This window comes from Eutrigla gurnardus (genome assembly GCF_963514095.1).
Source record: "Eutrigla gurnardus genome assembly, chromosome: 19".
In the NCBI taxonomy this organism is placed as follows: Eukaryota; Metazoa; Chordata; class Actinopteri; order Perciformes; family Triglidae; genus Eutrigla; species Eutrigla gurnardus.
Genome location: NC_139930.1, coordinates 5391292 through 5462982, shown reverse-complemented (window position 1 = coordinate 5462982; position 71691 = coordinate 5391292). Strand labels below are relative to the sequence as shown.

Sequence of the window (71691 nt, the reverse complement as noted above, 5' to 3'; positions counted from 1 at the left end):
TTGTTCGCGTTCATGACAACTGGAATAATCGCCTTGGGATGTGGAATCTTCATGCTACATCGGAAACTGAGAAAGATCGCCACGGAGCTGACCAGTGTGAGGGCGGACAACGCCACCACTCGGTCTACTGTGGTCGGGATGGGCTCTGACATCTCTGCAGTTCGCGATTCCACGGCACTGGTGCGAGTTGAAGTGGCCATTAACCGGGAAGAAATAGTGACCAATCGGTCAACCATGGTTGGGATGCGCTCTGACCTCTCCGCACTTCGCGAGTTCCCTTCACGGAAGCGAGGTGAAGTTGCCAATAACCGGGAGGAAATGGCTAAGTCGAGGGCTGCGAGAGCTGCAGAGGACAGTGATGATTAATAAAAAATAAAAAAAGGGGGGAGCTCACACACCATCTCAACAACTAGAAGCTTCACTGGACTTTTATTTTTATCTTTATTTTTATTTTTTTTATTTTTCATTTTTCCTTATTTTTTGCTTGTTTTTTTCTTTCTTTTTTTTTTCTCTTTTCCTTCGGACCTTGTTACATGATGAGACTGCTGCTCAATCGTGATGAATAAATATGGATACGTGTGCAGACACACACGTAATCTGTATGCACTGGACTACAGCTCTCTGTACCACCTACTGCTGTAACATGTCGTGTCAAATGTCACAAGAAAAAGTAAAAGTTATGTAAAGTGAAAAATGCAATGATAAGAAAAGATTATGATGACGATTTTCTCCTGTGGGTAATGGGGGCGGGACTAGATAAGCCTTGGCTTCTCCCGTTTTCCCTTTCGGCCATGTGTATTTTACTATGTGAACAAAGATGTGTGATGATGTTTTAACAGACATGCCCGAAATAAACAAATAAATAAATAAATAAATAAATAAATCAGTACTGCGCGATGCACTGCGCATGGACACAACACATCTATTAATGCACCTGAAAAATAGGTTTAGGTAGGTTTGGTCACATTGACCAAAAACGGATCTAATAAATCTAATAAGTCTTACCCTCTTTCTCCTGGAACGACTCCGAGCTGACCTCTTCACAGCTTCCGCCTGCGATGCGAGATCAGGCTGTGTGTGTCTGAAGCTCCTGCGTACCGTTTCATAGTATGTCTTACAGGGAGCTGGAAAACAATTAAATGAGTGGTATGAATAAGAAAACTTAAGTCACAGTAAAATTAAAACAAGGAAGAAGAAAACAGTAAAAGTTACTTACACACAATGGCGTCACTATCAGCGTCATAGAAATCCGGACTTGCGGACAAAGCTCCGAGCAAGTAAGAGGTCACAGCTTCGTTATGAGGCGAGGTTCGTCTGTGAAAACAAAAGAGAGAGAGAGAGAGAGAGAGAGAGAGAGAGAGAGAGAGAGAGAGAGAGAGAGAGAGAGAGAGAGAGAGAGACATCTCCAGTAGGCCTCCTTTTAAAGCTGGCCTGAACAATCAGCACCTGCAGAATCACATGGAGAGATACGCAAAACAGGAGCAGCACCTCCCTGTGGTAGGGAGGATTAACTACACAAACACATATACAGCATCCACTGAACGAGTACCAGCATCCCGTGCATCTTGTTTTAGTTCACTTCCTGCAGCAGTCGGCTTCCTCCACTTCAGAGCGACTGATGTTTTCTTATGTTTGGAGTCCGGTTGTTCACCGTCATTTTACTTTACATAGTACTTGCGGTAAATTGAGCACTTAAAAGGCTGTCACTACAGCGTCAGCTGCAGCGTCGGGCCATCAGAACGAAGACAGCTGAACAAAGACAAGGGGAGTCTATCTGTGGGAGTCCATCGAGGAAGCCCATTGAGGTAGGTATAACATCTCAACCCCCCCCCCCCCCCTCGCAGCCATGTGTCTTATCCCAGTCAGGACATCGCACTGGAGAAGATTTTACCGAAGTCCCTTCATTCGAGGCTGTAACCCATCCAATCTCTGCTACCCACCAATCTCCACCGGTAAGGAACTTGAAGTACTAGGGGGGCTGTGGAACTGCCAGTCTGCAGTCAAGAAGGCGGACACCATCTCAGCCTATGCCTCCCTGCAGTCTCTCCACTTCCTGGCCCTCACAGAGACCTGGATCACCCCAGGAAACACTGCCACTCCAGCTGCCCTTTCAACTGCCTACTCATTTTCACACTCCCCAAGACGAACAGGGCGAGGAGGAGGAACTGGGCTCCTCATCTCACCCACATGGTCCTACCAGGTCCTTCCTCTCGACCACCTACCCCGATCTACGCTTGAATTTCACGCCGTCGCTGTCACCATTCCTTTCAAACTCAACATCATAGTGATCTATCGCCCACCCGGTCCTCTTGGTGACTTTTTGGATGAGATGGATGCCCTCCTGAGCTGCTCCCCTGATGATGGCACACCGCTCGTCGTCCTCGGTGACTTCAACATCCACTCGGGAAAGCTGCACTCATCTGAATTCATCGACTTCTTTTCCGCATTTGACCTTACGCTCTCCCCCTCTCCACCAACTCACCGGGCCGGGAACCAACTTGACCTTGTCTTCACAAGATCCTGTGGCATCTCGGCAATCTCTGTTACCCCGCTCACCGTGTCCGACCATCACTTTGTGACTTTCTCCCTCCCCATGAAGCCCACCACATCCCTCCCCTCTACGCCTCGAATGGTCACCAGCCGCCGCAACCTGAAATCCCTCACTCCCTCCGCTCTCTCCTCAACTGTTATCTCCTCGCTCCCATCCTCGGAACAGTTCTCCTTAATGCCTACTGAGGAAGCCTCCTCTATCCTGATGTCCTCACTCGCCTCTTCTTTGGACACTCTCTGTCCCCCAATCGCACGACCGGCGCGATCATCTCCCCCCCCTCCCTGGCTGTCTGAACCTCTGCGAACCAACAGATCATTGTTGCGAGCGTCAGAGAGAAAATGGAAGAAATCGGGACAGCACGAGGACCTTGCTCACTACCACCTCCTCCTCTCTGACTTCACCTCAACTGTTTCGGCAGCTAAATCTGCCTTCTACCTGGCAAAGATCAACTCTTCTGCCTCCAACCCCAGGAAACTCTTCTCCATGTTCTCTTCCCTCCTCACCCCTCCTACCCCCCCGCCCCCTTCCTTCCTTACTGCCGATGACTTTGCAACTTACTTTACCAAGAAAGTAAATGACATCAGCTCATCATTCACGCCTATTCCCTCCCAGAAGACATCTCCCCCAACTCTCAACTCGGATGGTCTTACCAGCTTTAGCCCCCTCACCTCTGAAGACGTTCACGCACTTGTTACATCTAACCGTGCCACCACCTGCTCCCTTGACCCGATTCCCTCCTCTCTTCTCCAGGACATCTCACACGACATCTTGCCATTCCTCACCACCCTGATCAACTCCTCCCTCACCTCAGGTGTCATTCCAGCGGATTTTAAGACCGCTATCGTGAAGCCTCTCCTGAAAAAACCCACCCTTGACGCTACTGACATCCAAAGCTACAGACCTGTATCTCTTCTTTCATTCCTCTCTAAAACCTTGGAACGTGCTGCCTACAACCAACTGTCATCCTATCTCTTGCGGAAAAACCTCCTAGACCCTAACCAATCAGGATTCAGGACTGCCCACTCCACTGAGACGGCCCTCCTCACTGTGACCGAGTCCCTGCGAGACGCCAAAACATCATCCAACTCCTCCGTTCTCATTCTCCTTGACCTATCTGCTGCATTCGACACAGTCAACCACCAAATTCTCCTCTCCACTCTGGCTGAACTTGGCATAACCGACTCTGCTCTCACCTGGTTTACATCATACCTGACAAACCGCACCTTTCAGGTCACATGGAATGGCTCTATGTCCAAACCCTGCTCTCTGGACACGGGTGTCCCTCAAGGCTCAGTATTAGGACCGCTTCTGTTCTCACTATACACCAGATCACTAGGTTCTGTTATCACATCGCATGGATTCTCCTACCATTGCTACGCTGATGACACCCAGCTGTTCCTCTCTTTTCCCCCGTCCTCTGACGCTCACATTGCAACTCGCATCTCGGACTGTCTGGCTGACATCTCTGTCTGGACAACTGCACATCACCTCAAGCTTAACCTGAATAAAACCGAACTCCTCTTCATCCCAGGGAAAGACTGCCCTCACATGGACCTGTCGGTCACTGTTGAGGGCATCACAGTATTTCCTTCCTCAACTGCGAGGAACCTGGGTGTAATCCTCGATGACCAACTATCCTGCACCCCCAACATCACTGCTGTGGCCCGATCCTGCAGATTTGCCCTCTACAATATCCGCAGGATTCGGACCTTCCTCACAAAGGATGCAACGCAGCTCTTGGTCCAAGCACTGGTCATCTCCCGCCTTGACTACTGCAACTCTCTCCTGGCCGGACTCCCGGCCTATGCGATTAAACCATTGCAGCGTATCCAGAACGCTGCAGCACGCCTTATCTTCAATCTACCCAAATTCTCCCACGTGACCCCCCTCCTCCGTGACCTCCACTGGCTCCCTGTTGCAGCACGCATCCAATTCAAGACGATGACACTGGCCTTCAGGGCCATCAATGGAACGGCACCTGCCTACCTTCAAACACTGGTCAAACCTCATGCCCCGAAGCGAGCACTCCGCTCCTCTACTTCAGCTGGCCGGCTGGTACCACCATCACTGAAATCAAACAAATGTCGCTCAGCAAAGTCCAGACTCTTCTCTGTTCTGGCGCCTCAGTGGTGGAACGAACTCCCGACCAATATCAGGACAGCAGAGTCATTTGCCATCTTCCGAAAAAGGCTCAAGACTCACCTGTTCAGACTTCACCTCGACTCTACATAGCATGACCCACTAACACCCTCCCTCGACCCCCCCCCCCCCCCGCAAAAAAAAAAAAAAAAAAAAAAAACTCGGATCGTAGCACTGTTACTCTTGAAGTACTACTTTACTCAGATGAGGACCTAACACTTGTTCTATTTTTAGCTCTTACTGCATCGGCAATGATACGTTGTGGTTTCTTTGTTTCCTTCTTTTGACAAATGTACTTATTGTAAGTCGCTTTGGACAAAAGCGTCTGCTAAATGACCTAAATGTAAATGTAAATGTAAATTTTTCTTTCTGCATTCTTTACTTCTTTCTGAACTTTTCTTCTCAAGTTCTGTGTGCAATTTTTTTTTAGCATTTTATTTGGGGGTTTTCCGATGACATCATAACAGTGAAATACATTCAATGGAGGATACCAAAATACAAACTTTTAACAACAACCCCACGCCCGCCACCCCACAAAAGGAAACACATCAACAAAGCAAGACAAACTAATAGGTTACACAACTGTCTCGCATCTATTGCATGAGGGGTCTGCCCGTGGGTAGATTTTAGCCAACTTTTCCTTGTATAAATGAAGGCGAGGGCTGCATGGTGGTGTAGTGGGTAGCACTGTCGCCTCACAGCGAGTGGGTCCCGGGTTCGATTCCCGGGTCGGGTCTGGGTTCCTTCTGTGTGGAGTTTGCATGTTCTCCCCGTGTAAGCGTGGGTTCTCTCCGGGTTCTCTGGCTTCCTCCCACCATCCAAAGACATGCAGGATGGGGATAGGTTAATTGATGACTGTAAATTGCCCGTAGGTGTGAATGTGAGAGTGAATGGTTGTTTGTCTCTACGGCCCCATACACACGAAGCAAAACAAACTTTTTTTCTCCGTTTTGCCTTGGCGTCGTTTCAAGAAAATCTGCGTCCAGACGAATCCACTGAAAACGACTCAGTGCGCTGTAGTACATATTCCAGGCCCTTATGCGGCGCTGTTTCTACTACAAAAATGCAGAAGAAGAGACGGAGCGTGACCGGATGTTTGCCGTTGCTATGGCAACACGTGAGAGTTACGGCTAATCTCCACCCGATCAATAAACACCCATAAAATGACAATTTGGCCCGTATAAATAAAACCAACAATAAGCATCAACAGCCGTCACCCTAAGGACCTTGACGAGGCGTTGTCACACGTTGGGATGGATTAATTAGACAAATAAATGCCTACATTCATGGGAAGTTAGCTAGCGGTTGTTTGTTAGCATCGTAATAAAGTAGCTTTTTCCCCGGAATATCGCCCCCCTCTCTCGGCTCCGTTTTTTTTTTTTCATACAGCGGCCCTGATACGCCGACATACAGACGAGCAGAATATCTGCTACGAGCACGGAGGCCGCCGTTGTTGTTGTTGTTAAGAGAAGTCGCGGGGGAAGAAGTCAGGCTCGACGGTCGAGGAGCGGGGCGATGACGTCAGCGTTTTCGTTTTCGCCGTCCACAGGAAAACGAACACGAAACGGAGGGGGGACGTTTTTTTCTTTTCCACACTGAGAGCTGGTTCACGCCGCGGAAACGCCGGATCCGTATGGACGGTAGGGCGAAACGCACAAGACTTCTGCGTTTACGCGCTGAAAACGTTTTCGTGTGGACAGGCCCTACATGTCGGCCCATTTCACACGTCGTGAATCCGATGCAAACTTTCTTAAGAACTTTCTTAAGAACAAATTTAAGTAAAACCGTAGGAATATATTGGTGAATGATATTCAATGATATTAAATATCACTACTGGGAAATTAATCTTGGTACACTGTCCTACTGGAGAAATAGCTGATGTGATGACAAAGCCAGCAACGAAGCTGAAACTAAAGAGATTTTCTCAGTACATGTTTGGCAAAGTGTGTTTACATGTTTGCATTTAAGGTAAAGTGGAAACCTTATTTTAGTTCTTCAGGTAACCGACTGTGCTAAGAGTGCGTGGGGTGTTAAATGTGATATGTGTATGGCGCTCCTATTCATTGTATTACGGTACGCAGCACAGAGCCACAGAGAATGTGGACTTGATTCTCTGGAGTCCAGAGAATCTCCTCTGAAAGTTACTGTTCTTGGTATTCCTCCTCCTCGTGGTCCACCGACCCCTCACTCATCCTACTCTTCCTCACTCTTCCTCCTCTTCCTCCTCTGCCTCTCAGATTGTTTCCATCCATCTTTGATATCAACTTTCAACTCACTTGTGCACTCTGACCCGGCTTATATTGGCTTCATCACGTCTTTAGCAACAAATGTTTTAAGTTTTGACTTATGCGTTGTGAACTGTGACCCCTGTGACCCTTGTTATTGTGTTTCACTGCTGCCATCTGTGGTCACCATTATGCATCACAAGTGCCACTCACTGCAACGTGTGTTTGAGAGAGCATGTGTTTAAGTGTTGCCAAAAGAGTTATCAATTTTAAAAAATTGGTTAATTTTCTCCAGAGACTGGGATTTAGTGCTTTATCAATTGTGTAAAAACTGTAAAGTGAATAAACTGAGTAACTGTCCTTTTAACATCTTTTGGTTTCATCATAGCACAGTCAAAGTAGTGTCACTAATCCTGTCTATGAATTGGAGGGCAAAGCTCTCAATCTGCCAGTCCATCTACATTCCAAACCTCACCTATGGTCATGAGCTGAAAGTGGTGTTCGTCTGTGAAGATTATCTCGCTGAACAAAATAAGTATGATGAATTTATTGCTCTTATTTTCTGGAATAATTCAAATCCAATTGAAAAATCACATTGGGACAAAAATACATCATCAAGAGTGAAAACATAAAAACAATGTGTGCATGACTTCATTCACATGGAGGCGTTTAACTGTCCTGCTGCTTCCTTTTAGTCTGTTTTCCACATCCACACTTTGTTATGTCTAAGTGGGGAAATGCCCTCAGTAATACTCATATTTCCTTCTGTAGCTTTAATAATTTCTGGAATAAGCACACTTCTCTCCGGGTTCTCCGGCTTCCTCCCACAGTCCAAAGACGTGCAGGATGGGGATAGGTTAATTGATGACTCTAAATTGCCTGTAGGTGTGAATGTGAGTGTGAATGGTTGTCTGTCTCTACATGTTGGCCCTGCGATAGACTGGTTACCTGTCCAGGGTGTACCCTGCCTTCACCCAATGACAGCTGCGATTGGCTCCAGCCCCCCCGCGACCCTGAATACAGGATAAGCGGTAGACAATGGATGGATGGATGGATGGATGGATGGATGGATGGATGGATGGATGGATGGAATAAGCACACAAGCTGTATTTATTTTTGAAAAATCTAAAATAATCTTTATTGATATATTTTTTTCACTGCCAATCAGTAAATCCTGGTAAATATGTTTAAGGATTCTGTTTCAATCTTTTAATACATCTTATATCCATACACATGATGTAACTCATTTACCAACTCATATCCTATAATCTAACAAGAATAACAATAAACAATAAAAAATAAAATATAATAATAATAAAATATTTTATGTCCACAAATTCAAGTGTCTTTCTTGAACCATTAACTTTAACTGAATGTTAACTGTTTAATACATGTTTTGTTTTAGTTATATGAGCAGTGATTGTGAATAGCAACAATAAACTAATAAGCAATCTTTTTACAAGAAACTGAAGATTATTTTCCTTTTTTGAGTTTAAATCTCATTATAGAAATGTATTTACTGTTATGTTAATATTATACCCAATTATTCCCACCAAGTATTACTTCTGATTTGTGTGATTCTTCACTACTCAGCACAGATCTTTTAAGACACACGTGATGGCAATCAAGTCTGAAGCAAATCTGATAAAGTAATATGCAAATCGCGTAAATGTCATTTATCAACAAAATGGTGTCCATACCAGTACCCTGGTGTGCACCGTCATCTTAGTCTGTTTACACACAGAATCTCACCCAGTGCTTTAGCTTTTGTCTTTTGTCTCAGCCGATGATCCGACACCGGCATGACTATAAGCCCTTAGTCCGGCATAGAGCGGCTGGGTGAACGTGGTCTGGAATCTGTGGAGGAGAGTCATGTTTTCAGAGATGCTGTAGAAACACAGAAGCCCTGCCCTGTGATCCAGGTACACTCCTACTGTGGAGGACTCGGGACAAGGAATGAACACACTCGTCTTGTTATGATTGAATTCATAACCGTCATCTGAACAAACTAAAGCCCAAGACTTGTTATTGTTCCCAAACTGACTTCCTACTCCTCTTCTGCTAATATCCTTGTATGTGACAGCGATATAAACTCCCGGCCCACTCCACTCCACCTCCCAGTAGTGACGTCCACTCAGACTCTCTTGACTCAGGACCTGGGACCTGCTGATAAATCGATCCGGGTGTCTAGAATAAGACTGTTTTCTAATCATGTTCGTCACTTTTCTGTTCCCCTCGGATAATAACAGCCGACTGTGCGCTGTGTTTGGATCCAGTGTGATTCTTTGTGAATATTTGAAGAAGTCATCTCTGGTCTTTGGCTCTGTTTGTGACAGTAACACATCCAGGTTGGACAATGCATATGAGATCTTGATCCATTCCTCGCTAAGAAGGTCCTGCAGTTGATCTCTGGCCTCTAACACAGCCACTGGCACGCCGTCAAAGTACTTCAGAGGACAGATATTTGTACTGGGTGACTCTGTAGATTCACCAAGACCGGACAGAAGGGGGTACTTGAGTAGAAACTGGGTGTGGTCCTCGCTGCGTGAGAGCTGCTCCAGCTCAGCATCTTTGCTCCTCAGTTCAGAGATCTCCTCCTCGACCTTGTCCTGAAGCTCTTTGACTCGCTTCGCTTCAATTTCCTGCTGAGATCTGATCCGCTGCTTCGCATCAGAACTTCTTTTCTCAATGAGACAGATCAGATCTGTGAAGACCTTCTCGCTGACCTCCATGGCTGTGTCTGCGGAGCGGTTGATGGCCTCCCCCTCCTGCTGAAGCACCGTCACATCTCTCTCTCTGTTCTGGATTCTCTGCTGGAACTCTTGCCGCATCGCCTCGAGCTCCTTCTGCCTCTCCGTCCTTTCTGCTGCAGCTGAGACTGTGTCGTGACCTTTGTGTTCATCCATGGAGCAGAGATAACAGATACACTGGTGATCAGTGCGGCAGAAGATCTTCATCACCTCCTTGTGCCGAGTGCAGGTGTTCTCCTGGAGCTCCTCGGACGCATCGACCAGCTTGTGTTTGTCAGGTGATTTACAGGCTCCGTCTTCAGGTCCAGCGAGGTCAGCAGAAGTAACTTGGAGTCCAATCTTCTTCAGCTCCTCCGCTAAATCTGCCAACATGGTGTTTTTCAACAGGACAGGCCTAGGTATGAAGATCCGTCTGCACTGAGGACAACTGTGGATATCCTCTTCATCCCAGTAGCCTTGAATACAGTTCATACAGTAGTTGTGACCACAGGGAATCGTCACCGGATCCTTCAGTATCTCCAAACAGATGGAACAGCAGAGCTTTTGCTGCTCCAGCTGAAATTCTCGCTGTGCCATTTCCCCTCTCTGACATGTATGAATGTGAAATGGTTTCACTTTGTCACGTTCACTGTTATGCCTGTTGGTTACACCCATATCTCAACTTGCAGATCTGTGAGAGGCGGAGCAGAACAAGAAAAATGTGGACCGACCGGCACTGGCTGTCATTGGTAACAGGGAGAGGAAGGAGGGACATTTATGGTGTATTCACATATAGTCCTCTTTAAACGAACCAAAGTCCTCTTAAAGTGGAGCAACAGAAAAGGGACTCAGTTCTATATTTTGTTCACATTGTCAGTTCATTTGAAGGAGAATGACTCTGTTTCTGGTCCACCATAGATCTGATGGAGCCTCAGTCCTGTTCCTGTTCACACTATAGTTCATTAAAGTGTATCTCCTTCAATGATGTGACGTTAGGTGTCGCTTCCACACAGAAAGAAAACAAACAACTCTCATTTTCTTATTCATTCCCTCTAAAATATCTATTTTATATTCATGTGAAAACTTCTCCTTCAAACAACTGGTTTATCCTCAACACAAACTTTTACAAGATTACATTTGAACACATCGCTATAATGTTAAAACTTCGCCCAATGCTATTTGTTACTGAATAGATCCTGAACGTATCATAATGTAACTTAAAGGAGAAATCCGGTCATTTTTTACCCCATTTTTGTTGTCCCCAAGGTCATCCCGACTTATTAGAAGCAAAAAACCCAACAAAAATTGATGTTGCCTATAGCCCGAGATCTGTACCTGCCTGGCAGCCTTCCAGACTCGCTCTAATGCTAACCCATAGGGGCAAGTTTTATCTGCTTTTCTGGGCCTCAGAAAATAATTCCAAGACCTATGCAACACAGGTTGGGTCCGTAGGAGACAAAACAGCGCTCGTTTAGCTCAAATAGTGTGGTGAAACTACATAAATATGTGTGTTTTAGCACGCGCTCGTCCGTCCCAGTCACCGCAGAAACGAAAATGTTTTCCTCGTAGTTTTGATTTTGTATCCATAAAGAAATGATCGAGCAGTGCGGTCGTCATGTCCGTAATAAATCCATGAAGCTGTTATGTCCATATGACTATGTTACAACATAGCAACAATTGCTTACAGCTAAACGCAGCCTGTAGCCAAAACAATGCAAGTCTCGCGCAAGTTCCCGTCTGCCGTCCTCACTCTGGAGCTGTTTTCAAGCTAGTACAGTGACAAATCTTGGACACATCTTATTCGTGCGAGGGTCACATTGACACCTGGAGTCGAAAAACAGCGACAATGGCAAGTACTAGCTAGCTAGCATTGGAGGCTCTAGCACGATCTCACTCTGCTGATGAGAGACTACAGTCTGCACACGCAACTCCCACTAGCGCTATCAACACAATTAGCCTACTGAGACTGCGCGAGATTTGTTGTTGCTGTAGCAGTTTCAACTGTCGCAAAGGCTCAGACCCGGCTGCAGAAAAAAATTTAGGGGGGGGCATTACATTTTTTCAGGGGGGCAAAGTTTTTCAACCTACATTTTATTTGCTTCAGGCAGAACAATGGCTTCGCGACCACTGCTACAGTGCGGAGAAGTCATTTCCCTCTTACTGAAAAGGGGCAGTTCATCCCAAAATCTAAAAAACAAACAAAATAGTGTAGCGCTGTGTCCATTTATGCAACTCGAGCATTTATTAAAGAAGACTGGCAGCAAGGGTTGTGGCATGCAGATAGCACCATACAGCTTCACTTCTACTAGAAACAGAAGCACTGATGTCAACCTGAACACTGAACTCATACTGGGAGCGGTAGCTACAGCAGCTAGGGAGCTACCTCTCCTAGCATGAATGTTTACTCCAGTGTTAGGGTTGACTTTGGTGCTGACGTTTCCAGCAGAAGTGAATATTGCTGCTTCCTGCTCGCTCCCGTTCGCGTCCTCACTTCTTGTCCGCATATTTTTTGGGGAAAAATACGGACATCCATGCCAAACACCACGGCTAAATAACTTGTTGTTAAGTCAGTGACCCGCCCCCCCAACACCTGTAATTGGCCAGCTAGTTGCCTTGGTTCGTTGGTTGAATTGGTTGAATTGTCGACAAACCGAGATAGGAATAGATAGGAACAAAACCCAAATAATTTAAACAGCTTCCAGCCCAGGGCGGGCACGGCTGACTCTGTGAGCGGGCACGGCCCGCCAATGCCCGCCCATGCCGCCCGGACTACAAAGGCTAAGCAATCTTACTATATAGTTACACTGTCATATGGACATGACGGCATTCCTCGATAGAAAGAAGTTTCTCACTGTACTGGCTTGAAAACAGCTCCAGAGTGAGGACAGCAGACAGGAACTTGCGCGAGACATGCATTGTTTTGGCTCCCGGCTGCTGTTTAGCTGTAAGCAATCATTGCTATGTTGTAACACAGTCATACATATGGACATAACAGCTTCATGGATTTATTATGGACATGACGACTGCACTGCTCGATCGTTTCTTTATGGCTACAAAATCAAAATCTACGAGGAAAACGTTTTTGTTTCTGCGGTGAGTGGGACGGACGAGCGCGCGCCTGGCATGTTGCTAGCTATAAGCTATCATTGCTATGTTGTAACATAGTCATACATTTGGACATAACAGCTTCATGGATTTATTATGGACATGACGACGGCACTGCTCGATGGTTTCTTTATGGATACAAAAACAAAACTACGAGGAAAACATTTTCTTTTCTGTGGTGAGTGGGACGGACGAGCGCGCTCGGCTATCTACTGCTAATGTCTACGAGTTGATTTGAGGTGAGTAACTCCATGCAAAAACACATATTTATGTCGTTTCGCCACACTATTTGAGCCAACCTGTGTTGCATAGGTCTTGGAATTATTTTCTGAGGCCCAGAAAAGCAGATAAAACTTGCCCCTATGGGTTAGCATTGGAGCTATTCTGGAAGGCTGCCAGGCAGGTACAGATCTCGGGCTAGGCAATGTCAATTTTTGTCGGGTGTTTTGCTTCTAATAAGTCGGGATGACCCTGGGGACAACGGAAATGGGGTCAAAAATGACCGGATTTCTCCTTTAATGTGATCTCCATAAATGTGGTTAGCTCCGTCATTTAGCCAATCAGGAACCAGCATCTCCTGACAACTTCAACACGTATTTGCTGTTCAAAACATGGATCATGACTAGAAAGAGTTAAAGCCAGTTTTCAGATTTCATATTTGTCCTGAAGGAAACAATGGCGGATGTGTATCATTGAAGAATACTGTGGTGACTCCTGTTCTTATTATAGAAGTGGCTAATGAGGTGGTTCCTCAGACAAGTACCCTGGTGTGCTTGTGAATACTGGACTGGACTGGAATGAATGAGTGAATTGAAGAAGAATTACTGGTTTGACCTTTGACTCCCGAGAAGTGATCATGGAGATCAGAAAGTGTAGGAGGCTCAGGAGGGCAGCATGAGGACCACCTGATGTAAACAATGTTTTATGTGAGCCGAGTAACTCATATAGTTACAGACATGCTTCGCAGAGGCACTCTTCAGAGTTACATAGGAAGTACTTTGTTTTTTCTTGAACATGTCAATGATGTGATGGGAACCAACCTTGGTTTTGTTTACCAGGTTTGCATACATTCCAGGAGGAGTGGTCAAAGCAAGTCAGCATCTTCTCATTTCTCCTCTTGCATGTGGATTTTATAATGGTTAACTTTTTCACTTTGTGTAATAAATTATATTTATTAATTTAGCAGCAACATCCTTTCCTGGAAATATCAGTAGGCTATACATTTCAACATTTTTCATAGCAACTGTAGTCTTTCAAACAAATTAGTCCCTGAGAAAACATTTTAATTACCTCTGTTGAATTGTTTCTTTACCTAACTAATTATTTCAAGTATTGATAATTGTAGATAATAATGATAGTCAACTATCGAAAAAAAAACATACGTAAATATTTGGTTTGGACATATTCATAAAAAAAATTACTTATTTTGGTAAATTAATTATATTGTTTTGGCTTCAGTCTTCAAACGCACCAAAATAAGTAGGCTACCATTTAGGTAAAGGTACTTCTTAATACCCTGACCTAATCACCCCATTACATTTAAATTACCCCGTCCATACATAAAATGAGAGGCACGAGTCACGACAATAAAAAACACTTGTTTCAGATTGATAAATGTGCCCTAAAGAGATTTTCTCAGGACATGTTTGGCAAAGTGTGTTTACATGTTTGCATTTAAGGTAAAGTGGAAACCTTATTTAAGTTCTTGACTGTGCTAAGAGTGCGTGGGTAGTTAAATGTGATATGTGTATGGCGCTCCTATTCATTGCATTACGGTAAGCAACACAGAGCAACAGAGAATGTGGACTTGATTATCTCGAGTCCACAGTGAATCTCCACTGAAAGTTACTGTTCTTGGTATTCCTCCTCCTCGTGGTCCACCGACCCCTCACTCATCCTCCTCGTCCTCCTCTTCCTCACTCTTCCTCCTCTGCCTCTCAGATTGTTTCCATCCATCTTTGATATCAACTTTCAACTCACTTGTGCACTCTGACCCGGCTTATATTGGCTTCATCACGTCTTTAGCAACAAATGTTTTAAGTTTTGACTTATGCGTTGTGAACTGTGACCCCTGTGACCCTTGTTATTGTGTTTCACTGCTGCCATCTGTGGTCACCATTATGCATCACAAGTGCCACTCACTGCAACGTGTGTTTGAGAGAGCATGTGTTTAAGTGTTGCCAAAAGAGTTATCAATTTTAAAAAATTGGTTAATTTTCTCCAGAGACTGGGATTTAGTGCTTTATCAATTGTGTAAAAACTGTAAAGTGAATAAACTGAGTAACTGTCCTTTTAACATCTTTTGGTTTCATCATAGCACAGTCAAAGTAGTGTCACTAATCCTGTCTATGAATTGGAGGGCAAAGCTCTCAATCTGCCAGTCCATCTACATTCCAAACCTCACCTATGGTCATGAGCTGAAAGTGGTGTTCGTCTGTGAAGATTATCTCGCTGAACAAAATAAGTATGATTAATTTATTGATCTTATTTTCTGGAATAATTCAAATCCAATTGAAAAATCTCATTGGGACAAAAATACATCATCGAGAGTGAAAACATAAAAACAATGTGTGCATGACTTCATTCACATGGAGGCGTTTAACTGTCCTGCTGCTTCCTTTTAGTCTGTTTTCCACATCCACACTTTGTTATGTCTAAGTGGGGAAATGCCCTCAGTAATACTCATATTTCCTTCTGTAGCTTTAATCATTTCTGGAATAAGCACACAAGCTGTATTCATTTTGAAAAATCCAAAATAAGCTTTATTGATATATTTTGTTCACTGCCAATCAGTACATCTTGGTAAATATGTTTAAGGATTCTGTTTCAATCTTTTAATACATCTTATATCCATACACATGATGTAACTCATTTACCAACTCATATCCTATACAAGAAAATGATTTTAAAAAAAATACTACTAATAATAATAATTAATTATAAAATATTTTATGTTCACAAATCCAAGTGCTATAAACCTCATTCTGGCTTTCTGCCCCTTATTTCAGTAATCAGAGGTATTTTTACTGACAAACCACCAAACAGATATAACAGAAAGTTCTGCTTAAAATGACACATTTCTCTTCTTGAACAATTAACTTTAACTGAATGTTAACTGTTTAATACATGTTTTGTTTTAGTTATATGAGCAGTGATTGTGAATAGCAACAATAAACTAATAAGCAATCTTTTTACAAAAAAACTGAAGATTCTTTTCCTTTTTTGAGTTTAAATCTCATTATAGAAATGTATTTACTGTTATGGTAATATTATACCCAATTATTCCCACCAAGTATTACTTCTGATTTGTGTGATTCTTCACTACTCAGCACAGATCTTTTAAGACACACGTGATGGCAATCAAGTCTGAAGCAAATCTGATGAAGTAATATGCGAATCGCGTAAATGTCATTTATCAACAAAATGGTGTCCATACCAGTACCCTGGTGTGCACCGTCATCTTAGTCTGTTTACACACAGAATCTCACCCAGTGCTTTAGCTTTTGTCTTTTGTCTCAGCCGATGATCCGACACCGGCATGACTATAAGCCCTTAGTCCGGCATAGAGCGGCTGGGTGAACGTGGTCTGGACTCTGTGGAGGAGAGTCATGTTTTCAGAGATGCTGTAGAAACACAGAAGCCCTGCCCTGTGATCCAGGTACACTCCTACTGTGGAGGACTCGGGACAAGGAATGAACACACTCGTCTTGTTATGATTGAATTCATAACCGTCATCTGAACAAACTAAAGCCCAAGACTTGTTATTGTTCCCAAACTGACTTCCTACTCCTCTTCTGCTAATATCCTTGTATGTGACAGCGATATAAACTCCCGGCCCACTCCACTCCACCTCCCAGTAGTGACGTCCACTCAGACTCTCTTGACTCAGGACCTGGGACCTGCTGATAAATCGATCCGGGTGTCTAGAATAAGACTGTTTTCTAATCATGTTCGTCACTTTTCTGTTCCCCTCGGATAATAACAGCCGACTGTGCGCTGTGTTTGGATCCAGTGTGATTCTTTGTGAATATTTGAAGAAGTCATCTCTGGTCTTTGGCTCTGTTTGTGACAGTAACACATCCAGGTTGGACAATGCATATGAGATCTTGATCCATTCCTCGCTAAGAATGTCCTGCAGTTGATCTCTGGCCTCTAACACAGCCACTGGCACGCCGTCAAAGTACTTCAGAGGACAGATATTTGTACTGGGTGACTCTGTAGATTCACCAAGACCGGACAGAAGGGGGTACTTGAGTAGAAACTGGGTGTGGTCCTCGCTGCGTGAGAGCTGCTCCAGCTCAGCATCTTTGCTCCTCAGTTCAGAGATCTCCTCCTTGACCTTCTCCTGAAGCTCTTTGACTCCCCTTGCTTCAATTTCCTGCTGAGATCTGATCCGCTGCTTCACATCAGAACTTCTTTTCTCAATGAGACGGATCAGATCTGTGAAGACCTTCTCGCTGACCTCCATGGCTGTGTCTACGGAGCGGTTGATGGCCTCCCCCTTCTGCTGAAGCACCTTCACATCTCTCTCTCTGTTCTGGATTCTCTGCTGGAACTCTTGCCGCATCGCCTCGAGCTCCTTCTGCCTCTCCGTCCTTTCTGCTGCAGCTGAGACTGTGTCGTGACCTTTGTGTTCATCCATGGAGCAGAGATAACAGATACACTGGTGATCAGTGCGGCAGAAGATCTTCATCACCTCCTTGTGCCGAGTGCAGGTGTTCTCCTGGAGCTGCTTGGACACATCGACCAGCTTGTCAGGTGATTCACAGGCTCTGTCTTCAGGTCCAGCGTAGCAGAGATCAGCAGGAGCAGCTTGGAGTCCAATCTTCTCCAGCTCCTCCAGTAAATCTGCCAACATGGTGTTTTTCAACAGGACAGGCCTCGGTATGAAGATCCGTCTGCACTGAGGACAGCTGTGGATATCCTCTTCATCCCAGTAGCCTTGAATACAGTTCATACAGTAGTTGTGACCACAGGGAATCGTCACCGGATCCTTCAGGCGATCCAAACAGATGGAACAGCAGAGCTTTTGCTGCTCCACCTGAAATTCTAGCTGCGCCATTTCCCCTCTCTGACATGTATGAATGTGAAATGGTTTCACTTTGTCACACAAGAAAGGGGCTGGGCACTGGTCCAAGCTCAACCATTGTCACGTTCACTGTTATGCCTGTTGGTTACACCCATACACGGACGTAATTTGTGGGGGGGGGGGGGGGGGACACAGGGGACATGCCCCCTGCACTTTTTACCGTCCAAAAACAAATGTTACGCTTTAGGAAAACAGACGCGTCAAGCGCTAGGACCAAGCGGAACACGGCCGCTCAAACTGAAGCCTGTTTCCCTTAGTTTAGACCGCCCACAAGCTCCTCGATTGGCTCTGCCGTTTCTTGTGTGATTGGCCGTCCCCGCTGTCACTCCATCTTGCTTGCACGCTGGTCTGCTTGTCTGCGGTCAGGATCAGGAGTCCTACAGGCAGTGCCGTCGTATAGGGGGGAAAGGTGATGACAATTCTAAGGGCCCACAGCCCGCTAGGGCCCACACACAGCCCCCAGTAGCTGGCAATGAATGGGTAGAGGGGCCCACACAGATATTCTTTCAGGGGGCCCAGAATTCCTAGCAACTGCCCTGCCTACAGGAGTCCGCTACTGTGCGTTGGGAGTTTGTTCTGCCTGATTCACGTCAGCTACAAGGATTGTAATATCAGAGGTTTCATTTACATTAACGTTTGAATCGGTGTCCATGTGCATATGTGCGCGTGTGTGTGTTTGGTAATTAGACGCAGCCAGGATGTCTAAAAAAAGAAAAGTGGACATAAGAGACTTCTTTAGAAGTCAAAGTGTAAGTTACTCAAAGAAATGCGTTGCACCCATCCTGCAACACCTTCACTGGCTCCCAATAAAGCAGCATATCCACTTCAAGATCCTCCTCATCATTTACAAAGCTCTCAATAATCTGATCAATAAAATGTATTATTATAGAGTTGTTATTATTACTATTGGATTAGAATTGGGTGATAATGTTTTGCTACATGATTTACAACCAGTCAAACCAAAAAAGGGAACAGAGAACTTAAAAGTAGCAATAGAAAACTAGAAGAACTACTAGAAAACAGTGAACTGAAAGAGTTAGAGTTTTATTGAAAATACTTCTGTCCCCCCCACCTCTGAAATCAAATTTCGCCCAATGCTATTTGTTACTGAATAGAGAAAAAAAAAAAACATTAAGAAATACATTTGTATTGCGTCACAGAGAAGATAAATCTTTTTTGCGAACATCCTATTCAGTGAAAAATGATCAAATCTTAAAGATCTTAAATAAGTTGATGATCATAATGCTCCCTGCATAAATAAAGGATACATAAAACACATTTAAATGTATTTTATACCCTGTATTTTTCAAATCAGGCTCTTTTTGTCACTTCTCTACCATGATAGCATGCTAGTCACTCAGGACGATATTCACAAATATCCCAATCATGGACATTTCCCAACCCATTGAGATTTTTTAGTTTCTTTGAATCATGATCTGTGATTAAAACCTATATCATTCCATCTCTACTTGAACAACCAAGAAATAGTTTAGCGTTATGCTTCAAGACAGTATGTGAACATACATGTTACCATGTAACATCGAGGGTGATGTGTTGACTGTTTCTGGAAAGATACCACTCTCCAAAATGAGCTGCAGAGTATCTCTTCCTACAAGTTACAGTTACTAAGCTACGATATATTGTTCACTAAACCCCCCGTTGAACAACGAATGGTCTGTGTGGTGTTGGAGACCGGTCGACTTGTCTGCCTACAAGTCGACCGGTAAGTGCGTCGCATGGTGGTGGACGGTTGGTGACTGACCGGTGAAGGTGAACACTGAGGGGAAGATGACGTGGATCCCAGCACTGTGGATATCGAACATGATGCCAAAGTAGATGGCTATGCTGCCCAAAACCGCGAAGCAGTTCACGAAGGTCCAGTAGGAGGTATCCAGAGAGATCTGACCAACAAGAGGGGGAGGAGGAAGAGGAGGTTTCACCATTATGCAGGAGAGAAGCTTGTGGAGATACCTCATCTATTAGATATAAACAGTCCTACTTGAAAAGAGAATAAGATAAAAGAAGTAAAAATAGCATAATTCATTCATTCAAGTTTCAAGAGTCAATCTAAAGGCTGGTAAAAATGGACAATTTAAATAGAAGTCTACAAGTTGAGCATCCACTGAACGAGTACCAGCATCCCGTGCATCTTGTTTTGGAGTTATTTCATATCCACTACTGATGCTACCGAATATAACGGCTCCTTTGCTGTTCACTTCCTGCAGCAGTCGGCTTCCTCCATAAAAATTGGTTAATTTTCTCCAGAGACTGGGATTTAGTGCTTTATCAATTTTGTAAAAACTGCAGTGAATAAACTGAGTAACTGTCCTTTTAACATCTTTTGGTTTCATCATAGCACAGTCAAAGTAGTGTCACTAATCCTGTCTATGAATTGGAGGGCAAAGCTCTCAATCTACCAGTCCATCCAAACCTCACCTATGGTCATGAGCTGAAAGTGGTGTTCGTCTGTCAAGATTATCTCGCTGAACCAAATAAGTATGATGAATTTATTGATCTCATTTTCTGGAATAATTGAAATTCAATTGAAAAATCTCACTGGGACAAAAATACATCATCAAGAGTGAAAACATAAAAACAATGTGTGCATGACTTCATTCACATGGAGGCGTTTAACTGTCCTGCTGCTTCCTTTTAGTCTGTTTTCCACATCCACACTTTGTTATGTCTAAGTGGGGAAATGCCCTCAGTAATACTCATATTTCCTTCTGTAGCTTTAATCATTTCTGGAATAAGCACACAAGCTGTATTCATTTTGAAAAATCCAAAATAAGCTTTATTGATATATTTTGTGGGCTGCACGGTGGTGTAGTGGGTAGCACTCTCGCCTCACAGCAAGAGGGTCCCGGGTTCGATTCCCGGGTCGGCCCGGGCTCCTTCTGTGTGGAGTTTGCATGTTCTCCCCGTGTAAGCGTGGGTTCTCTGCGGGTTCTCCGGCTGCCTCCCACAGTCCAAAGACATGCAGGATGGGGATAGGTTAATTGGTGACTCTAAATTGCCCGTAGGTGTGAATGTGAGTGTGAATGGTTGTTTGTCTCTACATGTCGGCCCTGTGATAGACTGGCGTCCTGTCCAGGGTGTACCCTGCCTTCACCCAATGACAGCTGGGATCGGCTCCAGCCCCCCCGCGACCCTAAAATACAGGATAAGCGGTAGAAGATGGATGGATGGATGGATGGATATATTTTGTTCACTGCCAATCAGTACATCTTGGTAAATATGTTTAAGGATTCTGTTTCAATCTTTTAATATATCTTATATCCATACACATGATGTAACTCATTTACCAACTCATATCCTATACAAGAAAATGATTTTAAAAAAAATACTACTAATAATAATAATTAATTATAAAATATTTTATGTTCACAAATCCAAGTGCTATAAACCTAATATTATACCCAATTATTCCCACCAAGTATTACTTCTGATTTGTGTGATTCTTCACTACTCAGCACAGATCTTTTAAGACACACGTGATGGCAATCAAGTCTGAAGCAAATCTGATGAAGTAATATGCAAATCGCGTAAATGTCATTTATCAACAAAAATGGTGTCCATACCAGTACCCTGGTGTGCACCGTCATCTTAGTCTGTTTACACACAGAATCTCACCCAGTGCTTTAGCTTTTGTCTTTTGTCTCAGCCGATGATCCGACACCGGCATGACTATAAGCCCTTAGTCCGGCATAGAGCGGCTGGGTGAACGTGGTCTGGACTCTGTGGAGGAGAGTCATGTTTTCAGAGATGCTGTAGAAACACAGAAGCCCTGCCCTGTGATCCAGGTACACTCCTACTGTGGAGGACTCGGGACAAGGAATGAAAACACTCATCTTGTTATGATTGAATTCATAACCGTCATCTGAACAAACTAAAGCCCAAGACTTGTTATTGTTCCCAAACTGACTTCCTACTCCTCTTCTGCTAATATCCTTGTATGTGACAGCGATATAAACTCCCGGCCCACTCCACTCCACCTCCCAGTAGTGACGTCCACTCAGACTCTCTTGACTCAGGACCTGGGACCTGCTGATAAATCGATCCGGGTGTCTAGAATAAGACTGTTTTCTAATCATGTTCGTCACTTTTCTGTTCCCCTCGGATAATAACAGCCGACTGTGCGCTGTGTTTGGATCCAGTGTGATTCTTTGTGAATATTTGAAGAAGTCATCTCTGGTCTTTGGCTCTGTTTGTGACAGTAACACATCCAGGTTGGACAATGCATATGAGATCTTGATCCATTCCTCGCTAAGAATGTCCTGCAGTTGATCTCTGGCCTCTAACACAGCCACTGGCACGCCGTCAAAGTACTTCAGAGGACAGATATTTGTACTGGGTGACTCTGTAGATTCACCAAGACCGGACAGAAGGGGGTACTTGAGTAGAAACTGGGTGTGGTCCTCGCTGCGTGAGAGCTGCTCCAGCTCAGCATCTTTGCTCCTCAGTTCAGAGATCTCCTCCTTGAACTTCTCCTGAAGCTCTTTGACTCCCCTTGCTTCAAATTCCTGCTGAGATCTGATCCGCTGCTTCACATCAGAACTTCTTTTCTCAATGAGACGGATCAGATCTGTGAAGACCTTCTCGCTGACCTCCATGGCTGTGTCTACGGAGCGGTTGATGGCCTCCCCCTCCTGCTGAAGCACCTTCACATCTCTCTCTCTGTTCTGGATTCTCTGCTGGAACTCTTGCCGCATCGCCTCGGGCTCCTTCTGCCTCTCCGTCCTTTCTGCTGCAGCTGAGACTGTGTCGTGACCTTTGTGTTCATCCATGGAGCAGAGATAACAGATACACTGGTGATCAGTGCGGCAGAAGATCTTCATCACCTCCGTGTGCCGAGTGCAGGTGTTCTCCTGGAGCTCCTCGGACGCATCGACCAGCTTGTCAGGTGATTCACAGGCTCCGTCTTCAGGTCCAGCGTAGCAGAGATCAGCAGGAGCAGCTTGGAGTCCAATCTTCTCCAGCTCCTCCAGTAAATCTGCCAACATGGTGTTTTTCAACAGGACAGGCCTAGGTATGAAGATCCGTCTGCACTGAGGACAGCTGTGGATATCCTCTTCATCCCAGTAGCCTTGAATACAGTTCATACAGTAGTTGTGACCACAGGGAATCGTCACCGGATCCTTCAGTAGATCCAAACAGATGGAACAGCAGAGCTTTTGCTGCTCCAACTGAAATTCTCGCTGTGCCATTTCCCCTCTCTGACATGTATGAATGTGAAATGGTTTCACTTTGTCACACAAGAAAGGGGCTGGGCACTGGTCCAAGCTCAACCATTGTCACGTTCACTGTTATGCCTGTTGGTTACACCCATATCTCAACTTGCAGATCTGTGAGAGGCGGAGCAGAACAGGAAACATGTGGACCGACCGGCACTGGCTGTCATTGATAACAGGGAGAGGAAGGAGGGACATTTATGGTGTATTCACATATAGTCCTCTTTAAACGAACCAAACCCAGTCCTCTTAAAGTGGAGCAACAGAAAAGGGACTCAGTTCTATATTTTGTTCACATTGTCAGTTCATTTGAAGGAGAATGACTCTGTTTCTGGTCCACCATAGATCTGATGGAGCCTCAGTCCTGTTCCTGTTCACACTATAGTTCATTAAAGTGTATCTCCTTCAATGATGTGACGTTAGGTGTCGCTTCCACACAGAAAGAAAACAAACAACTCTAATTTTTTTCATTCATTCCCTTTAAAATATCTATTTTATATGTGAAAACATTTCTTTCAAACAACTGGGTTCATCCTCAACACAAACTTCCATTTTACAAGATTACAATTGAACACACTGTGATAACTTTAAACATTTCGCCCAATGCTATTTATTACTTAATAGAGCCTGAATAACGCATCATAATGTAACTTCTCAACTCAATGTGACCTCCGTAAATGCGGTTAGCTCCGTCATTTAGCCCGTTTGGCTAAACCAGCATCTCCTGATGACTTCAACAGGTATTTGCTGTTCAAAACATGGATCATGACTAGAAAGAGTTAAAGCCAGTTTTCAGATTTCCTATTTGTCCTGAAGGAAACAATGGCGGATGTGTATCATTGAAGAATACTGTGGTGACTCCTGTTCTTATTAAAGAAGTGGCTAATGAGGTGGTTCCTCAGACAAGTACCCTGGTGTGCTTGTGAATACTGGACTGGACTGGAATGAATGAGTGAATTGATGAAGAATTACTGGTTTGACCTTTGACTCCCGAGAAGTGATCTTGAGATCAGAAAGTGTAGGAGGCTCAGGAGGGCAGCATGAGGACCACCTGATGTAAACAATGTTTTATGTGAGCCGAGTAACTCATATAGTTACAGACATGCTTCGCAGAGGCACTCTTCAGAGTTACATAGGAAGTACTTTGTTTTTTCTTGAACATGTCAATGATGTGATGGGAACCAACTTTGGTTTTGTTTACCAGGTTTGCATACATTCCAGGAGGAGTGGTCAAAGCAAGTCAGCATCTTCTCATTTCTCCTCTTGCATGTGGATTTTATAATGGTTAACTTTTTCACTTTGTGTAATAAATTATATTTATTAATTTAGCAGCAACATCCTTTCCTGGAAATATCAGTAGGCTATACATTTCAACATTTTTCATAGCAACTGTAGTCTTTCAAACAAATTAGTCCCTGAGAAAACATTTTAATTACCTCTGTTGAATTGTTTCTTTACTTAACTAATTATTTAAATAATTGATAATTGTAGATAATAATGATAGTCAACTATCAAAAAAAACGTACGTAAATATTTTGTTTGGACATTTTCATAAAAATATTACTTATTTTGGTAAATGAATTATATTGTTTTGGCTTCAGTCTTCATACGCACCAAAATAAGTAGGCTACCATTTAGGTAAAGGTACTTCTTAATACCCTGACCTAATCACCCCATTACATTTAAATCACCCCATTTATACATAAAATGAGAGGCACGAGTCATGACAATAACAAACACTTGTTTCAGATTGCTAAATGTGCCCTTGGCTTTTATTAACAACCACATGATAAAATACCAGAATATGACAGAAACCAAACTGTTGCTGGTCCAATCAACAGCAGTCCTCATCTACTGCCTTCATTCATTCAGTAATAAAAAGACATGGTCGGCATAGAGTAACACTAGGATGAAGGGGAAACGGTAACAGCCAGAACAGGAATGTGTCAGTTTTGGATTAGCACTCTTCAGAGGTTTTCCTAAATGTGATTATAGGACTAGAAAAAGACAATCGTCACCTTTGGGTTCCTTGTAAACGACCAGTGGCAAACACAGAAATCCTCATTATCTCTTCACTTCTGATTTTACTTTCAAAACGTAAAAACAAGAAATATATACAGAACAGAATAAACATCTAAGACATATTCAAATGAAGACAAACTTACACCTCCCTGTTGTGTTTCTTTCCCCATTAGAAGTAAGGCACACTTGAATTTACATTGTGCAAACACTGTTCTTGAAGGAAGCCGAACTGGAGCTTGTTGCAGCATCTCCAGTGTGTTTACAGCACATTAGGGCAAATAAAAAGAACAAAGGGTGAGGTAAAGAACAAATAATAAGGATTCTGGTTTGAAAGAGGTTTTTAAAAAGAGTTTAAAGCTGAAAGATGAGGTCCCTCAAATTAGTCACTATAACATCCATCTCAAAAGACACTTGGGACATGAAAAGATAACCATTTACAACTTAATTTTAAATTAAGACACACTTTAGAACATCCAACCACCTTGCATAGCCTGGCATAGTAATATCCCACCATTATTTATAATAAAACATTAAAAGAGGATACCTTGATATGTTTAGCTTCAGCTAATTGTTTTAACGTGGAGGAAAATCTTTGCATTTGCATCAAAACGGAAGGAAGAACTGAACTAACAAATGTTTGATTTCATGTCGCCACCGGACAAATTGACTGGAATATATAGATATCAATATAATTTGATTAAAACACTAACATATCAAGTGCTCCACAGACATGGGGCTAAAACTGAGAATGTCAAAGAAAAATAGTATCACATTAAATAACATTGCGACTCCACATCCAGCATCAGTAGTGGTGAGCCGGGACAGACTGGCTAAAAATAAGGCTTTTATTTTAAAAATCCTGAGTTAAACAACGATGTTAGTCACACAGTCGCTGCATGACCTCGAACCCGGTAACGGCGGACATGTCTTCGTGAGCTTTTTTTTTAATGTTTTTTTTTTTTTTTTTTTTTTTTTAAGAGTCTGTGCATAGAGGAGGAACTGGAGGCAGTAGAGTCACAGACTGGAGCAAAGACACATTCAGTCACATATCCTTAAACTTTCTGCTGAGGCTGCTCATTTCATTTCTACAGAATGTAGTTAGCCTTAGTTTCCTTTATCTCCTCCTAAGGAACTTCCCCAAAGGAAGAGGTTGCTTTAAACCCGGACCAGGCTGTCTTTCTGTGCAGTTTCTGATGTTGACCACTTCCGCAGCGAATCCACAGATTAAGAGCAACAAAGAGCTCAAACTTTTCCAAATATTTACAACCCATCTGGCAACAGTTTTGCTCCGTCTCCGACTCAGCTTTGTCAGATGTTTTCGGCCTCTCTCTGGGGCATCTCCCTGATGCTGTCCTGGGGTCCGCTGCGGCCCGCCGGGCGCCGCCGAATGCTCCGCCCAGACGAGATGAGGTCGGCGTAGCCACGGGAGTGAGAGAAGGCGTAGCCGGAGCGGCGGGAACGGCGGCCACGTTGGAAGGCTGATGGCTTTTTCCTCTCCTCCTCTGCCATCTCCATCTCGTATCTCTTCCTGTTTCTCTGGATCTGGGGGATGATGGGAAATGAGCAGGGAACATTAGAGAAACACTGCTATGTGGAAAAAGAGGCAGTACATGGTCACATATAGTTCAGCTACTAACATTTCATGAATTTAACATCAAAGCTTTATTTCTCAAGTGCTACAAACTGGCTTCCATCTTCCACAAAATTACATATTATATATATTCTCGATGCGTTGCTTTCTCAGACTTCTTCATTCATGAAATGCTGTTGCTTCCAGAATTACCACACTTTGAGGTTGCTCCTACCTTATCTCCTACAGAGGGCCAGATGCTTTTATGGAGGAACTGGATGCAGATGATGGGCAGCAGGCTGATGCCCACGGTCAGGATGATGGTTAACCACAGGTAGGGCTGACGCAGAGCGTTAGACGCTGCACCTGCAAACACAAAACATACACGTGATGAGAGGAGGGCCGTGTTTCATCTGGCATTTAATGATCCACCTCTACTAAAGACAGCCGACACTGCTGGAGTCATCAGCAAAAACACTGAGCAGACAAAAAAACTAAAAAGCTTCAAAAAGGCTCAATATGATAAGGAAGAATGTCAGATCATTGAGAGTATTATGTTGTTCTCACATAACCCTTATTTTTCTTCTTCTTCTTTTTTTTTTTAAATGAGTCACTTACATACCATATGAAAATGTAATGTCATTATTGGCCAAAATAATTGCAATTCATGAAAATATCCAGAAAAAACATTAAAAAATACATTTGTATTGCGTCACAGAGAAGATAAATCTTTTTTTGCGAACATCCTATTCAGTGAAAAATGATAAAATCTTAAACATCACAAATACCACTCTCCAAAATGAGCTGCAGAGTATCTCTTCCTACAAGTTACAGTTACTAAGCTATGATATATTGTTCACTAAACCCCCCGTTGAACAACGAATGGTCTGTGTGGTGTTGGAGACCGGTTGACTTGTCTGCCTACAAGTTGACCGGTAAGTGCGTCGCATGGTGGTGGCCGGTTGGTGACTGACCGGTGAAGGTGAACACTGAGGGGAAGATGACGTGGATCCCAGCACTGTGGATATCGAACATGATGCCAAAGTAGATGGCTATGCTGCCCAAAACCGCGAAGCAGTTCACGAAGGTCCAGTAGGAGGTATCCAGAGAGATCTGACCAACAAGAGGGGGAGGAGGAAGAGGAGGTTTCACCATTATGCAGGAGAGAAGCTTGTGGAGATACCTCATCTATTAGATATAAACAGTCCTACTTGAAAAGAGAATAAGATAAAAGAAGTAAAAATAGCATAATTCATTCATTCAAGTTTCAATTAACATAGTCTAAGTTTACAAGTTGAGATGCATTACAATAAAATTCATTAAGTGTTATAAAACTTTGCAGATGTTTTTCTGAATAAAACAGGTCATTCATGTAAAATAAAACACTCTTCTAAACCTCTTAATCTCTTTCTATTATATTTCTCCCTGAGTTGCTTTAAGGTTTGAAAAATAATTCCACGATGAAAAGTATCTTATGTGTTTCTGTTCCACTGCTTCAAATATTTAATTCAGAACATATCAGTACTTTTTTTTTTTATTTGAAGCTAATCCACTGAATGAAATTAAATTGTAGCCGATTCAAATCAACACGTTACCATTAACATACTAGCATGTTCTTATCTAATAAGAGTTAGCAATCATCGACAAAGAGACAATTTTACGTTTAAAATGTAGTTTTTGATTGTAAATACAATCACCAGAAGTAAAGGGCTTCCTATGAACAAACTCAACCACAGTCACATGACTTCACGTCACCACCACAAAGCTAAGGGCGGACTAGTTGGGAACCAGAAGTGCAGGATAGCTGACACTCATTCCTATCGTACTCGCCTGCAGCCCTGATGTTGAACACAACTCACCTGCAGGTTGACGGTGAAGATGAGCGACGAGGCGGTGACCACGGCAAACGACTGGTAGTCGGACGGGGCCTCGCCGTCCTGCCCCATGGTCTGCAGGAAGGCTCCGTACGGGATGAAGAAGATGATGAGCGAGACGAAGATGCCGTGGAACAAACTGATGAAGAAATTCTTGTAGTTGAACAGCAACCCCTGTTGGCCGGGCAGGTAGAGCTTGGGGAACTTCAGGCTCAGTTTGTCGTTAACGTCCTGCAGGAGGGGGAAACGAGGCCACGATCAACCTGCATCTCAGACACCTTACACATTAACTTCCTCATCAACCTGCACAACTGTACTGCTTACTTTGCCGTTACTTTACAGTAAAACAATGGAAGGTTGAAATTTGGGAAGGAGCTTTATGGAAAAAATATAAATAACCAAAACCACCAAAAGCTTGTGTTTACCTGGTCAAGAAGCCCAACTAGCAGAACAGGTAAGCTGCTGTAACAGAGATTGTAGAGAGTGATGAACCAGTCTTCATAGGTGACCTGCAGACAGGGGAAGATTATTCAGTGTGTTGGTCAATGGCAACTTACCGATCACCTCGACATGTTAGGCAAGTTGTGATAAATGGCAGGCTATGATTGGTTGGGGTTCAACCACAGACTGTATATTAGAGATTGATATTTCATTGACGGGTTCTGATTTCTTAAAAGTCTGACCCGCCGTTATTGAATTTCTTTCCAAGACCAGCAAAGCTCCAGACTCACCTTTTTCACCAACATCCTGGAAAATAATTCCAACTGTCCGAAGTCAGTATAAACTGTCAAAAGTTCTAAAAGGTTATCCTTTTATTTCATTCATGATCTGAAAACCCACTGTTAAAAGGTAAACTTTTAGGTACATTTTACTCCCTTTATCTGTTGCCACACCTGGATTATCAATCTCAATATTTGGAGCTTAATTAGATGACATGACTTGAATTGTGGGTCAAATACACCCGAGGAGGAGAACGGCTGCTGACCTGTGCGGAGTATCCATTGAAGAAGGAGTACCAGAAGTGAACCAGTGTGAAGGCGAAGTTCTTGAAGAAGAAGAAACGCAAGAACTTGCACATCCGGATGTAGGACCAGCGTCCGTGCACCAGCAGGAGGCGCTCCAGGTAACGGAACTGGGCGAAGGCGTAGTCGCTGGACATGACGGCCTGCATGCCCTCCTGACCGCTGATTCCAACGCCGATGTCTGCAGCTGGAGGGAGGGAGGCCAGAGAGAGACGTTAGAGTGGCTGAAGGCGGTTTGTCCTCAGCGTGGGCGGAGTCGTCGGCGTGCTTACTCTTGATCATGTTGACGTCGTTGGCTCCGTCTCCGATGGACAGCGTCACAGCTTTCTTGTACTTCTTCACCAAACTCACCACGTTACCCTTCTGCTTCGGCGTGACGCGGCAGCAGATGACCGCCTCGCACTCGCAGGCCATGTCCACAAAGTCGATCTGCAGAGACACGCCGACATGTTCGTCATCGTCACATCTCCTCGCTACTCGCCCAAAGTGTTCACTTATTCAGCCGTACCTGTCTCATCTCCTTCTCCCAGTCGTCCATCGGCTGTCCGTCCTGAGGGACGGCGGGAGGCGGTCTCTTTCCCAGGCGATGCAGACGCAGGCGACGGCGTTTCTTCTTCTTTTCATACAGGATCTCGTTCTGAGAGGAAATAAACACAATTATAATCAATAAAATAGTGTACGTTTCCTTTCAACATTTTGGGGGAGGGCACATAGAAAGTAATTTCAAGCACCAAACACTTATTTTAATACATTTTATGCACTGATGTGTTCCTGTTTTTTTACATCAATTTATGGTAATAATGTAATTACGTAAAGGAAAACACAAAATATACTCAACATAAAAACAGAATAAACCGATGTAAAACGCTGGCATTATTCTGCTGCCGAGTCAGCACACATGTAGACATTGTTTATACTTCTCGCCTCATGTTTAGGGAACTCAGCTCTTCAAATGTTCACTGCAATGATTCATTAATTCATTTTAATTCATGTATAAACTCCAGGACTTTAATGGCTTATGCGTTTTATATTTCTGCATATTAGAAACATCCCACATGTCTGTGTCCTCTGAAAAGTCTCATATTTTGTAAAGTAAAGAACTTTAAATAGTATTAGTCATAAGTCATATATTACATCTGTGTTCTCAGAGATTCAGAGAATAGAGAATGAGGTCATTATAAGGTTTGCATTAGGTTCCTGATCTGCTGATGTGGGAGTATTCCCTTCAGACCGCCTGGCAGACAGACGTCTGGGACTCTCTAGATGACAACATTTAGGGAAGCGATAGTAGTTCATTTGAGGTGGAAAACTGACAACTGTCACCACATCCACCACAAGACCATCAACACCATGACACAGACGCATCCAAATTACAAAATACCACGACACACGCTGGACAATGTGTGGTATGCAGTCCCATGCATGAGGAACGCACAGATCTGTACATTAGGAAACTAAACCAGGACTCATTAGTCCATCTGCATCTCAAGGACAAGGGACACTCATTCTCATTCTGGCCAAAGAAGACGGATGGTTTGAGAGAGGGGTTAAAGAAGCCAGTTCTAGCCGACTAGTGGGGAGTTCAGGTATTTGACCTCTGCTGAGAGATGAAGAAGCCTCTTGGGTGAGAGGAGAAACGTCTTCAACAACCTAAAGCAGGTTCAGTTGCCAACGATAAAACTTTCAAAGATTACCTGGATGACAGAGAGCCTTCACAGACAACTAAAGCTGAATTAAAAGCACTTCTGGTGAGGCTTAAATCCGACTTGTGTTTTTGTGTCTACCACCATAGTCCTCCTGCATGTTAGTTGCATTCTTTCAGCTGCAGCCCCCAACCCAAATAAAAGCCCACACCTATGAATCCACACTATCCACCTTAGCTCGAGGGACATTTGGAGATTTGGGGATTTTCCCAGCAGCACTTCTACTGTTCTATATAAACGAAATACTAAACAGAATCACCTGCCCTCGTTTCAAAAACACAGCTAATCTTGAATGGACTCACCAGCCATCCTCCAGTGATAACGAGAGCGTTTTTGCCCGATGAGGGGAAGAAAGGCTGTGTAGGTTGCCTTTTGCCTCGACGGGTAGTTCTTGGCTCGTTTCTCCTGTTGGTCTGACGAATCCTCAGCTGGTCACTGGAGACACAGGAGAAACACACAATGATACGAGCTGCTTTCACACCAAAACCAGACTTCACAGATATGCTCTGCATTTCAATTTAGCACCATTGAAGAAAGGATCTGAAAAGGAACTTAAATTATTCCTCAGAGTTGCTCTTAAGGGCTTTTAGTACTATTTTAGGCTGTGAAAGTTTAAAATCAACTCACTTGACGTCTTCTCCGTAGTGGATCTGCATGTCGTCGGTCAAAAGTGAACAAGAAAATCCAATGTTCTCTGCCGTTTCTGGGGAGAAAGATACAACATTTAAAGAAAGAGGAGAAAACATGGCACACAACTTTAATGGTCAGTTAAAGCAGATACTGCAACAGAACAACGGGCCACGGTAGCAAAGTTCTTACTTTACTACAAACACTAACGTATATCGGATTCATGACGGGTGCATATTACACTTATGTTCTCACCAATGAATCCGAATCGTTCTTCATCGACAGGCGTGAAGGAAATAGGTTTGCAAAGAGGTTTATCATGGAGTTGTTGTAAACTATTAACTTAAGTATTTGCACAGTCGGCAAGTATTTAGTATGTTCTTGATGTGAAATATTAATAACTGACCATTCGTCACTCAATAGTTGTGACATATTGAGTTGATAAATTGTAATTATATATAATTATTTTGTCCCAGGGCTAAACTAACATTATTGGAATTATACGATATGTAGAATTAGGTGTCAGTGGAGGCTGCGTTATTTCAGACTTGTGTGATTTTCAATCAAAAAGCAGTGTGAATTGTGGAAATTACTAAACTTTAAAAAATAAATGAAAATCATAAAATGAAAGGCATTTGAAAACCTCAATAGAAGCTTTGATTATATGTCTTTTAATTATGAGAATAATTGATGAGGATGACAGAGCATCAATCTGTGTGTTAAGAAAAGTGCATCCATCAGGCAACATTACGCATTATAAAATCTTATGTACAGCAATCAAACCCACTGAGCAATTTGACATCTAAAATAAGACTAATAGACAGTATATAAGATGTCTATTTGTAAACGTTGACTTGCCTGTATATTCCTAGATCATAAATGTACTTCAACCAATTAACTGTTGTTTGTTTTTCCATTGAGATAGCTTGTTATTGCCTGATAATCCCGAGTACAGGTCGACTAACCTTTCTTATCTCCAGTCAGGACCCAGATCTTGATGTCGGCCTTGGCCAGCTTGGCGATGGTCTCTGGTACTCCGTCCTGTAATTTGTCCTCGATGGCCGTTGCCCCTATCAGCTGGACATGGAGGGACACGGCAGGTTAGATATGGCTGAGGCTCCTTGTTTTTACAGGTTTTGTGAAAATCGGGAAAATCGGTTGTCTTCAAGGTCATCAGAACAAAGAAAAACCAAGAGTTGTTTAATATTCAATAAAGAATCCAATACATTTAAGGTTAATTTGTGATTTATTTATGCCACCACTCACCATCAGGTTGCTCTCGATCTGCTCGTACACGTGGTCGAGGGCGGCGTCTCTGTCTGCCAGCGACACCTGGGCCTCTTTGTGCTTGCGGGACCAGGCCTCGTACTCCTCTGTGCTGATGTCTTTGTAGCACAAGCACAGAGTCCGCAAGGTCGCGTTGGCAAAGATCTGAAGCACAAAACACAGCTAGTGTCCTTCCACAGAAACAGCTGCACACATGTACACAAACATCTGCTGTATACGGAAGTGAAATCCAAATGAGGATAACAGCGTGATGAAACTCACATCCAAAGCAGTCTGGGAAGTCTCTTTGTGTTTGGAGTTGGGGGAAAGTCGCTCGTAGATGACGGTGTCGGCTCCTTTGCAGTAGAGACGAATACGACCGTCGGGACATTTCACTGAGAGACAGACAGAAAGACAGACAGTCATCAGATGTGACTATGAATTCTGGAGTCACGTCCCAAGTCAAGAGCAGTCCTGAACAAGTCACTTTGTCTCGTTTCCATGTGGTGACGTATTGACAGACACTCTTGAAATGACGTTTCGGCTCAACTTTAAAACTACTTATTTAGCCTGTTAATGTTTTTGGATGTTGATAAACAGCAAACGTGGAAATCCTTTTATTTAACATTATACTAGCTTGCATAACAATGGCCGATACCTTATCATTGTATGCCAGTCTCAAGAACCATTTCAACTTATTCTGAATTTTACAGTCATAACTCCATAAACCAAAATCTGAAGCAAACGACGGGAGTAGAGTTGCATTGTTTCATTTCTGGTTTTGGTATTGGAGAGTTGCCAGACTTATCCTCTAATTTGGGATTTGATTCATTCTGTCATTTTCATCGTTTGCCTGCAGCTCCCGTGTTGTAGATCGTTACCATTTGGTCAAAATGCTCCTCATTAGCATTTGTTTTAACTACTGTACGACTAAAAGCATGTGTGTGTGCATGTGTGTGTGTGTGTGTGTGTGTGGGTTCGTACAGATGATAGACATGCGCTTGCGGTCGGAGTTGAAGTCGAGCAGCGCCAGCATCTCGTAGGTGGTCTCCTGGTCCAGCTCCTTGATGGTGATGGTGTCCTGCGTACGAGACAGAAACACGTAGCCGAAGTTCCTGGCCGCCGTCACCAGGGCGCCCTCGTCAGGAGACGCCGCCTGGTACACCAGCTCACCTGAGAGAAAGAGGGTCGATGCATGAGGGGGTTGGGTCTAATGTGATACCTGCACTTTTCTCCTTTATAGTAATTCACCGATCAGCGTTTTCATCGTCACCAAAGTGTAAATGTAAACATGGAAATTACATGAACTAAAATACTGCTTCATGCCGATTTTAAAATGGGGTAGTTAGTAAACTGTAGTGAGTGTGTGACCTACAGTAGATGGAGATGTAGAAACAGACAGGAGTAGTAAAATGACTATTTATCAAAAGAGTCTGGTGGCTTTAAAGAGAACATAGATAACGGCTTCGGTCCTCTGTGGAAAGGGCCGTCTGACGCAAGGAAAGCAGTGAAAATATAGCGTACACTTTGTATGCATCTTAAATACGTTTGGCTGCTGCCTCCATCCACAGCAGTACATGCCATGTTCCCATGTTGGTACTCCTGTGGGTTTCCACAAACTGGAGGAGTATGGAGAAGCATCTCATACAACCACACAGGGCGGTTGCCGTTCACTCATCATAACCAGACTAGGGTTTGTGGATTACCGTCTTTGTGCTCCACCATGACCGTGTGGCAGAGAGAGAGCAGTTTGAAGAACTCATTAGCATCTTTGTCCTTCCCGGATCGGATCATGGAAACCAGGGAATGATCCATGAACTGGAACTTCTTGTCAGCCAGCCGGTTCCAGCTCCAGTCCACCGGCTGATGGAAAAACAGGGGAAGTAGAGATAGTCTGCAATTATTCTGCTGAGTCATGTAGTTAAATGATCTAAATAGTTCTGAATAGGAGTATTTTTTCTTCTCTAGTTTAGCAGTAAAAAATACTTCAATATTTATGTAGATCCTTTTAAGGTTACCATTGGCGTTTTGTTTATATATAAATATAATTCATGATGGAGAGTACCAGTTACTTCCACAGGTTTAGAATTAAATAACATCCGTCTTGGTCATATTTTCTCCAACAAATTCAACATTATGTTTCTCAAATTAGCATTTTGTCCCATTTTATCATAAATGTTAATTAATGTATTATTACCCTTCCTCGGTCCAGCACCACTCCCTCAGCAGTGGTCGGTTCACCTGTGGAAAGGACAGCAAAAACGGCAGTTTAGCAATCCAGAGTACAGCAAGTCATGACTGCATTAACAATTAGAGAACATGGACACCTGGAGGGTGGCAAAGATGGCGTAGCAAATGAAGAATATTGCACGGTCACGTTTTTTTCTTTCCATTTTTGTCTCCTGCTGATTTACATGACGTTCAATCTTTTTCAAACCGTTGCTGTTTGCTTGAGCTCTGAACAAAACAAAACAGAATCAGCTAAATAATGAAAATAGTGACATTTATTCAGTCTTTGGAGATAAACTGGAGCAGAAGGGCTTTGTGAGAACAGTAGATCAAGTCAAAATGAAAGACATCAGCCCTGTTCCTTCATACCATGGACTAAACATAAGAAGTGGACATAGTCATCGGGACATCACCTACCGGTTTGTGGCATTTTGGCAGTAGCCATCTTGGATACTTGCAACCAGTAAACAGAAGTGAAGTATTTGGGATGTGCCCCTGTTTTATGGTCTATTTGACTCTAATTGACCATAATGTACTAAATGAACATCATGCTGGATTGAAGAAGACTTGAAACTAGAGATTGAGACATAAACTCATGTTTACAATGTTTACTGAGATAATACATCAAGAGAAATAGGCTCATTTTCTCATGGACTTCTATACAATCAGAGAGGAGTCGCCCCCTGATGGCCAGCAGAGAGAATGCAGGTTTAAGGCACTTTAGAATTGGCTTCACTTTTCAGAACCGGAGGTTGCCGCCTGCTTCATACACGCCCTTCAGCAAACACATTTTTTTTATGAAATCGAACCAGACTAAATAGAAAACAAACCAAAAGTATAAATTTCTCCGATTCGAACTAGACAAACAGGCTTTGGGTTGTGAACGTTCCCTGTAAAGATACCGAGTCACTGTTCCAGAATAAGACTGTTACACAATAAAGCCATCAGCACACTTTGAATCTGGATCTTTTGCAGCTGTTACTGAACTCAATCTGTTTGCTCTGCTCTTATCTAATTCAACCTCTTCCTGAAGCAGTGAAAGAGTTTCCCCTAAAGGGATCATTAAGGCTCAACTTTTCTCTCTGATAACACAATGCTGTCAACAGAAAATACAAACCCTTTAGTTGCTGCAGAAACTGGTTGCAAGTCTTGAACGTTGATTTCTTATTATATAAAAAAACAAACTGTTGATGATTTTGGCATCAATAAGACTCTCCTCTCTTTTCCTCTTACTGGTTTTCTTTCCATTGTTTTACACGAGAGTTCCTTGAGAGAGTCTCAGTTCTCACTGAAATATGAAACAATAGTACCAAGATGCATTTGAATGTTTGAAATCAAGCAGACTCGTACCGTAGGTGCGTCCAGCGATGGTGCACTTCTTGAACTGCATGATGTTCTGTGTGAGAGTCCCCGTCTTGTCGGAGAAGATGTACTCGATCTGCCCCAGCTGCTCGTTCAGTGTGGTGGTTCGAGCCTGCAATGAGTTGTTAGATGAAAACTGTTCAGGGCAACGAGGTCACTGCTGGTCTGCTGCTGCAGTTCGCCTCCGTTTTGTTCAGACGGGGGAACTAAGTTGAGCATAGTTTGTCGACTCAAGGTTCACATGTCGGCATTAACTGAAACTTTCAACTGCATCTCATGCTCTTCATCATGACCTTTTACAATGATGAATTAATATTTGTTTGAGTAAACAAACTGCAGGCTTTTTAACAAATTCAAGAAAATACAACGTTCACATTAGCATGTTTTAAAAGTTAAACTGCAATATCAGCAATTACTGATATACTATTTATGTCACTTGAAAGGTCACAAAAAAATCAAAACAAAAAAAGACGTTTCCATCAACCGGTTTGGAGTGAATTAACGTGGCTATGTAAAGTGTAGCTTGGTCATACAAATGCATCCTGTGGACAGGATGTTACATTTTGAATAAAACATAAAGCCGGGGTGGCGTACCCTAGCTGGTGTGTCTTTCTCTGAGAAATACATCTGCAGGTCCCAGTTGATGAACTTGCTCTGTCCCAGACGAATCACCTCCACACTGAACACAAAGCACACAAACAGGAGATAAAGTTTCATTTCACAATTATTTCATGGAGGCAGAGCTGCTGTGTAAGAACTGAAGCTGAGTGACAGCGTGACCAGGTAGAGGAGGGAAGCCTCTCTGCTGTCAGCTTAACAACAGACGATATTAGTTAGTTATTAAGTGCAGTTGGTCATGTTGAAGGTCTGCTGACATCAAATTAACCTGGAAGCAGCAAATACTGCTCTGTGTTTGTTAGTTGAAGTTAAAGGGACAGTGTGTAACATTTGAAGTAATGTATTAGCTTAAATCAATATCTTCATTCATAAATAGGTCCTCATAAGTTTTACTAACCTGACATATAGTGAAATGGGCACCATGGTGTTGAGGACAATGATGTACCCCCAGAAGCTGAGGAAGCCTCTGTGGGAGGCGCCCTGGTTCTTGGCGTCGTACAGATACCAGGCCTTAGAGCCGATCTCCTCGTACCAGAAGCTGTGACCGATGGCCAGACCTGCCGCCACCAGGATCAGCAGCACGAAGATCTACAGGACCAGGAAGACCGTTAAACACCGAGTGACTAACAAAAAGGCCCAATAATAATAATGTTAAAAAAAATAAGGAACCACATCGCTTCACTTTTCTCATCACACCACAGAAGCCACCATTAAACACTGGTAACATGAGTCGCTGACTACATTTTGTCGTGCCCAAAGTAGAACGGGTTCTACCTCAGAGTTATGCAAAGTTCCTGTTTCTTTCATGTTCTGTTTCAATTTCTATACATAATGCCGACATCGGTATGCGTTGTATTTGATCCTCATGTAAACCCTGTTGTTGGTTTTATTACATAAATTCTACAGATTGCCGTTGTCCTCTGACGGAGTTCTTTCATGAACATGAATAAGTAATAATAGAATTCATATATTTACACTACTGTAGCATTTCCCGGTGGCATCTCTGGTGGGATCTTATATTTTTGTGATCTTATATTTTTACATATCTTAAGGATGAGAGATGATGAGGGCAACAATTAAAAAAAAGGAAAAAAATCTATATGCGATTCGCCTCCTACTCAGACTTACCGTGTAAACCATGTAGTTCATCAGCTCGTCAATTTTGGTCCTCTTGAACCTCGTCTTCCCGCCGTTCCTCATGATTTTGGTGTCGGCTCCTACGACATCATATATTCAAATGGTGAATGCTAGCTGTCAGTCATTATGAGTTATGATGAATGGTCAGAAAATTCTATATTTATTTATGGATGAGATCTCCAAGTGACAATTATTTAAATGTTCTCAAATCGATAAATTGTTCAGTTTATTAAGTGTCACCATAATGACAAAAGCAGACAAACACGGATTCAAATGTCCTGTTTGTTGGGACAAAAACCCTAAAGCCAAAGAAATTAAAATTACTGTCATTTCAGACAAAAAAAGCAATAAATCAAAACCTTGGAAAATCAAGTCCAGTTGCCTACAATCGTGTGTGTGTGTGTGTGCTTGCGTGTTACACACCAGCGAAGATGACCAGGCCGTGACACACCTCCGTGTTTCGGATCTTGCAGCCTCGCAGCAGCATGTTGTCCAGGTCCAGAGGGTAACGCTCCCGCTCCCACTGCATCGTCCCCACAAACTTGTCCAGGCGGTTGTTCGGCTCCTCGCACTCGATCAGAGCTTCAGGAGAGACGGAAGGACACGAAGTCAGCTTTCATTCGAGTCACGGTTCAAACATTTCTGCAGTCGTTACTTTTGCTCTGGACCAAAGATGAACAACATCAGCGGTGTTAAAGTAACCGTGAGCACCATTTGAGCTCCTTTAGGTCGGCTTGGAAGGACTCGGGTTGAAGGTGCAGATCAAACCGCGAGCGTTCCAGCGTTATGTGGGAGGGGCCTGCTGCGATGTTGGCAACAACCGTCTTGAAACACGGAGCCTTTGACTTTTTAGATTTCATATCTATACAATCAGTGAGTTTATCAATAACTCTTTACCAGAGCACAACATTGTTTATAGATCTCCCAAAGTGAATCAAAAAGATGCATTTAACATAAAAAATTGACCAAACTTAGGGTGAAAATCCTGTATGTGTTATACAATTTATATTGCAGGAAAAACAAATACTACAATGTGCGTTTTGTTCCAATATGGTGCTGCCTTCCTGAACCTGTTTTCACTGGCTTAGAATGAACCTTCATATCTACAGAGGGACTGCCATGTTTCTACAGGAGCCCAGAAGGAACAAATCAAACACTGGCTCTGAGAGAGCCTTTCACTTTTTAATGTTTCCTAAAGGCCACCGTAATTCTCTGACACACTTGGAAAGGGAGGGGTGAGCTGAGGTGTATTCAGGTTAAAAACTCACTGCTAGAAGCCACTAAATGCTACACACTGCTCCTTTAATAAGTACAGAATCCAAACTAGTAGAACTCATCTGAAACAATAAAACATTGAAGGCCAAGGTTATGATTCACCAATATTCTGGAGACATAAATTACTGTACACCTTGTTAAAGCCTGTCTAACTTGATCTACTTTTAAACTTCAATCATTTATCATGTTAATTTTTTATAAACTACTTAGCTTTAAAGTTGTACTATGATGTAGTACCTAGCAAATTTGCTATATAAATTATATTCAATATTATCATTAATGCAAACAAACTATTATTCCTTATTTACTGGCTTTTAACAAAAATGCAGTTATTCTTTTTTCATGTTGGTGGAGACAAATGTTTCTCGTTTTACAATGTGTAATAATTAGTATTCCTATCAATTATTTTCATTTTAAAATGAGAACTTTGTGAGGTGAGTCCATGTGATTGACAGTGATTTCAGTTCATGCAAATAAATTTGGCTTAGTAACTTTGTGAGCCAGGTTACCATTAAACTGAGCCAGCTGACGCTCCTCCTGCAGCATCTCATCAGTCACTCTGAGGCCCAGCTTAAACTTCAGGTTGGTCTCTCTGCAGCGGGGAAAAAAAAAATGATATAAAAATGCAAAAAGGACCGAAAGCCAAGAACAGAGGGAAAGCAGTCAAAGTTAAAGAGCTTAAAAGGTCATAAAATGTGGATCAAAATGGAATGGATACCTTAAAAAGTTACATTTCTCTGCATGTTGTTGAGGATAACTTGATCAGTGTGACTTATTTATAAAAAATGTTCAATTCTCTGGTGATTTGATGCCACAAAACACAAAAAGATGATGATACTGATGTCTGTCTCAGTTTAGTTGCCATTTACTGTGAAATAGATCCACTAGAGACCTGCAGGCCAGTCTGTTTGATTTACAGGCGTTTCTTACTTTAGGTACAACAAATGGACACAATGGTCACACGGCCGAGGTTGAAAAAGTTTGTTTAGGTCCTCAGACATTTACTCTCCTCTCATCTTATCAGTGAGTAATTTGTTGGCTGAACAAAGAAAGAAAATACAAATCAAACAAAAACTAATCAGCACAAATAACACTGCTCTAACAATCACTCTGTGCAAAATATATTCCATTGCTCAGTTTGAATTCATTTTGCACAAACAATATAAATATTACAATGGATAATATAACACTGAAATATGATTTTCATACTTTTGTTGTAAAAAGGTGGAGTCTTACCCATCGAGCTCAGCTGTTTCTACGTAGCACAGGCTGTTTGGGTTGGAGCTGGATAACAGCAGGATGTCAGCCTGGAGATGATCACAAATATACAGATAAAAAGTGAATTTATTAAACATTCTGAAGGCTTTAACACAAGTCTGACCACACATCTGATTAAAGATAAATAGATTAAAAAATAACAGTGATTTTGAGATGAATCCATGTTTTAATATGTGCAATATTTTCCAATCAGGTTGCCGACCATGAAACTAAACAGTTAGCCACATTAGTGCTAGCTAGCTAGGCTACAGGACACACATCTGATGGATGCAACCAGGTACTGAGAAAACTGCTCATTTGAACTCAAATAAACTATAAGCTTGTGAAAATTTGATAGAAAATTAGAAGAATTTGCGCAAAAGTGATGTTTTATGTATTTTTAATAATGTTTTCAAGGTGCCCCCTGGGGTCAGCTGGAGATCACATGTGTGCATTTAAACAATCAAATGGTTACAGTCCAGCAGAAATGATTCAGGCTGAACCAAAATACCGGAATGAAGTCGTTCTTCTTCAGACGAACCACGTCTCCAACCTGGATGTTCCTCCACCTGGACTCCTGGAACCTGAAGCAGAGACCCATCACAGTTTTTATTTGGATGTTGTCACTTTTTAATGGTATGCAAGGACAAGAAAGTCAGGGAGCATCCACTGAAATACAACTAAAGATTTAAAAATGCTAAAAATACTTATTATTCAGTATCTAAACATGTTAATGTCGACCTAGACGACTGGCATTCCAGATTTTTTAAACATGATGGATGTTTAAAAATGAACTGACCCGCCGTCCAGCAGCACGTCACACCGCCTGTTGTTGATCTCTTTGTCCATCCTGTGCCGCGCCTGGAGGAACAAACAAACAATTATACAATATCATTGTTGCCAGTATTGGCTCCAAAAAGGAAGATGCAATACCTAACTTGAAACAGATTAGTAAAAAATTAACTTAAATGCTCGCATTACTGCCAGCAATTCTGTCAAAGTTCTATGAATGAGTGATGGAAAGGCATGTTGCTAAAACTTGATGAAAAAAGATCTAAGTCTAGGTCTTAAATGTTCAAAGCACAGAAAAATATCTCACACAGCTCAAAACAGATCAAACCTGAAGTGGATTTAGCGGTGTGTGTGTGTGTGTGTGTGTCGTACCAGATCATCCACCAGGTCTTTGATGGCAGTGATTCCCAGCACCACGACCAGAGGAATCAGGGTGGTGTACCAGGGCAGCGTGGTAATGTCTGGAATAATCTAAAACAAACATTTGATGCCACTTATTGATCATTGTTTTTTTTGTTTTTTAAAAACACCAGTAGTCCAGGTAGTGATCTTTTTTTTAAGATATACCTGTAGGATGAGCAGAGCCAGGAAATAAAGGTTGGCGACTCTCTTAAACTGCTCGTACAGGTTCAGAGGGAGGAAGGTGATGACGTTGTACTTGTACGTCTTGATGGCGTTGCCCTGCAGAGGAGACACAATAATATGATGGACACAGAGTTAGTCAGGTTGTTGGCACAGGATGCATAGCGGCTAGCTTGCCATCTTCAGCGATAGTTTCGGCATTTTCTCTGCGTGCCGCGAACAAGTCTGCCAACGTTTACACTGATAAGCTACTTTAAACGACAGATCATTTATGAAATCTAAAATACATCATTTCTAATCCTGATTAATGATGGTATACATGCATCCCACGCTGTGTACTTTCCTCCCCTCTCTCCCTGCTGTTCTATCAGAGTTTCATTTCCCCCCGATTCACCTCACACATGATCAAATTTCAAGGAACTCAGTTCTATTTGGGTTCACATTGTAGGTTCATTTGAAGGAGAATGACTCTGTTTCTGGTCCACCATAGATCTGATGGGGCCTCAGTCCTGTTCCTGTTCACACTATAGTTCATTAAAGTTTATCTCCTTCAATGATGTGATGTTTAGTGTCACTTCCACACAGAAAGAACTTGAGCATTTCCTCATTCATATCTATTTTATATTCATGTGAAAACATCTCCTTCAAACAACTGGGTTTATCCTCAACACAAACTTTTACAAGATTACATTTGAACACATCGTGATGACATAAAAAATATCACCCAATGCTATTTGTTACTGAATAGAGCCTGAACGCATCATAATGTAACTTCTCAACTCAATGTGACCTCCGTGAACGCGGTTAGCTCTCTTATTTAGCCAAACAGGTACGAGCATCTCCTAAAGACTTCAACACATATTTGCTGTTCACAACATGGATCGGTCACTAGAAAGAGTTAAGCCGGTATTCTGATCTACTACCTAACTACTACTAACGGACCTCCTGAGGAGGTCTGAGAACAGTTTGTTTAAGAGGGGTCCAAGTTCTCTTGTATTGTTCAGATAAGCGCAAAAAATGCTGACTAATTCAGTGTTTCCCGCAGGATTTTTTTCAGCAGCGGTGGTGTGGTCCCCGAACCCTCTAGGGGGGTCCGGGGGCATGCCCCCCCGGCCGGAATTTTTTTGTACCCTTCACATTGGAATGCATGAATCTGGTGCACTTTGAGAGGAGAATATGCACTTAAATCCTATTCAAACAGTCCTGTGTATTACTGTAGATGGGATTATTGGTGTTGTAACTTTGCCTTTTGTGTCTTCATTTACAGATTTTTATATTTTTGTATAGTAATATTTAACAAAAGGTTTGCCTGGATTTATTCTCTTATTAAGATTGCATTCATCACCCTTATAATGCATAGCTGTCAAGCTATCATTTATTTGGGTCACAACCTGGACTATCAGAATATGTGTGCTGCAGTGATGTCGTTTGAATGTAGGAAATTATCAATTAGACAGTAAAAAAAAAAAAAGCAAATAATATCTCACAATTATTTATTGATATGACACAAAAAAGGCAAATTGATTAAGCTTGTTATTGCTTAAAACACTTCTTCTTAGTCTTGGGAGTCAAAAAGTGATGAGAAAATTGTAAAATAAATATAAGTTATACATAATAGAAACTATTCATGATCTTTTAAGAAGTCCTTAGGTTTTTTCCCTCCATTTATGCTAATGACCACATGCTTACAGGCGATTAGCATAAATCCCTAACTAAAATACGCGATGAAAACGGATTTTATATGGCAATAAAGAACAACATTGGATCTAACAGTATGGATTCATTTTTCAAAGTTCCCGAAAATACCTAGGCTATAAATTCCTGACTGGATATAAGCTCCTGTAAAGGCTATGAGTGATCCCAAAAAGAGCGACAACACGCACACACACACACATAGGCCTACACACACACACACACACACACACAATACTAGAGGAAAAACGGCATGGAGGTTGCGGTTTATAGATACAATAAAATGATTGGGCTCAGAGGGTTTTTAACACTGGTGGTCATGTAGCGACACATTTTAGCAACTTACTTTCTCTCTCTCTCTCTCTCTCTCTCTCTGTCTCTCTCTCTGTCTCTCTCTCTCTCTCTCTCTCTCTCTCTCTGTCTGTCTCACTCTTTCCTTCTTTCTTCGATCTTCCGCTTCACTCGCTACTGCTAGAATCAATGTAACTTTGCAACCGTGTAGGGTAGCCTACTGCCAACAACTGCCACACTCGCTGTGTATTTTTCTTCTTTGATGTTGGTTACGTGACGATGTGCCGCGTGCTGCGCAATTGACGTTACGCGCTGTACATTTTCTAAAAGGAGCTACGTAAAAAAAAAAAAAAAAAAAAAAAAAAAAAATTTTAAAGGATTTTTATTGCAGCGGCGGAGAAAATTCAGCAGCGGCGTGGGGGAAACACTGTAATTGCTCCGCTCTGCCGATTAGTGAGACACAGGTCGGCTCAGCTGGACGATAAGATTTCAGCCTCCACAAAGACAAAACTCAGAAATGGCTCGGCAGAGACAGAGGTCAGGAGGAAGCAGACACGAGGAAGACTATCACATCAAGGGAGCAGCTTCATTGTTGGGTTTGTGCATCACGCTAGTACATCGACCTGGCATTCATGTTTAACACTCATGTTTCCTTGGGAACAGATATACTAGAGCTGGCTAAAACCAGTTACTGCTCACTGATGTCACTCTTTCACATGATTTTGTTTGTTCGGTTAAAGAGAAATTCAGTATTTTTGTTATACCACTGTCCTGTAATTGTCTCTTATGGCCCAACTTATGAACTCAACAAAAAGACTGTTAAATAGCTTCCTCCATAGTTTCAACACCATAACATGGACATCAATGGCAGAGAGGGCATTTTGCCCAATTGAGTGGACAGACGATGAGATGCAAACGAAAGTTCCAGTAAATGAATGGGCTCATTTAAAACACAAACGTGTCCTACTCTTTGTCCAGGGTGTGTCAGCCATGCTCAGCTCTATATGCTCAGGATTAGTTTCTACCAGGATCAGCGGAGGAGGAATAAAGGTGCCTTCAGACAAGTAAGTAAAATGAATTTCATATGAAATGACAGAACTTACAGAGTATCTGCTCTTCTTGATGCAGAGGAAGACTTTTTTCTGAAACTCTGGCAGGTGGTGATAAGGTCGGTCGTTGGCTTTCACCTTCCATCCCATCTCTGAAAAAGAGAACAACATTTTCATTAAGTTTCCTTCACGTCAATGCAATCATAAATAACAAATGTTTGTAACTCCGGCTAAATCAGACACTTTCTACCTGCTTACAGTCTTTGTGCTAAGCTAGTCTAAACACACTCTGGATGCACAACATTTAACTGACCTCCACCTTCCATTCAAAACAGAATTCACAGAAAGTAATGCTGGACTCACCGCTGGGTTTAGATTCCAGCGGGGGTTGTGGGGCTCCTGGTGGCTCTTCTGCCTCCTCTTCAGAGCTTGCGTCCAATTCATCATCCGTCTCATCGTCGCTGTACGGCATGACCTCATCGTTGGGCCCCAGGGACCCCTGGGAGTCGACGCGCCGCCGACTCATCTCAACACCTCAGGTATTTCTGAGAACAAAGAGTTTCAGTTGATCAATGAAATGTGACATGACGTAATTCAGATTTTAAATGAAAGAACAAAACAAAATGGGGAGAAGGAAAGGATGCATCCAGCGGGTTCTTTTGACTTTCTGAAACAATCTGACAATCACACCCATTTTAGCGATGTTCACTACAGATGCACTCCCGTCAATACCGTCCAAGAAGTGTGACGAAAAACTATTTCTACCACTCCAGGTTTGTGGTGCTCTACCATTTGAAATGGCTATAAATCGTACAACCTAGTTCATCCTGAACATACCGAGGCCTTCAGGATTTTGTGGTTTCAATAAGATGGCGTTCAGCATGTAGTTAAGTCAAGTCCAGGACTGGAAACGCCCCTCCAGAACCCAACAGTGTGATCATGTTGTTAAGGGCACATTGAAAAAATGAGCGCGTGTACAGTTTGATTAATTGGATACTGAAAACAGATGAAGAATCTTCAGGCTTCAGACGCTCAAAAGGAGGAAGCACAGACAGTCAAGTGATGGCTGCAACAAAAGTGACGACTTTTGCACTTGAAAACAAAAATCCTGAGAGATCAAAGTGCGAAGAAGGAGCGGAACATAAAAGCAGATACTGTGAACAAGGAAATTGATAACCAGAAATTCGAAGCTATAAAACCAACATCCACCTTGGTCTATTGTGTTGAGCCATCGACACTAGGTAAACAAAGCCAAAATAAAAAGCTGCAGTTCAGGTTTTACGGCCTTCTTTGACCCACGGCTTCTGCAAGCCTCCTTATGTCATGCGATAGGCGAGTTATGACTTTGCAGTGTGCGTTTGTGTCATAATGAATCTGCATGCATCTCCGAGACTGAGGAATGTGACCGCACCTTCCTGATGGTTGTCACCTTCGACTGTCGGCCTCACAACAAATCCAATGAAAAGACCACAACCAGCAAAGAATGTATCCTGATAGCAAGTACTGGGTGTGTATCCAAGCCCAATACACATCCTTCCTCTGCGCCTTAGAGCTCCGTCTTTTATACATCAGAGCCACATTGTTGCAGTGGGTGACATGTTTGTTCACTACCATGAACACAAACTCTGTACTTTTCCCATCCCTAATACACCATACTGCCACTGGAAATTCTCACTAGAACAACAAACATGTATTAATCTGCTGATAAAAAAATAGTCCCCAACAAATCTCCATTTCCTCCCGTTTGAGTGGCCTTCAATATATAAACTACAGTGTGCAGCTGTTTGAGTATGTCACTGAGCCTTTTAGAATTAAAACAGTATCATGATTGTTTTTTAAGATCTGCACCTTCATCAGGGGGGTTGTGTGACACAATCAAAATGTTTGACACAATGTCAAGTGATTCCTATGTGTTTTAATTCCAGTTTAAGAGTTTTAAGCATATGATGATTAATGGGATAATATCTTGAATCGCAATTATTTTGGCAGGATAATTGTGGCATGAAATGTTCATATCATCTGCCTACGACACAGAGAGGTATTATTTTGCTCACCGTCTGTATAAAAAAAAAAACACAGGAGTAGGAGATAAAAATACATGTTTAAACACATGTCTGCCGTTTTGCAGACTGTAGAATGACCACTGCCCAGATCCCGTCTCGGTTCCGACTCACTGGAGATCGCCAGCAGCAACATCGGACTTACACCTCCTGATTTGCAAGTGCCAAGTCTGGGTTGGCACTTCCCATCGCTTCAATGTTTAATGATGTGGAGAAGTCCATTAGCACAGCTGATAAGGTTCATTAGTCTGGTTTCCAAGCACAAATACACCGGGTTCACACAGGGGCTACAGCAGGACTCAAACTTGTGAAATGGAAGTTGAAAAGAAAGAAAAGTTTACAACTCTCTATATCTGTCCATTTTCTGTTCAATCCCTACATTGTTTAGTTTTACTGGTTGGTAGGAGTTTGTATTTTATTTTGAAAAATGTGTGTAGTTTACTGTAGTCTACTAACATTAACATTTAGCTCAAAGCGCCACCGTTCCTAAGTAGAGCCTCACAGAGCGGCCGGCGGGGCTGGAGACTCTTGGTACGCTCCATGTAGAAGAAGTAGTGGAAGAAGTACTCGGATCCTTTACGGAAGTAAAAATAGAAATACTTTCATCTGAAAATGCTCCACTACTGGTAAAAGGTCCTGAATTCAATATGTTACTTCAAAAAACATTTCCCTGCACTGTTTGACAGCTTGTTGTAACCCAGTTTGTGACAGGGTGTGATGTAACCATCCTTGCTGGAATGTGACAACACACGTTTGGCTCATCGCGATCGTAACTGGAACTTGTAATTGATATGAAGAGACATGAATTAGTTCCAGGAAGGAACTCAGAAACAGAGAGATGGCTTACATCAGTCAGGTTTGGTTTAGTTCCTACAGTGAAAATCAGAAAAATAACTTTACATTTTTTAAGAAACAAATCATTTGTTTGTGTCACAGATAACTTATTTTGGGAACATTCATCTTAGTGATAATAAATGATCATATAATGACCGTGATAATACATCAAAAGGTACTTCCTGCATAAACAAGGATAATAAGTGATGAGTTATGTATTCTGTATTATTTTTTGAAATTAGTCCCCATTATTTATTCCTCTGTCTCAAGTCACTCCGATAATGGAAACTCACCACCGGTCAACTTATTGTGTTATTTTTAAAATCATGACTTGCTATAAAATCACCCCATCAGAGTCTAATAAAAAAATTATTCAAAATATGTGATTCTGGTACAGCCCTACAAACACACACATATGAATTTCTTGTTCCAGTGTAGCATACATGAGCTGATAACATTACATTGGGTCGGTGCATAGACTTGCATACCCACCGATACCCGACAGCAGTTTAGGCCGGAGGCATTTCTGATACTTGTACTAGTGAGAATTCCTCATTTGAAGAAACTGTGGTTTGAATGATTGAGATCTCTCAATCTCAAACAAGTCTGCACATGAAAACTGAGTGAGTAGGGGGAGGAAACCTGGAGTAGTGAGTAAATTAGATTCTCAGCTTGTTTTACAACAGCTTTAGTACTTTACTCTTTTGCTATTTTAAGATGGACTAAAGGACGCCTCGGTATGAACGCTTTTGTCAAACAACGTGCCACACCAAAAGGAATACAATTAGAAACTAAAGCCCTGCGTCACGCTGCATTCATCCACACACACTTTTAGCAACACGTCATCACTGAAGGTATGCACGAAAACGCAGCTAAAAACAAAGCTTTCCTCAATTGTGAAAGGGTAAAGAAACCCGACGCAGACGCTTTTGTCCAAAACGACTTACAATAAGTACATAATAATAACAACAACAAGTACATTTGTCAAAAGAAAGAAACCACAACATATCATTGCTGATAAAGTAAGAGCTAAAAACTGGATACCTACAACACAATACATACAACAGTGCTATGATCACAGTGCTGTAGGTAAGAACATAGAAGTGCTTTTTTGGGTCATGCTCTGCAGAGTTTGATTAGGGACATGGAGTGTAAACATCAGAGGCATGTTAGAAAGAAGTCTTGGCTCAAGATGTCTGGTTTTCTAGAGAGAAGAGGAGTTGCTGTGTTATAGAGCAGCTGCTGTTTGGAGTTTGGGTTCACGTTGACGGGGGATCCGACACCAACCCCGTACCACGCCCTCCTTAATGGCTCTATGCCCCCCAGGCAGGCGGGGGTTCGGCTACTGTTTATACGTGCAAACGATACAGGGGGGGGGGGGGGGGCATGTGAAATCTGATCCATGTGGAAACAAACAACCAAGAGCGCTCAGATGCAGGCAAGCTAACAAGAGATGTCCACACACCGACATGTGATACTCAGGGCTGAGTTTCTTTAAACGCTGCCATCAGGCATCCAACGAATAACGTCGCTCCTACAGTTGCTCTACTTCCTTAGAAGCAGAGAAAACAAACATTCACCTGGACGCGACATCGGAAACGTTTCAACATGTGATCCAAAGTAGGGATAGTTGGCTATTTCCTCTATCTTCATGTGGCGAACATTTTACACAATTATTAAAATCCTCTGAATGAAGAAGAATCACAGCTGAGGCAAATAAAAACATTTAAAAACAAAAAGTGGTGCAACCAGCGATTCTTTTCATAATTAATAATAATAGATTAATCTGACGATTATTTTATTGATTGATAGTTTGGTCTATAAATTGTCTTTAACTGTCGTTTTGTAAGTCCGAACCTAAAGCTGTTCAATTCAATATGATAGAAAAGAGACAGGCAGGAAAAGGTGCATTAGCTCTAAAAGAATACTTTAATACTTTCAGCTCTATTAAATCCATCAGAAATTAATCCCCAGAATCCCAGTGTGCAGAATTGTACGCTTGGCGATTGGGTGTTTCTTACCTGAAAGACTCGTAGTTAACTTCTACCCCGACATTTTCACTTTTGATCAAAGAGCCAGATTCTTCCATCGTGGTTGTTATTCTCTTGTACAGTGTAAAGTACATTTACACCGTCTACAGAAGAATCAGGCTCCAGAGACAGCTCATTCCACTTCTCACATAGATATGAAATAAACCAATAATATGAAATACATTTAAAAACGGTAAGCATGGGGGAGGATTCACTTGATTCGGGTTGGGGGGGGATGACATGAGTAGGTTTGAATAGAAGGACGTTTCAGTAGAATACCTTTTAAAAGTAGTTTAAAAAGCTGTTTAGGCCAAGTGATGAAGTAAATCAAGACAAACAGCATCGTTGAAGGAAAGAAATTCATCCGTTTCTCCGCCCAACTCACAGTAAACAAGAACTGGAGGTTCAGCAGCAGCAGCAGGGCTGCGAGGACCGCCGCCTCGGAAAACAGGTTTTGGTGTTGGATTTGTGCCAGGGCATCGCTATAGCAACAACAAAGAGCAGGGCAGGAAGGAGGGGGAGGGATTCACCGAGTGGGACAGAGAGCATACCTGTGAAACCTGAGAGGGGGAGGAGGTGCAGCCGTCGCTCAGACCGCCGATGTGAGGAGGAGCAGGCTTCAAAACGGACTCAACGTAAAGAGAGAGGCTTTGTTGTTAAGGTTGTGACACACATCCTGAAACCAGTGTGATGTGTACATACGTCTGTTTAGTTTTCTATTTTCCTCCGTTAATGGCTGAGCGGCCAGCTCCACGCTCTGAGAGTCCGGGAGAGAAAACGATAGTTTACATTAAACTTCAGCTTTCTTGTGGTATATGAAGGCTGCCTTCCTTGTGTGGACAAAGTTACTGGCTAATACAACTATGCCAAGGGAGGTTAATAAACTTACTTTATTCAGCCCTCAATGAAGGGGGGAAAAACATACATACAGGTCATATTTGATGTCCGCAAAAAGATAATGATTCTGAAAAGTTCCCGATTTATTTTTAGCCTGCATGAACAGATTAGTGTCAAACCAGTTGATCCAGCAGAGGGAGGAACCATTATTATAAATAGCCACATGGCAGCCCAATTGGTTTCACATGTAAATCACTTGCAGCTGAATTTTAAGTTAATTGAAATCCATGAGACCATTTTTGATACCTCCTTGGCAGTTAATGCTGAAGTGACGGTGTCTGGTAGTGGTGAGTTGAAGAAACGTGAAAGAGTTTTTTCTGCGCATGCCGTCAGTCAAATTAAGACAGTTGGGTTTCTGCATGTCTGTAACAAAAACTATAATCCTGCCTGTAAACCTCAAATCCCCTCCTTTATTCATTATCTTTATTGTCTCTGAGAAATTCACTTAAGTGACCATCAACAACATTTCAGTGTGAAAGAATCCGTTTGAAGGCGTGCTCAGTTTAAAAAAAATATATATAAAAAAGTCAGCTTCTCATTCACTTCAACAAAAAAAAAAATAGTACTGCACATGAATGTTGACAGGTTTCTATTGTAGCGGGTTCCCAGGTCCCACATTTACCACTGTCAAGATGATTGTGTGAAATCTTAAGACGCAGAGAAGTATAGCTTCATTTATGTTTTTGAAGTTTCAAAATACACTGTTGCATAGCAGAGCTGCATTATTTAAATTTAGAATTTACAAACACCACAGCAGTCTGACTAGAAACAACTTTTTTTTTTAAAGGCTAAACTGAAATATGTTTTATGCTCTCGCATAGTACATTTTAGGTCTGTAAATGGCAATTATTTTCATCAGCAATTAATCTATTAATTATTATAATTAATTATTTTTAATAAAACATATGTTTGTTCACTAAAATGTCAATATAATTTAATTCTCACGCTGGGGAAGCTGGAAGTATGCTCGAGTAATTAAATAAATGCCTGTCATTTGACTCATCAATTAACCCATAGCTTCAGAACTAGTAGATGAACAATAAAAGCAGAGTCTCATTTCCTCTACTGTTCTTTGTGTGCGTGTTGGCTGCTACTGCAGCTTAATGACGGTGGAGGAGCTTTAATTGAGATTCTTCAGATTCTTCTCATAGACGAGTCCTGACAATGACTCCATAAACAGCCCCTGAGCAAGGCACTAACACTGCCAGAGTTAGAGGTTCAACTACTGTCAAGTAATCATGACTTTTCTCACATCATCTAAAGCAGGTGTGTCAAACTGATCCAGTAAAGGGCCGCTGTGGCTGCAGGTTTTCATTCCAACCAAGCAAGAACACACCTGACTCGACTTATTCACCTACCTGATTTGCCTTCACACCTTGATTGGTTGGATCAGGTGTGTTCTTGCTTGGTTGGAATGAAAACCTGCAGCCACAGCGGCCCTTTACTGGATCAGTTTGACACACCTGGTCTAAAGCCACAGTCAAACTGTATTTGACTCCTAATTTGCCTGCAGTGTGTTGTATTTACAGAACATGTGATGACACCTGAGCAGAGCTCAAGCCCCAAGTAAACATTTTGACTGAAGTGGTTTTGGCCGAATTAAAAAAGGTACCTGCAGGAACACTAGTAGTGCTATGGATCAAACATATTCAGAAATGCCCTGGTTGTATAGATATGGAAGCAAAAGTCACCCACAATGCATGGTTAATAGGACGGGCTGCTTGTTTCAACCATAAACAGTATAAGAAGTGGACGAGTCATGGTGACGCTTGTGGACTACGGTTTTGAAGCCTCGAGTTTGGCATTTTGTCATCTCTTTTTTTTCCCCAACCCAGTGGAAGAAGTGACCATATTTGATGAAGACGACTGCGGCGCCCCGAGCAGTAACCCGGATCTGGATCCATCCGGCTTCTGGTGTGAAGCTGCAAAGTTAGCTTCATAATTCAAGGTCAATTTTACATTTAAGTGTTGAAGTCATCTAGTTCATTGCTATATTTGAACAGGGACCGTGCACATTAATGAACAGGACTGGAAATACACCAGAAATAGGCTACATTTCACCTGCAGTCTCTGGACAGATGTGAGTAGCTAACTGCATTAGCCTAAAGCATCCCCTGCTTTCTGGTCTGTTTGACTCTAAATGGACCATCATTTACTAGATGAACATCATGTTATATTGAAGAAGATTTGAAACTAGAGATTGAGACCATAAACTGTTGCCGCCTCTTGATGGCCAGCTGAGAGAAAGCCTTCTGTAAAGCTCACGTTCTGATCCAAAATACTGAAAGAATAATAACAAAAATGAATCATGGGATATTTCCTTCATCTCAAACAGCAAAATAGTTGCAGTGTGACGCGTTTGACTTAAGTTGCCGACATCACACATCCCGAGATGCTGTTATGCACACGCACATCACAATGTCGATGCTGAAACGATACGTCATGAAGACCCGAGGTTAGATCTGGGTCTGCTCTGAGAGGATTTAATAACCGATTTAAGCACAGGTTGTTATTTGAAACAGATCCTTTAACAGCATGTAAAATGACAACAAGAATGGATACAGCTGAAACAACCATTTCAGGGACAGAAAAAACATCATGTGAAGCAACACAAACAGACATCACCTACAAAAGGCTCCAGCAGACAGATGCAGCGCTTAAACCTTTTCTGAAGCCTACGACTACGCCAACACGGCTCACCCTTCGACACATTTGCCTCTCAAGTCACGATTCAAATTCTCAGTCACTGTGTTCAAGGTCGACCATTTCCATGAGGAGACGAACATTTCCCTAATCAAAAAAGGACTCAAACGAGGGCTTGGTTGCTTGTTTGAGGGGAAACATGCGGGCTGGCTGACACATCAGGAGCCGTCACTGTGTTCAGACAACAGCAGCTCCAGCAGAGACCGGGCGGGCGGGCGGGAGGGTTTGTTTGTTTACGATGTAACAAGGTAAAACGATACCCCACCCCATGATCTCTCCTCTTACTGTACTATGACCGACAGACCCGTGACCCTTAGACCAAGAGCTGGCTGTAAAAAGTTAGTACTTTGAATAGAGAACTGCAGGTGTGTGTAATGTCGGTATGAAGGAGACACTAATGGTGCAAACTTACCACAGCAGAAAATAAAAGTGCAGAAAGCTACTAGACAACACAATCCTTCTGTGCAAGTGCGTTTTTATTGTCTTGTGATCTAAAATACTTTCCTCCATGTCCCTTCTGGGCATCCGTACATCCATCAAATAGATGGTTTTCCTAAAAAAAATCAGGTGATCAAAACAATGTGATCGTCCCTTTTAAAACACAATAATGCAGATTATGATCCTGAACCATCACGGCAGCATCAGCAGCCCTGGAAGTGTGGCCGGGTATCGTAACAACACCAGTGCAGGTAAAGACACCTACATACACCTCTGATTTTCTTCCCTTTAAAAAGAACCGCCATGTGGTCAACCTTATTTATGCCGATGCAAAGAGGAAACCATGTGAATCCGTAAAAAGCAACCGACACATATTTTAAAAATTACGTTTCAGAATGGAATGTGGTGTGGTGTCAAATTGTAGGTTACAGGCCATTTCTGCTCTTTTACAGTTCAGTGACTTGCAAAACTGTCTTTAAAATCCAACACAAAAAGAATCGTGGTAAAAAAAATTATGGATATGAACCCGGCCTAAATAGGGTATTTTGCCATATAGTCTTCCCATAATACCACTCCATAGCAGTATTTATTCAGAAATGTATTGTTTACCTATTTGTTTTGTATTTATGTATCCATCCATCTATTTTTTATCGATTTATTTTGTATTTATCTTACAATTTATTTATCCTCCATTATTTATGTATCTATTTATTGGGTGTGATTGAGGAAGAAAAGAAAAACATCAGTCACTTGTTGATTCATTAGGTGATCATTACCGTTATCAACGCATTCCTTTATGGGTATAAATTCAGTTGCCAGTTTATTAGGTACACCTAAACCGAATGCAGTCTGACGACCAACGTGAAGCCTACAGTGTTGACGGACGGTCTGCCCCCGTTCATCCACAGGTATGGGAAAATAAACTATTAGGAAGTAGGAAACTACTTTGGAACACGTTCTTCAGGCCAGAGATACCGAGGAGGCCGAAACGAGCAGCTAAAACACAAGAAATGAGCCAAAGCGAAGGGTTTCAGCTCACACTGCTTCCCCCCTCAAACAAACTAGTTCCCAGCAGCGACGGAAAGGTGAGCCGAGCAGCAGCCGCCCAGGTGAAGCCCTCATCTCCTCTCGGTGGAGTTCAAACGCCATTAAGTCTTTAAAAACCCGAAGCAAAGCCCACACACACCCGGGTACATGCACACGTTTGACTGGACTTACCTCCGTGTCCTCCGCAGATGTATGTAGAAAGGTGAATCCTGCTCTCAGTCGGTGTCCGGCCGTTTAGTCACCGCACCATGTTTCCCTCTTCTTCCTGCTTGTACTGAGCTCCGGCGGCGGCTCCCAGGCTCCCCGCCCTTCTTCACCCTCCCACCGCTGCCTCCTCTCACCTGCTCTGTCCCGCACGGACCTGCCGGACCGGTCTGACACGTCGAGCGCTTAAAACAACAATAAATAGCACGTTAAAAACAGAGCGTGGCATTCAAAGCGGCTCCGGGGCGCGGAGGAGTTTCTGGTCACGTGACGTACAGGTAAAGGCGCGTAATTGGGTTCTTAATTGAACCAGGTGGTCTATGCTGACCGCCTGCTGCTACGGTCAACAATAAATATGAAGGTTTCTACTTGTACTACTGACCTTTTAATCACACATTACAGTTTCAAGCATGGCGGGTTTATTTGTGTTATATAGCCTACAAAATAAACACAATAAGTTGATCGTGGTGACTTTTCATTATGGAGAAATCGTGAGCTTGAAAAAACTGCCTAGTTCACTATAGTAGACGAATTTAAAAAAAGCTTTAAAAAAACGATACAGGATACAAAATTACATGTTTTAAATGTACTTATTCATCATCATATTCATCATTATTTAAGATTATTTTATTGTTTTTTAATTAAAAGGATGTTCACAAAATATTATGTGCATCTTATCTGTGACACAATAACATATTTATTTATTAGCAAGATGTAACGTTTATTTTGTTTTAGTTTTAGCTTTATTTTGTTTGGTTATGGGGATTTCATTGTGAATTGCAATTATTTTGGCCAGAATAATCATGGTGTGACATTTTCATATCGTCCCATGTCTAACTGTATATCACTTTTCAATAATAAGGTAAGATGTAAAAGAGAGACCAGAAAACTTTAATGAATGAAAAATGTATGAATGTGATTTAAAAAATAAATATGTTCAGATAGAGGAATTTTTAAAATGCTGATTATTGAATTAAACACAGTAAGCCAAATAATCAAAAAGTGTAACTTGCATAGTCACTGATGTCATAATAAAAACATGACTATTAATGTAGGTGTCTGAATAGACTTTGCCCTCTTCAATGCATTTGATGTGACAGTAGAGGGTCAGTGTCAGTCCCCTTAGCCGTCAGAAGACCACACAAAATCCTTGCATCTCAGTTTAGGCACCAGAGAGACAGACATGGTTATGCCCTTTTATTGTCAGCTTGTATCGTATTTCCAGGTGGTCGATAATAAACATATGGACCTCAACTTCTGGAAAAACATATTTTTATTAAAGATATTTTGACATTAATGCCTCAAAAACACCACAGGAATTTAGCCTGGTAAGGAATTTGATCATTTTAGTGAAGTTTTCCTGTTCAATTAGCTAAAATTAATATGTTATGTTATGTGATAAATAATATATATTTAACATGTTTTAATAGCTTTATGAAGAACTGCTTTCAATGTCTTCAAAATCTCACAATTATACACTTCTGTTGATAGAAAAAAGAAGATTTCTGGTAAGCTATTAATTTATATGTTTACAAATACACATATTATTTTGTGTTTATTAATTATAACAGTCTTACAAAACAGCTGAACCCTAAATCAAAGGTTTTCAACTGAAGGAGTATTTCTCATCCTGTGCAAAACATGTTTTGGGCTCTGGACAGGAGCTTTGGCAAGTGTGAGAAAATAGCCCTGAGGATGTCAAAGTGATGTCAGCGGGGTTAACACTGCTTGGTCTTGAGACATTTATCTTTTATTTATGTTCATTTATATTCATTTTTTAGTCAAACTGGGGCTCTGGGTACAGCATGGCCATTCACCAGATGGGTCTTTTAAAAATGCTAATTGCATCATGGAAAAATGAAGGATCTATTGACCCGTACTCAGGACTAAAATTGAGGATATATAGGCGTCTCTTGCTTCTTTTTTCCCCCTCTCTTCTTTGATCTGCCCCCTCGAGGCCCCCAACTTTATGGAAGTCTAATATTAAATCACTACTACAGTAACTTAAGAATATACAAATTGCACACCAGCATCTTGTTTGAGGCTACTACAAAGTAATCTTTAAAGAAAGGATAAAAAGCAGATATAAATGTAACTCTTGGTGTTGTGGAATTCAAAAAAGGATTAAAAAATAAGTAATAATATAATAATATATAAAATAATAGTCTTTGTTTATTCAAGCTCTGGTGAAAAGGCTCTTTTGTTTCTCAGCCTCAAAGTATATCGTCAAGTTAAATAAACTGCATAAGCCACAGATAAAAGGAAAAAATCATAATAATAATTGCTATGACTTTTATAGCGCTTTTTTGAATACTCAAAGACGCTTCACATGAGATGCAAGACAAATACAAACACAGAATACAAAAATTCTCCGATACATAAGTGAAAAAACAGGATACAAATTACTATAGAAATAATAAATACAAATAAAACATTTAGGAGTTTGACAGTTCAGGTGTGGAGAGGCAGTGGGCGTCAGGTATTGTGGTTTATTGAAGAGGAGGGTATTGAGTTGAGTTTTAAAAGAGTGCAGTGAGTCTGAGTTGCATTGTGTTGCCACAGTAGTCCTGAGACAGTCCTACATTTAATTTAGTAAGAAATAAAAGATTACATTAGAACGTTGTTAAACGGATTGTAAATTCCAGGAGTTTCCAGATGTTTTTATTTTATTTGAAGAGATGGTGCGTCAGTGATTTTTTATTTATCCTGTGGAGGGCAGTAAAACGCCAATAAGCGTCTACACTGGCAAAGATAACAGAAGACGAAGAAGAAGAAGAAGCAAAGCCCCGCCTTTCCGGTTGTGTATTGACCAATCAGGAGTCCACATCCTGAAACAGCTCACTGTACCAGGGGCTCAGAAAGAATAGAGATCCAAATAGCTAATATACAGTCAGAAAGCTAAAAACACAACATTTTATATTTATTAGCTTACCCAGTTTCCTATTCTGATCACCACCCGGAAAACTAGCTCGCAATACAGCCGCAACTCTGCCATGGTCGGTGTAAAAGTGATCGGGAGCGACCCGGACTTCCAGCCGGAGCTAGCGGCCGCCGGCTCCAGGCTCGCCGTGGTGAAGTTTACAATGGCTGGGTAAGCGTACCAAACCGGCTTCGAGGCCGAGCGGCTAGCACTTTATTCTGCCTCATCAACATTAGACTGGGAAACATTCATAGCCCACCGTTCAGCTGACACAAGGCTGGTTAGCTACGTTATCTGATGGGAGTAATTTGCTTCTTATTGCTAGGAAAGCAAGGGCAGCATGCTATCGTTAGCGGGCGTTAGCTAACTAACGTTAGCTCCATTGCTTACAATGACATAGCAGTATTACAGTAACTTGGCTGCTCAGGGTTCGTACGATTTAATGATGGAAAAACAGCCAAAATGTAAGCAATATTAACGTTTAAAACTAAAATATATATCACTTGCCACAGGTCACTGTAGCGAGGCCTTGTGGTGTTTTTATGTATTTACACTTTGGTTGTGCTTATTAAGAGGCTGTGATCGTATTATTATTATTATTATTATTATTATTATTATTAATATGAAGGGTTATTAAGTTGGAATAGCTTAATGTGTTTTAGTAATTGACTAGTGTACGAGACATTTTCATTGTAGAGAAGTGTATGGCACAAGCAAAACCATATGTTGTTGCTTTATGATGTTGCTGCTGTGTCATGTATTAAACTGGTCTGTTACATAGAGCAGAACGGCAGTAAGTAATTATGATAGTATGCAGTTATACGCTGCCTATATAATGAAATTATAACATCAAATAACAAGCTTTAAGCTTTGTTACAGTAACTAGTTTTGCTTTTTACTTTAAAAATCACTGCAACACTCCATTGATTTTTAAATTGTCAGTTTCTTTAATGTCATTTGACATGTAGAGTAAATAACGAATTATTGCAGCAATACTTGAGAGATCACAGCAGATCGCTAACCCACGTTCTCCTGTGTCTCCTCAGGTGTCGACCCTGTGTCAGAATAGCTCCAGCTTTCAACACGTTGAGTAACAAGTACCCACAAGTCGTCTTCCTCGAAGTAGATGTTCACGTCTGTCAGGTAAGTCTGCTCAGTTCCATCCACCACACGGACTTCCATGGTGTCCTCAAGTATAGCATTCATGTTAATGTTTATGATAGGATGATTTGAGCAGCGGCAAACCACAGCTAAAGTTGTGAAATTTACACCAATGACAGTTCTGTTTTTTATTTTATGAACAAACAGCAAAAAAATAGAATTGGCACTGGTGTTTTGGTATAAAAATATGAAGAAATGTCGTTTCTTCGGCATGTATTGTTAAATAGGTACACAGTATGCATGTGGATGTGATGTAAAAGGGTTTAAAAGGCATTTTCATTTCAGCTTAACTTCAATAATTAGATGTGTTCATTGTTGGTTTTGGTGTTTTTATGACATTTGTTGTAGACGGAGCCACAGCAACAGAAAGTTGATCTTCAGGCTGTGAAAGAAATGGACACAAGTCTACTGCATGAATGCACTCTGTTAACAGTTAACAGTTAGTTCAGACAAAGTGACGGTGATGCAAGACCAACTTCACAAAACCGTTTCTCTTGTTTCCCAGGCAACAGCGGCAGCCAACAACATCTCAGCCACACCGACGTTCTTGTTCTTCAGGAACCGGGTTCGGGTGGATCAGTATCAGGGGGCAGACTCTGCAGGTCTGGAGGAGAAGATCAAACAGCACACGGAGAACGACCCGGGAAACAGCGAGGACTCAGACATTCCCAAGGGATACGTGAGTTAACGATGTCACTGAGGACTTTGGTTGTATGTGTGCAGGATTTAAAAGTACGTTTCAGATGTTTATAACATCATCTAGAGGTGCTCAGTGATTTTCACAAGCTGTATTCAGTGTCTACAAGAGACACGTCTGCTGGTTTACTGCAGCTGGATGAACCCATAATGGACTCTTTAGCTGTGATTTAATCCATAAACCGATAATAAGGATGCTCAAATAACTACATAATGACGACAAATGTAAAAGTCTGAAGTCATGCTTTGTTAGGTCTGTAAGACAAGTAAACTACTTTCAAAACGCTTGTTTTCTGAATGGAGTTTGGATTGATGGATGCTAGGCTATGCTAACATTCTAGCTGCTCCATAAACACTTAAAATAACATCATTGAGACCTCAATTCAGCAGCGACCTTGTTGTATGTACCAAAGAGACTCCGGTTTCTCCACATAGTCTGGTCTGGTCTCTGTACTCATGTGGGGTTCTATCGTAGACCTCTGGGGGACCACAATTGCTATGTTTTGTCTCCATTTCTGATTCAGTGACGACAGGAGGAGAATGTCAACAGTGATAGGCTTTAGTGTCTCACAAATTGAATATCTGAATATCTTGAATATTTCGAAGAATAAATCACATTTCATGTAGTTGCCGCCCGGTGTCTTTGCATTGACTTTACATGTAAACACACCTTAAGGCCCTGTGTCCACAGTCCAGCATCTCTTTCAATTGTTTCCAATGAGAAAAGAGTGTATGTGGCCGACTCGAGACAAATCTCTTTTATTCTTTCTCTGAGTGCTCTGCCGTTTTTGTGGCCACTCCGAGCACTTCAAGTTGAAAATCTCAGAACTTTTCAGAAAAAGTTGGAGAAGCTTGTTTTGATTGAATGAGCACTTTTTCGACGAAACACTGAGATGAAGCACTTCCTAGTACTCGCTATGTGGACACAGACCCTCAGGGTGCCTCACACCTAACCTGTTTGGTTCCTTGAACAGGAACTCAGGTTCGTTAAAAAGAATCAAATAATCTTAAATAGATGATAATTAATCGTAAGTTCTCCCTGCATAAATAAAGGATAAATACATTGTTGTTTTTTTATGAGTATCCTGGACTGACTGTCCTGACTGAAGGTGCACCAGCGCTATTCTTCTCTCCGCTGCTCGTCTGAGTTGTTATATTTCCTTTAACGGCGTAACAGACAGCACATTTAAGTGGTTAGTTATTAACATCCCTACTGAATGGATGTTAAAATGTAACAACGGCATCATGTTGTATTTTTAACTTGTTACAGTCAGAAAGTGATGTGAGTGAAAATAAAACATGTTTTACAAGTAATTGTTAGACCTGTAATGGCCTTATTAAGGATTCACATCGGTGTATCTTCATCAAACTGAGGAAGCAAAAATATAAGACATAACATGATGACATCAGAAGCATTATAGTGCTGCATGAACAAGAATTCGATTTTCCCAATGTGGGTCCTGATGATGCCCACGTGACCCAAAACAGTCCAATCAGTGAGTCTGTATCACTCTCCTCTTGGTCAACATTGTTCCATTGCCCCCCTTGGTCTGAAACCCAACTACAGATGTCATGTGAATGTTCGTGTTAAATAACGGCAATGAGCCAGAAGTTGATTTCTTCTCGTCCGTTTGTTTTCAGATGGACCTCATGCCTTTTGTCAGCAAAGCCGGCTGCGAGTGCCTCAACGAGAGTGACGACTGTGGCTTCGATAACTGCTTAATCAAAGACTCGACCTACATGGAGTCTGACTGTGACGAGCAGGTACGTGATTGTTAAGTCGGACCCGCCCGCGCCCAAATGTGTCATCTTGCAATCACAAGCAACACCAAGCAAGCCAACCCATAACTCGGAATAAACAAAATCCACGGATAGGCATTAAGCATTATTTTACACAAGGGCAGGCTGAGGTCCATACATCAGATCGGACAACATGTTTAGATTTTGTTGCGTTTGCAAAAAGCCCTGCTGATCGAGGCTGTTGGGAGTTTTGTCAGGCTGCTCCATTAGAGAAGATAATCCTCTACTGGTCCCACAGCGGGGACCTTTACAATGTGGATGGACCAGTTCAGTACATTTATATCTCTGTGGTTATTTGTTACATACGGGTTTAACAAAAGCAACGTTTAAGTCGGGCTTGATGTTGTCTTACACATAAAAGAACAATCCCAGTCTCCTCCACACAGTGGCGCATACAGGTCATTAATTACACACTAGTATGGTATTGGTACCCGGTATCGGCCCAGACCAGAAGCTCAGGAATCTATGCATCCTTAGGACCGACCGGTTTGTCTCACAGCTTACTAGTCACTTTGTTCACGTTCTTTGCCTTTTCCTTTTTCGTTTGGTTTAAAACCAAAAACTCTTAATGCTAACGCGAGCGGACAGCCTTCCTGCTGGAGTGAGGGCTTCATGGGTAATTACTAGGGCTGTTAGAAATACTTCAAATACTAATGACGTCATTCAAAAAAATAGTCCGGTGGTGCTCTCTTTCCAAAAGTCATAATGTATTTTAAAAAGATAGATGTAACCATTTCAATATAGATATGAATATATAGATATATGTATTAACAGGGCGGTAGTAATCTGACAGCACCTTCAATTCCATTTATAAAACCACAATAACTCCACATCTTCTACCTGTAACCTTGCAGCAACACTCCTCCACCAGCACAGATCCGGATGGTGTCTTGCTTTAGTTTCACGGCTGGGCATAACAATAGCTCCTTGATTTTAAACAGGCGTGGACTCACTTCTTCTCATATCTGAATATATGATAGCTGAACTGTTGGTTTCCTTGTTTTATAAGCTAACGGTCTAATTAAGCTAGCTGTGACTCTAAAGGTGGTTGTAAGCATCCTTTTATTGTCTTTTGTGTTTCACAGTTGATGCGTTTTAAAATGTGACGAAGAAGGAGCATTAAATATGCATTTATTATATTTATATAACCTGTTGCCCACAGACCCATAATGTCCCAGCACCTTAAGCTTCACTACTGACTTATTTGACAGTGAAATACAATATTTGAGCCTCGTACAGTTGCCCTAGGGCGTTCAAATCAAATCCATGGCATTTGATTGGATGACAAAAAAGTGGGCGAGGTAAGAGTTGAGTGCGATATATATTTCCCCCCAGCTTTAGATCAGGGGGAAACTTTCCTGATTCTCCATATTGCTCCATTAGCTACGATCCATGTTTTATTTGTTTTATTTGACTAGCTCGTCGCACAAAATCTCATTTGATTGGATGTTTTTTTCTCAACCGTGCAGGATGAATCATCTGATGAATCATCAAACATTTCAAACCGTTATACAGAAGAGAAAAGACGGAATTGATGTAAAAAATAAAAAAAAACACTTTGTTGTTGATTTTTTGGCACATTTGTCATATAACCATAAGAAAAATTAACAGTTAACACAGGGACACATGATTGAAATGGGGGAAATGTTTTCTTCTCACTGGGTCGTTAATGACGTACTCTCTACGTCGGTGGGAATCTAGTCAGCCAGATAAACGCATTGTTTAGTAAATTCCTTACACTTGAGCTTGTGTATTTGGTTTTCAAAGGGTTTGAACAAAACAGCTCCTGGTAGTTAGCTGTACATTCACAGTTTACCCGTTTAATTAGTTGAATTGGATGGTATTGTGTCTAATCTGTTGCTGTCCTTTGATCTTGTGTAGTTGCTGATCACTATCGCCTTCAACCAGCCGGTGAAGCTCTTCTCTATGAAGCTGCTGTCCTCAGACTTTGGTGAGGATTTCACGAAGCTGCTCAACACCTTCTTAATTCATCTGAATCTATCATCTGGAGGCAATCAACATCATGTTCAGGTCCTCCGATGGCTAACTTCCTGTTCTTTGCTCCGCCCTCCATCCTTCCTCCTTTCTCTCCTCCGCCTCCTCTTTGTCAGCCCAAGCCCCCAAGGTGGTGAAGGTGTTCATCAACCTCCCCCGGTCGATGGGCTTTGACGACGCCGAGCGGAGTGAAGCCACTCAGGCTCTGGAGCTGTCGGAGGAAGACTACAAAGAGGACGGTTTGATTCCTCTGCGCTACGTCAAGTTCCAGAATGTACAGAGTGTTACGGTAAGGGTCACATTCTTGGTTTTACTCGAAGTAAAAGGGTTTCATCAGCTTCTTTCACTCAGGAAATATCTCTCTATAAACTAAATCTTTTAAAATCTTTTTAAAACTTAAATCGCACAGAGAGGTACGTCCAGTCTCTAGTGTGGCTTCAGAATTTTTTTTTTTTTTTTAACACTTGAAGTGCTTTTATGTCAAGTCACAAGCTCTTACGAGTTTTTCCTGATTTCACTCCAAATGTATATCATTTAACAACAAATGAAAACAACATACATTTGAAAATGAAAAGTCTCTAGTTGGCAGGGACGTACACCTTTCAGCCCTCTTCCTAGCAGGAATTCTGGCAGGCTTGATTCAACTTATTTATACTAACATGCTTCCAACAGAACCATCTAGTGATTAAAAACACCTGTTAGTGTGTTGTTTGTTGATGGTATTTGTCTTTTTGTTTTTTCCCCCTGACCAGTTGTTTGTCAAGTCAAACCAAGGAGACGAGGAGACGACAAAAATCAACTACCTGACGTTCATAGGCACCCCGGTACAGGCCACCAACATGAGCGACTTCAAGAGGGTGCGGAGCCGCTACAGCAGCCGGGATTCATTGATCAGTGTGTTTGTGAGTGTGTTGTTCTCACCGAGGGTCCCTCTATTCTGTCGTCATGCAGGTTGTGGGAAAGAAAGGAGAGAGTCACTGAGCGGGAGAGCCAAGGGGAAGAGGAGGAAGAGGAGGAAGAGGAGGCTGCAGATACATCCAAGGACTCCCTCTTCCAAAGCTGTCTCTCTGTCTCACACACACACACACACACACACAGCCCAGAATGATTTGCGTGTATGGAGGCTCAGTCTATAAACCATTTGTATTGTAATTCTAATGAGATTCACTGTAAATAAAACACAAACCTTTTTCAAAGGCATGTGCGTTGTGTCTGCTTTCTATGGGAACGCTGTATGACAGTCTGTGGAGGAGGAGCAGTGAATGTGGCGCTCTAGCATTACAGCATGGAAGTACTGTCACGATGTCAGCAGGAAGAGCAGCAGGGTCCTCCATAATGTCAGTCAGTGGTGCTTTTCTGGACTGGAAAACAAAGGAGAACATTCTGTTAAAATAGATATCATGGAAGGAGGTTTAAAAAACGGCTGATTCCAAACTATTGTAATTATTCTCCAACTGATTGAACCTCTGCTCAGGGATTGCCAGTTGTTGTCCTTTGTCACACCTGTCATAGGTTTTTTTATTCTTCAAGGATTTAGGGCACCAAAGAACCAGTTACATGTTTTGGTCCAATTTTCATGAACAAGCACTCCATGTCCTCCTTTCTGTTCTTATAAGTCATAAACACAGAAGAGAGAGATTTATTTAGATGACCAGATTTGGTTTATTTATTCCATTTGCCTCTCAGGGTGAAATATCCTGAAAGATAAAAAGATTCAAAATAATTAATATCTGTTAATATATTAAATATATATTACTGTTACTGAGGCAAGTGAGGAAAAAGGACTGTAAATAGGATTAAAACCAGTTTTCATGTCTCAGTCTACTCCAAAAATATCATTCATGTTTGCAAGTTATGTAAATAAGTAAAATGTAAGGATCCTGATTATCCTGGGAAACGCTTCCCTCCTGCTCTTATATGTCATAAATATAGGAGAGAACAACCATTTAGATCAGATTTAGAAAATGGATCACCAGAATGTAGTTATAGATTTGTTTAAAGATTCTTGAAAAATAAAAAATATTCCAATCCATCTGTTTCTGTCAGCACAAACATATTTTCTAAACTGCTCACAATTGATAACAAGTGTTTGAATTGTATGGACGTCCTCCATATCTGTATCTGCCCAGGTTTGTCTCGTACCAGGTGTGATAAAGACCAAATCCCTCCCGACTCCCTTTAACTGGCCGACTCGTTCTTTTCGTTTTGTACATTTTCGCAACGAATATGTATTAAAAAACGAATTATCCTGGTAATTTCTCTGCTCGTGAGCGTGTGAGAGGCGTCGGCGGAATCTGACACGTATTAATTATGCGTCAGGAACGACGTCATCAACGGCGCCGAAAGAAGTCCCGCGAGTAGTGCTGAATTTCTATCACTCCTCCTCCTGGTAGGACTCTAACCCTCATAACTCCTCCTTCAGTCCACACGTATTCTGTACTTCATGAGGAAGTGAAACTATTTACCATTTGCACGTCGCTAAAAGGGGGAAAATGGCGCAGCAAGGATTTCAGCTGGACCAGGAGAAGCTCTGCTGTTCCATCTGTTTGGAGATACTGAAGGATCCGGTGATAATTCCCTGTGGTCACAACTACTGTATGAAGTGTATACAAGGCTACTGGGATGAAGAGGAAGTCCACAGCTGTCCTCAGTGCAGACAGAACTTTGGACCGAGGCCTGCCCTGGTGAAAAACACCATGTTGGCAGATTTAGCAGAGGAGCTGAAGAAGACTGGACTCCAAGCTGCTCCTGCTGATCTCTGCTACGCTGGACCTGAAGATGTGGCCTGTGATTTCTGCACTGGGAGAAAACTTAAAGCTCTCAAGTCCTGTCTGCAGTGTCTGGTCTCATACTGCGAGAAACACCTCCAGCCTCACTATGAAGTCGCTCCTTTAAAGAAACACAAGCTGGTCGATGCGTCCGAGGAGCTCCAGGAGAACACCTGCACTCGGCACAATGAGGTGATGAAGATCTTCTGCCGCACTGATCAGCAGTGTATCTGTTATCTCTGCTCCATGGATGAACACAAAGGTCACGACACAGTCTCGGCTGCAGCAGAGATCACCGAGAGGCAGAAGGGGCTCGGGGCTCGTCGGCAAGAGATCCAGCAGAGAATCCAGGACAGAGAGAGAGATGTGAAGGTGCTTCAGCAGGAGGTGGAGGCCATCAACCGCTCCGCTGATACAGCCGTGGAGGTCAGCGAGAAGATCTTCACGGATGCAAAGCAGCAGATCAGATCACGTCAGAAATCTGAGGTGACGCAGGTCAAAGAGCTTGAGGAGAAGCTGCGGCAGGAGATCGCTGAGCTGAGCAGGAGAGACGCTGAGCTGGAGCAGCTGGCACACGCCGGGGATCACACCCGCATCCTGCGCAGCTCCACCTTGCTGCCGCGTCTCGGTGAAGCTGCAGAGTCCTCCCCCGTCACTATCTATTCTCTGAGGTACGCTGAGGATGTGACGGCAGCAGTTTCACAGGTCAGAGATCAGATACAGGACATTCTCAGTGAGGAGTGGACCACGATCCCATCGACGGGGACTGAAGTCCAGGTTGTAGTGCCACGAGCAGAACCCAAGACCAGAGAGGAATTCTTACAATATTCATGTCAAATTACACCTAATCGAAACACAGCAAACAGATATATACGGTTTGTGAATGACCTACATGTAGAACGTAATGATAACTATGGTGGATGTTGTGGTCACCCAGACATATTCACTGACTGGTCTCAGGTTTTGTGTAGAGAAAGTCTGACTGGACGTTGTTACTGGGAGGTGGACTGGAAATCGAGAGGTGTTTTTATAGCAGTCGCATACAAGCTCATTAGCAGAAAAGGAGATGAAAGTGTTTTTGGAAACAACGACAAGTCTTGGGCTTTGGAGTGTTTCCACAATGGTTATGAGTTTCGACACAATAAAATCAGAACTTCCATCCCAGGCCCTCATTCCACCAGAGTGGGAGTCTACCTGGACCACAGCGCAGGTGTTCTGTGTTTCTACAGCGTCTCCGATACCATGACTCTCCTCCACAGAGTCCAGACCAGGTTCACACAGCCGCTCTCCGCTGGACTTGGTGTGTATCTACATGGAGCCTCTGCAAAGATCTGTGAAGCTTCAAGCTCAGCAGACTGAACCCCACAGAAACACCACACACCACATGTGTAGACTTTCTGTGTGGCACTCTTTCTCTGTTCAGGCATGGCGATTACCATCGCTCATGATGACAATTTTCATCTTACAGAGATGTTTTTCTATTTATATATAAATAAAAAAATATGTGCACCAATAAATCATTTACAAAAAAAAAAACAATATTTTAAAAGTGGAAAAGAAAAAAGAAAAAAAAGAGAGTATAACCTAAATTATAACCTAAAACTTGTGTGGTGGATAATGATAGAATTAATACAAAAATATATCGTCTTGGGACATTTCTTGTTTTAATTCAATGTAAAGAAATTATGCTTGTTGTTTTTCTTTAAATTCAGGATATAGGCAACCAGTGTTTCAAGCTTGGCAATAAATAATTTCTCTGACTAAATACAGTTCAAATAATGTATATCATGTGGACTTTTCTGAACAAACCTGTTGTAAGAAATGTCGTGTGATAATAGAGCCTTTAATTCTGCTGCCAGATTGATAACAGGAACTAGGAGGCAAGAACACATAACACCCAGCATCCCTTCATTGGCTCCCCATCAAGTACAGGACAGAGTTTAAAGTTCTTTTATTTGTTTTTCAAGCACTACATGGCCTGGCCCCCCAATATATTTGTGACCTACTCTCCCCCCTTTCCAACCCAAGGATTCTTAGATCCTCGAATCAACAGCTCCTGACCGTTCCCCGGTCTAGGCTACGAGGAAAGGGCGATCGTGCCTTTGCCATTGCAGCCCCAAGACTATGGAACAGCCTACCCACTTCAATTAGGTGCTCCTCCTCTGCAGCTGCCTAAGGCAAATCTAAAAACCTTTTTGTTTGCCCAGGCCTTTAAATGTCCCTGATGGTCTCAAGTGTGGTCTCAATGTGTGTGTCATTTTTGTTTGTAATTTTGTGTTCACTGAACTGTACAGCACTTTGGTCAACTTTGGTTGTTTTTAAATGTGCTTTACAAATAAATTGATTTGATTTAATTTGATTTGATTTAATCTGTTGTGTGTTTTGCATAGTTCTTCTGTTAGATGTATGTTTGTATTGTTGCTGTAATGTTTTCACTTCTCACTGTTCTTCTGCAAGGCCCTTAAAGAAGTGGGACTTTATCACAGCATTTAAATAAATCAAAAATGAAATATATATTTGTATATAATTTGTTTCACTTTCACTGCACCAAATCTTTTCAACAACTTCAGACCTAACCATTAAAGATTTTTTTTATGCCCTTTTTGTCATAAGAAACCCTGATTTGTTTCAATGGGAAATCACAAAATATGCAATAATTAAAAAAAATATGTTTAAAGTGACAACAAAAATGAATTTGATGCATTTTTTCTTTTTTAGTTATGAGAGTTTATTCACGAAAAATGACACTCTAAGGTCCCAAAACGGTCCCTCTCATAAAAATGTAATACATAAATATTTTTTATTTTCATTTTTAACACATCAAATCTTTTCAACAACTCCAGACCTAACCATAGATATCATCCATCGTCTACCGCTTATCCTGTATTCAGGGTCGTGGGGGGGGCTGGAGCCGATCCCAGCTAGCTGGGCGAAGGCAGGGTACACCTGGACAGGTCGCCAGTCTATCACAGGGAGACATGTAGAGACAGACAGGTAACCAGTCTATCACAGGGAGACATGTACAGACAGACAGGTCGCCAGTTTATCACAGGGCCGACATGTAGAGACAGACAGGTAACCAGTCTATCACAGGGCTGACATGTAGAGACAGACAGGTAACCAGTCTATCACAGGGCCGACATGTAGAGACAGACAGGTATATCACAGGGCTGACATTTAGAGACAGACAGGTAACCACAGGGCTGACATGTAGAGACAGACAGGTTTAGTTTAGTTTAGTTTAGTTTATTTGACAATCCGTTGAAATACATGTTGGTACAAATCATGCATTAAAACAGTGTCAAGGATAGCACAAAAAGTCAGACTTATTTCCATTGTGGTCCTTGATCTTGTAATGGGAATTTTGGATGTTTGTACTTTATAATCAGAATATTTGTCAGGCCAGACGTCGATCCGCATCTCCTCATCTGACTGTTATGCTATGACGAAAATGAATGCCTGTTTGTAGATGATATGAACATGAGTGCCACATTGACATAAGATAATTTCAGGACTATGACGCCTGTGTTCTGTAAATCTTGACCTTGCCTGTACATCTTGTCTTTGTAAGATAGGACATGATCCGTCCTTTGGTTCCTCCTCCTTAAAAGGGAGATTGTTGTTGGACTCAGGGTCGTTCCTGCTGATTCTGAACCTTTGCATCAGAAGGCAGGGGTGAACCTCCTCTGCAGATGAGAATACTTAGTGGAATAAACCTCGGAGAAAAAGCTGATCCTGGTTGTTGATCTTTATTGGGCAGATTCATTTTTCCACAACAATCTTCACGTACATAAAACACTTAAAACACATAGCACACTCATAAAACTACATTACTCAAACTCAACAAACCCTCCCACCCCTACCTACTCACCCACCAGCCCACCTATTCTTGGACTTGGGCTAAAAGCCATTTCTTGACATTCCCCTTAAAACTATATGGATTTGTGCTCTGTTTGATAAATAAAGGCAGATCGTTCCACTCCAACGCTCCTGTATAAGCAAATGAGCATTGCCCCATTTTGGTTCTACACCTCGGAGGGTGCAGGTTGGCTTTCCAGCGCTGAGATTCCCCAGCGCTGGAAAAATGGCGATTTAGGTACACTGGTGCCCTGTTGTTAATGACCTTGTGTACCATATTGAGCCTCAGCTGGGTCACTCTAGTCTGAACTGGTAACCAGCTGAGCTCCTGGAAGTGCCTCCTTCCAATGTGTACTCGAGGACCCAGCCCCATCACAACCCTCACTAGCTAATTCTGGGACACCTGCAACTTCCTTTTTAGTGAGGTTGACAGAACTGCTGCCCATGCTACGCTGGCTTAATCAAAGTGACACTGCACTAGGCAGTTTGCTAGAAGGAGTAGGCTATCACTGTCCAGCAGATCGGCCTTTCTGGCAAGAAACTTTGTGCGGGCGTTGACTTTGCCCAGCACCTGTAACGCCATTCCCTCCAGTCCCCACCCAAACTGTCATCTAAAACACACCCTAAGTACTTCACTGATGTTTTTGCAGCAATCTTCACAGACCCTACCTCTACTCTTAGCTCCTGAGCCTTCTTTAATCTGGGTTTGGACCCGAATAGAATGGACTCTGTTTTCCCTAAATGTAGTAACAGTCTATTGTCACACAGCCAGCTGTTTATCTTGGTGAGTTCCTCTCCTAGTCTACTTTGGAGTGTGTTCTTGTCTTTGTGCGAGATGAGCAG

General features: G+C 42.2%; 5 protein-coding genes across 5 annotated transcripts; 2 read left to right on the top strand and 3 right to left on the bottom strand.

Moving 5' to 3' along the window:
- Nucleotides 1-8034: 8034 nt before the first annotated feature.
- Nucleotides 8035-10245, bottom strand: LOC311029933 (tripartite motif-containing protein 16-like). Its single transcript, XM_084035352.1, has one exon. It carries the CDS (start codon nt 10239-10241, stop codon nt 8676-8678), a length of 1566 nt encoding a protein of 521 aa, XP_083891478.1. The 5' UTR covers nt 10242-10245; the 3' UTR covers nt 8035-8675.
- A 5239-nt stretch (nt 10246-15484) lies between these two features.
- On the bottom strand, nt 15485-23045 carry LOC311029325 (uncharacterized protein; the record flags this gene model as incomplete). Its single annotated transcript, XM_084034421.1, has 3 exons — nt 15485-17894; nt 19601-19739; nt 21483-23045. The coding sequence occupies 3 exons, from the start codon at nt 23043-23045 to the stop codon at nt 16246-16248; spliced, it is 3351 nt and encodes a 1116-aa protein (XP_083890547.1). The 3' UTR covers nt 15485-16245.
- Nucleotides 23046-24809: 1764 nt separating this feature from the next.
- Nucleotides 24810-55767, bottom strand: atp8b1 (ATPase phospholipid transporting 8B1). The gene is made up of 30 exons (XM_084035666.1): nt 55618-55767; nt 45801-45982; nt 45492-45589; nt 42391-42504; nt 42196-42294; nt 41831-41892; nt 41543-41615; nt 41011-41081; nt 40284-40366; nt 38923-39081; nt 38491-38579; nt 37760-37950; nt 37339-37423; nt 36733-36856; nt 35351-35394; nt 34860-35016; nt 34138-34326; nt 33436-33548; nt 33154-33318; nt 32853-32964; nt 31888-31963; nt 31563-31695; nt 30066-30194; nt 29830-29986; nt 29521-29744; nt 28961-29044; nt 28521-28766; nt 27636-27774; nt 26897-27027; nt 24810-26633 (listed from the first exon to the last, which is right to left on the bottom strand). Exons 2-30 carry the CDS (start codon nt 45961-45963, stop codon nt 26400-26402), a joined length of 3744 nt encoding a protein of 1247 aa, XP_083891792.1. The 5' UTR covers nt 45964-45982; nt 55618-55767; the 3' UTR covers nt 24810-26399.
- Nucleotides 55768-58492: 2725 nt separating this feature from the next.
- Nucleotides 58493-65420, top strand: txnl1 (thioredoxin-like 1). Its single transcript, XM_084035608.1, has 8 exons — nt 58493-58741; nt 59617-59713; nt 60237-60410; nt 62069-62191; nt 64109-64178; nt 64339-64511; nt 64975-65079; nt 65174-65420. The coding sequence occupies exons 1-8, from the start codon at nt 58644-58646 to the stop codon at nt 65201-65203; spliced, it is 870 nt and encodes a 289-aa protein (XP_083891734.1). The 5' UTR covers nt 58493-58643; the 3' UTR covers nt 65204-65420.
- Nucleotides 65421-66614: 1194 nt separating this feature from the next.
- LOC311029892 (tripartite motif-containing protein 16-like) lies at nt 66615-69523 on the top strand. Its single transcript, XM_084035296.1, has one exon. It carries the CDS (start codon nt 66715-66717, stop codon nt 68347-68349), a length of 1635 nt encoding a protein of 544 aa, XP_083891422.1. The 5' UTR covers nt 66615-66714; the 3' UTR covers nt 68350-69523.
- Nucleotides 69524-71691: the final 2168 nt, after the last annotated feature.

What these genes read in the sequence shown, in the direction of transcription:
- LOC311029933 (XM_084035352.1), bottom strand. Translation starts at nt 10,241, where the DNA reads ATGGCACAGCGAGAATTTCAGCTGGAGCAGCAAAAGCTCTGCTGTTCC.
- atp8b1 (XM_084035666.1), bottom strand. Translation starts at nt 45,963, where the DNA reads ATGAGTCGGCGGCGCGTCGACTCCCAGGGGTCCCTGGGGCCCAACGAT. An exon ending in GAAACAGCTGAGCTCGATGG is followed by an intron (nt 40,367 to 41,010) that starts GTAAGACTCCAC and finishes TCCCCGCTGCAG; the next exon opens with AGAGACCAACCTGAAGTTTA. An exon ending in CCTGACTGGAGATAAGAAAG is followed by an intron (nt 31,964 to 32,852) that starts GTTAGTCGACCT and finishes CTTTCTCCCCAG; the next exon opens with AAACGGCAGAGAACATTGGA.
- txnl1 (XM_084035608.1), top strand. Translation starts at nt 58,644, where the DNA reads ATGGTCGGTGTAAAAGTGATCGGGAGCGACCCGGACTTCCAGCCGGAG. An exon ending in TAGATGTTCACGTCTGTCAG is followed by an intron (nt 59,714 to 60,236) that starts GTAAGTCTGCTC and finishes CTTGTTTCCCAG; the next exon opens with GCAACAGCGGCAGCCAACAA. An exon ending in AGAATGTACAGAGTGTTACG is followed by an intron (nt 64,512 to 64,974) that starts GTAAGGGTCACA and finishes CCCCCTGACCAG; the next exon opens with TTGTTTGTCAAGTCAAACCA.
- LOC311029892 (XM_084035296.1), top strand. Translation starts at nt 66,715, where the DNA reads ATGGCGCAGCAAGGATTTCAGCTGGACCAGGAGAAGCTCTGCTGTTCC.